Raw genomic sequence first — 72,089 nt, 5'->3', positions numbered from 1 at the left:
GTTTATGAAGAGCAAGTTGTGCATGCATACGCTCATGTCACCTCTACTAATGAGGAACTTTTTTATAGATCTAGGCCTACATAAGAAATTGTGATAAAAAATGATAAGAATTGACTTACACTTTGTATCTCTGTAAGAAATATGCATTAAAGCTTATGAATTGTAGTTTTGTGGTCCTAAGATACTGTAGTTTTAAAATGAATAAGAAGTCAAAATGTTATTTTTCACCCATAAGGTCCCTTATCTCATGGTTGGTCACATAATTATGTCCTCCTAGATACACTAAAGTGTAGGTGCCTAAGGATTACAGGGGCGGTCGGGTAGCCTAGTGGTTCAAGCGTTCGCTCGTCACGCCTAAGACCCGGGTTCGATTCCCGACATGGCTACAATCTGTGAAGCCCATTTCTGGTGTCCCCCGTCGTGATATTGCTGGAATATTGCTAAAAGCGGCGTAAAACCATACTCACTCACTCACTCACTAAGCATAACATGAATGAACACCAATTATCGTTTTCGTAAATACGCCTGGTTTCAACATGCCCAAGTTGGCATTTGAGGTCGGTACGGTACAGTGTAGTTCCCACATCGGTTAAAACACAATCAATTCAGTCTCGACAAAGGTGTGACATTGGGTGACAAGAAGGCGAGGTCTTCACTTTTGTTGTTTATCACAGAGAGAATAACCGTAGCGTGATCATCTAATAATGTACAATCATTTAAAACTTATTGAGGAAAGAGACCCGTTAAGATCCGGGTAGAGAATAGGTCTTCAGCAACCCATGCTTGCCGTAAAAGGCGACTATGCTTGTCGTAAGAGGCGACTAACCGGATAGGGTGGTCAGGCTTGCTGACTTGTTTGATACATGTCATCGTATCCCAATTGCATGGGTCGATGCTCATGATGTCAATCCCTGGATTGTATGATCCAGGCTCGATTACTTCCAGACCGCCGTCATATAGCTGGAATATTGCTGATGACATGCATCATATTTCGATCATATTTATTATCTTAATGCTTCCATGATATGGGGCCAAAAGAGAAGAGGAACCTGTTGAATGTCTTTCAGAGTGGGTTAAGTCAGTGTTTGATGTTGTCATTGGTAGAATGCACCAACTTACAAAGAGGAAGCGTAATTGGAATAAACCCATTCTATCCCAGCCAGAGGGGCGGTCGGGTAGCCTTGTGGTTAAAGCGTTCGCTCGTCACGCCGAAGACCCGGGTTCGATTCCCGACATGGGTACAATGTGTGAAGCCCATTCCTGGTGTCCCCCCGCCGTGATATTGCTGGAATATTGCTAAAAGCGGCGTAAAACAATACTCACTCACTCACTCACTATCCCAGCCAGCTGTTTTCCAAAGTATGGTTGCCCTACATGAAAAGTTTATGGTTGTTCCCACTGACAAGGCATAACCATAAGTAAGCATCACTACATTAATTGTTTGATAAAAGAACTTGGTATAAATGCTATATAAAAAAATGCAACATATAAGGCCAGTGTGTTAACTGAGGAAGAAATCTACCAAACCCATAAATCTATACTGTCAACTTTTGACTTGACTCTAATACCTGAAGACATGTCCCTTCCTCTTTTGTATTGGATTCCAAAGCTCCATAAAAATCCGTACAAAGAAGGATATATTGCTGGGTCCAGCAAATGTACCACCAATTCCTTGCCTCAAAGACTGACCATATAATATATTCATAGAAAGTATTTGAGACAAGTGGAATTAATACCTTGTGGTATTCTAAAAAAACTCAAAGGATTTGCTTGACTTTTTGCAGTCTCAGAAAAGAAGTTTCATTCTGTCAAAACATTTGATTTTTCAACTTTGTCCACCACTATACCACATGACAAATCTAAGAAATAACTTCATTCCATGGGGCCTTTGTTACAAAACGTGGTGTACACAGATACAGGTACGTATCTAATTCAGAGGTTCAGGACAATTTGTGAAAGATGAGCAAATGGCATCTGACGTTTACTGAGAAAACAATATGTGAAATGTTGGACTTCCTCATTGATAACATCTACGCAAAACTATGGGGTAAGACTTTAAGGCAAGAAGTAGGCATCCCCATAGGCATCAACTGTGTTCCCATTCCTGCTGATTTGTTTCTTTATGCATATAAATCGGATTTTATGTTCGGATTTGCAAAGTCAAAACAGGGTAATCTTAACTTCACGTATATCGATGATCTGATATCGTTCAATAACAATCAAATAGCCAATTCCCTTCCACTGATTTACCCACCTGAACTAGAAATAGAGGAGACCAGTGAGACCGCCTCATCTGTTTCATATTTAGATCTATGCAGAAAGATTCAGAGTGACAAAACACTCTCCACAACACTGTATGACAAGAGGGATGCCTTCAACTTTCCAATAGTCAACTTTCCCTTTATATTGAGCAATATTCAAGCAGCTCCAGCCTTTAATGTTTACATTTCGCAACTTTTTAGATACAATCAAGCATGCTCTTTCGACCAAGATTCCAAAGAGCGTCACGCGACTCTTGCTCAGAAGTTGTTTGATCAAGGCTACAACATTCAAGGCCTCAGTGAAGCTTTCAAAAGTTTTATGGTTGACATGTGGCGGACATTTCCAAATTTGACGCATCAGTGACAAAAATGATGTCTGATGCAATTCCTTATTTTGACTTGTACCATAAGTTTCCATGTTTTTTTCAGGTAGACAATTGACTTGTCTTTGCATGTGTTTATGACTGGTGCCACCGGTTGGGCAGGATACGCTCTCTTTTTCGCGAACACCTGGTATCATTACTGTTTGATAGTGATTCAAAAAACACATGCTAATGATATAGTCGGAATTGCACTATCGACACTGCTTCATGCAGAAATTTCTATTGGATATGGAAAGGGCGTTGTCGCTTTACTTAGTACGTCACCCACTATACTGTTTGCAATTCAAATATAATCAAGATACAGTTTGATTGTCGCACAGTGAAACAACGACAGTGAGTCTCCCTCTCTCTAATGACAGCAGCATTGAATAGTAAATACCTCAGATTTATGGTTAGTTAGTGAGGTAAGTTTACATTCTAAATTAATATCATTTTAAAAACCAAAGATTAACTGTTAATTATCTTATTTATTGACGAAAACATACATTCAAAACACTGTGTATAGTAAAAAGTGGAACATTAGCGACGAAACATCAAATGAAGATCAAATACATTTTGAACAGCAAAACATGTTCAAACATTATCATGCCATCCTACTCACGCTAAAGATGCTCGATGAATAAAAGTTTTGATCAGCGAAAGAACAAATTACTGGGACTGTTCTCCTTCCAATAAAAAGACATCTGAACAATCTGTAAAGATGTAAGCCCTCCAAAAGCAATAGCCGTGAAATATTGTCTTCTTGCTCTACACAGGGCTTTTGAATGTTCCGTTTTTCTCGATTGTAACAAGTCCATCTTGTTGGACAAGTGACGTCCTCCGGACGACTGATGACCCTCGTTGTTCTATTTGGGATGTTCTTCGCCTCTGTCCTTTGTCTCCAAAGGCATATGATCCGGTACCGCTCTGACGGCGTTGGCGTTGAAGCGGTCCATATTTAGCGTCGGTGCCGTTGGCAGGAGACAGCTTTCTCACCAGTCCTGACTTTGGATTCACCTTGGAATTCCTCTCGACTTCGAGGACCTTGCTTGTCTTTCTGCGTATGTTCGTTTTAGATTTACCTTCTGTTTCATTTTCGGCGGTGTCATCGAAATGGACACCTGAGTAGAGATCCATTACCGTCAGGCCATGATATTGGTCCATGCTTCTATAGGGAACCAAGAGTAGTCTTGTCGGGAGCTTGTCGCGTCTGTTATATCCACATTCCAAATGACGTCAATGGAGGCGAGAAAAAGGTGTGACCACCAGTAGCTGTAATGAGTGCGTCATACGGTAATATTTTAATGTTGCTGGGTAACATTGTTTTCAAAACTTGGAGAGGAATCTTGTCACGTGGTTGCCACGTCCTAATTAACGTCAGAGGTAAGATGAAAAACTACGAAGTGTGACCACTAGCAGCTGTAATGAGTACGTCATATAACAATATTTTAATGACACTGAATGGCATTTTTGCAACCCTCTCCTAGAGCCTGCCCATGTTTTCCGTTCTCTTGAAACAGTACTCTGGCTCCAGCAAGGATTTCACATAAAGGGTAGCAAAGTTCCTCCCAAAATGATCCTATAAATCTTCACACAACAAAATATGGTAATAAGCACAATGAACTTAGAAATGTGGTCACGGATCTCTTACATTTTCACAATTGATTTTGATTATTGGCCGTCTGCCTTCAGAGGCGGCTAAACTCAACTCAAATCACATCAGATCAAATTGAATGTAATCAGGCCCTAATTGCATTAAATGTGATCATCGATTATGTGAATAAGTTTGAAATATATTATAAATGTGTCTTGAAAATGTGCTGGTCAGTCTGATATATACTCAACACCAAAAGAAACGCGAATACCATGTTGGTTAATATTTAAAGTTAGTTGGTTGGTTGTTTAACGCCGCACTCGGCAATATTCCAGCTATATGACGGCGGTCTGTAAATAATCGAGTCTGGACCAGACAATCCAGTGATTAATATCATGAGCATCGATCCACGCAATTAGGATACAATAACATGCATCAACCAAGTCAGCGAGCCTGACCACCCGATACCATTAGTCGCCTCTTGTGATGGGATATGCTAAAAGCAAAGCAAAACCACACCAACTTAACGGCAAAATTCAATTCTATTTGACGGAATGATATAGGATGTGTTGGAAGACAGAATTAAATGAGAGCATGTCACTTCATGCTTCCACAGGGGGACGTCATGGGGTTAAATCACACTATCAAAAAAGGATGGCGGGGGATATTAATGAATAATTATATAGTTCAACAATACAAAGGCATTGTTTTTTACTCATTGGGGTGAATGTGCAATTCCCCCAACACATTTCCGCCACTGATCAAAGTTTTGGTTCAAATGGGAAGAAAAACAATGTCACAGCCTTCTAATTGGGACAATGATACGTGTCAATCTTGATGTATAGTCCCAAAATGACACATGCTTTTGAGGTTTACCTTTGGTGAGGGGGCACGGGTGGTCCAGTCGTCTAAGGCGCCGCGTTTCGCTGGGCAGGCCAGAAACCTATGATTGTGGGATCCCGGTTCCCGGTTCGCCCCGATTATGTTTCTATCTTTGTCAGCACCATACCCGTGCTCGTGGGTTTCACCGAAGTGGTAAACGTCTGAGACCTGCGTCGCTTCGGACTTTCCTCCCACATTAAGCTGACACGCCGTGATATAACTGGAATATTGTTAAAAGTGGCGTTAAACCCAACTCACTCACTCACTACCTTTGGTGAAACGATCACAGGTATGGCGTTGATCACAGTCACTGAGAATATTGGCCTCAAAACCATAGTCAATTTTTGATCTGATCAGAGATTTGTAGAGGTCCAGCTGAGTGTCCCTCGATGTGTCCCAATATGTGCCTGAAATTGCCCGTAATACGTTCAGGTCTTTTCTACATCTGTTTTCCACATATTCTATATGTTGACGCCAAGTGAGGTGTTGATCAAGGATCACCCCAAGAAATATGGCGGATATATTATAAGTTTGCCTTTTATGGAGACACGGGGTATCATGGCATCTTTCCCCCGGCGTTTGAATAGAACTCCAACAGTTTTTTTCACTTGAAAGGGTGAATCCCCATTTATTGCACCACTGATCTACTCCGTCCAAGGCTGACTGGAGTTTTTTTCTGATTTGTGAAATGTCTCTGTGCTTTACCCATATTGCTCCGTCATCAGCGAATTTAGAAGTTTGGGTAGGAGAGCTGACATGGTCAAAAAGATCATTGATCATGATGTTAAACAGGGTTGGGCTTATATTGCTGCCTTGCGGCGTGCCATTGTCCAGTGTCATAGGATCAGATCGATTGTTCCCTATTTTAACTGATAGCGACCTGTCTTGCAGGAAGTTGTCTATGAAGTTTGCCATGTTGCCTTCTACTCCATTTTGTGCTAGTTTTGTGAGCAGTCCGTCATGCCATACCATGTCGAAGGCTTTGCTGAAGTCCAGAAATACTGCGGCTAGGTATTGTCTGTTTAATTGAGCTTTTTTAATTCCTTTTCCAGTCTCTCCCACTTTGTTCAGGTTCTATGTGGTTGCCAGTTTCAAGGTGATGCATGACCCTTTTCGTAACCATGGCTTCAATAGCTTTGCACATGTTTGAGGTGAGTGAGATCGGTCGATACGAGTTTGGTAGGGCTTCGTCTTTCCCTTGCTTTAGAACTACAGCATGTTTCCATGCTTTTGGGACTTCTCCTTTGGACCATATCGTGTTATACAATTCAGTCAGTAAGCTTTCGGTTTGATCAGGTAGGTTTTTCAATATCTCGTAACTGGTTGTGTCAAGACCAGGTGCTGTGCCTTTTCTATGTTGTATCGCATCATCAAACTCTGTCCCAGTAAATGGTATATTGTATACCAGATGCTTACTTTGCGGTTGTTTTGATATCTGAAGCATAAACCTTTTTTCCTGTTTGAATTCTTGGCTGCAATTTGTGTTGCTGCTGACAGATGAGAAGTGCTCGGGTTGAATGTTGGCCTTTACTCTGACTGTATGGGCGTTACCTAACTTGAAATTTGTATGGGTTTACGCTTACCCCTGATTGTGTGTATTTTGCTCCAGACTGTTTTAGCATTTGTTTTCTTATTTAGAGACTTGCAGAAGGTCTGCCATGACTCTTTTTTAGAATCGTCTATGAGCTGTCTTACCTTTGTCCTGGCTGCTCGGACTTGGGCGAAGGCTGATTTATCCCTTTTTGACCTATTTAGGGCTTTCTTTCTCACTCTCCTAGCTTTTGCTTTTCCCCCGTTCCACCATGGTACCGGAGTTTTGCCAGTTTTGTGGTCTTTTTTGGATTTGATTTTTCAGCTGCGGCGATAATTGCTTAGGTGAGATTTTGTCAAAAAAGATCAGGATTATCCGAGGCAATTTCTGAGGACTTGAATGATATACATTCCTTCCTGAATTTAGGCCAATCAGCCTTTGCATAGTCCCATATGGGTGAGGATTGGGCTGGTCCTCTAATTGTCGTGGGCTACCTATGTAGGTGAGTATAGGAAGGTGATCGATTCCCAAAGTGACATCATGGACTTGCCATTGGCAATGTGTGGCGACGTTGTTGGTGGCAATTGTGAGATCGATTGAACTCCACGTGTTGTGGACTTGGTCATAACGTGTGTGACTGCCGTTGTTCAGAGTTATGAGATTGTCGTCCTCAACCCATTTCTCTACCATTTGGCCGTATTTGCATGAATCATTCCTGTCTTCCCAAAGACGGCTGTGGGCATTAAATCCCACCCTTTGCCTACTATTTGAGCTAGTCTTGTTAGTTCTTCCATGTTCGTTTCATGGGTAACCCTGTGATATATGTTAGCTAAGCTTAATTCTTTGCCATTTGCCAGTTTTAGGGAGATTACTTGGGTTTCAAGGTTTCCTACGTTTGATTCGAGATTTTTGGCGGTACAGCTGTCGTGGACAAGGGTGACTAATCCTCCTCCCTTGTTGCCAGGTATAAGTATTTTTCTGGTAGTGTGAATATGTAAGTGTCTATGAATCACCATTATATAGTGATCACCTCCGTCACTAACAGTTTACTCCAATGGAGGTGTGACATGCTAACAAACTGTGACGACCACCTGTCATCTTGAGTGCGTCAATGTTCACAGGTTTCACCCGAATTGGATGACCTCCACGAATGTGTGACACTGAGTTTGCATCTCTTCCCGAGTTGTTCTCCGCTCATTTATCCTTTTAAAAAGATGCGATATTACTGGTCACGTTATGCAAAATAGGATAATTAACCTACTGAAAACAACGATTTGGGCAGAGCTGGTTAGGTGGCCTAGGGGCTGCCATACACTGTGACGTCCACAGACGTGCAAAGATCAACTTTTTTGTATGTTTGTTTGTTTATTGTTTAACGTCACACTCAGCAATATTCCAGCTATATGACAGCTGTCTATAAATAATCGAGTCTGGACCAGACAATCCAGTAACTGACATAATGAGCATCGATCCACGCAATTGGGATCGATGACATGCATCAACCAAGTCAGCGAGCCTGACCACCCGAACCCGTTAGTCGCCTTTTACGACAAGCATAGTCGCCTTTTACCTACATGTGTAGTCTAACCCAGATATACACGGGTCGCAAAGATCGACTGACTGCACCCTGCCTATCACCAAGTTCCAGGGTCGATATAAGTCAAAGGTCATATGAGGATGAAAAATCATACATGCCAAATGTAAATAAATTCTAAACAATGACTTTGTACCTTTTTCACTATTTGATAATGAATCATAAACACATACTATACTCGCTCAATGGCCTATGCTTTTAGCAGAGATTTCTTCTGATTATGGATGGGGCACGGGTGGCACAGTCGTCTAAGGCGCCGCGTTCCGCTGTGCAGAGTTGCGTCCCTTGGGCACGCCAGAAACCTATGATTGTGGGTTCGAATCCCAGTTCACCCCGATTACGTTTCTAGGTTTGTCAGCACCATACCCGTGTTCGTGGGCTTCACCGAAGTGGTAAACGCCTGAGACCTGCATCACTTCGGGCTTTCCTCCCACATTAAGCTGACACACCGTGATATAACTGGAATACTGTTAAAAGCGGCGTTAAACCCAATTCACTCACTCACTCTGATCATGGAAAGGGTTTTGTCACTTTAATTCTAACATCACCACAGTATGCTAACGACAACATGAAACCCGTGAAGATTCAGGGTAGAATAGGTCTTCTGCAACCCATGCTTGCCGTAAAAGGCGAATGTTCTTTTGTTTGTTTGTTTGTTGTTTAACGCCGCACTAAGGAACATTCCAGCTACATGACGGCGGTCTGGAAATAATAGAGTCTGGACCAGACAACCCAGTGATTGACATCATGAGCATCGACCCACGAAATTTGGGATACAATAACATGTATCAACCAAGTCAGCTAGCCTGACCACCTGATCCCGTTAGTGGCATCTTATGATATAGGATAAGCATGTCCTGCCATGTCGGCAGCACCCGCCACTCACATAATTTGCATGAAAAGGTAAGTGTTTGTTTGTTGCCTGACGCCACACACCAGTAATCCTGCCATGCGACAGCGGCGTGTAAAAAAAAAGACAATCAAGTGTTGGACCAGAAAATCCAGTGACACGATAGCATCAAATAGTAAATAGTAAATAGTACATAGCAAACAGCAAATAGCAATTAGCAAATAGTAAATAAAAATCAGCAAATAGCAAAAAGATATACATTTCTGAGTTCGACTCCTGGAAAGCCAGTGGTTGGTAGTGTAAGCTTTGTCCTTTAGGCATCGATCACCATAACTTAGTCCCACATAACGTTCTGAGGGAAATGGACATAAATCCTCATTTGACTTTGTCAATATACTTCAGCGATGTAAAATCCACTCATGACCACCTGACAGTGTTTTGGAAGAAAGTATTAAATGAGAGCATGTCACTTCATGCTTCCACAGGGAGACGTCATGGGGTTAAATCACACTATCAAAAAAGGATGGCGGGGGATATTAATGAATAAATATATAGTTCAACAATACAAAGGTATTGGTTTTTACTCATTGGGGTGAATGTGCAATTCCCCCAACACATTTCCGCCACTGATCAAAGTTTTGGTTCAAATGGGGAGAAAAACAATGTCACAGCCTTCTAGTTGAGACAATGATACGCGTCAATCTTGATGTTGGAATAGTCCCAAAAGGACACATGTCTTTGAGGTTTACCTTTGGTGAGGGGGCACGGGTGGTCCAGTCGTTAAGGCGCCGCGTTTGGCTGTGCCGAGTTGCGTCCCTTGGACACGCCAGAAACCTTTGATTGTGGGTTCGAATCCCGGTTCGCCCCGATTATGTTTCTAGGTTTGTCAGCACCATACCAGTGCTCGTGGGTTTCACCGAAGTAGTAAACGTCTGAGACCTGCATCCCTTCGGACTTTCCTCCCACATTAAGCTGACACGCCGTGATATAACTGGAATACTGTTAAAAGCGGCGTTAAACCCAACTCACTCACTCACTACCTTTGGTGAAACGATCACAGTCACTGGGAATATTCACAAAGGTGGTTTGTATTCAAGACATAAAAGACATCAAGATAACAATTGAGGATATTTATTACATTTATTCAAAATGAAATACGTCCAGGGCATATAAAAGAAGGAACGAAATTGAAACACATTGATGCCAAAATAGGTGAACGTCAGGTTATGACACCTGTGCCAGTCCAGGTAATATGCACGTGACCATTGCTGACCAGTGACACTTTTCCTTTGAAAGATGTCTCGCGAGGGTGTGTTATTTTGTGTGCTGATATGGCCTTGTTGTTTCTTAAGAACATGATATCCACAATGCTTTTCTATGTAAGCCACATTGTACAGTTGGCAGTTTCGTGGTTACTAGGTGCCAACACGCGGAGGAAGGGGCAAACTGTCAGATCTTTCTATTCCTCTCCAGGAACGTTAGAGACTAATGTCGCCATTGAACCCCTCAGTTCCAACAGTAATTTTTGATGTTAATGCTATTTCTATAAACGTACATCACACATTGAGTCATGTTATGAAGATCTTGTCATCATGAAATGTAACTACGAAGAATGTAAATCTCTGGGCATTACATTAGCAATTCACTGAATAGTGAATACTGCAGCTGATTATAGGATTAGTTTGGGAGGTACAAATTTACAATGATAACATTTTTTATCATTTAACATTAACTGTTTATAACATTTATATGGACGGGTATACTTGCACATAGTGAGAACGCATAAAAAGATTGATAACATTCAAAACATTGTACACACTAAATAAGAAAACTACAATAAGTAAGTGCAAATATTTGGGAGTATACATGGCAAAACACATACACACACATAGTGAAAACGCATTGATCAAGGCATAGATTGATAACATCGTCACACAAACACACACTCACACAAATACACACACACATTCACACACGCATAACAACAAGAAACTTTAAACAGTCATGACGAAGGGAGCTAGAATGTCACAATGTGACTGACTTTCCTAAACTAGCGGCAAAATGATCGTAATTTCGAAATGTTAAGAACTACAAAAATAATGATCTGAGTCAAATGTATTTTGGACGGTGAAGAACGTTGAAAGATTGTCATGTCCGCTCACTCACGCAAAAGATGCTTGATCAATATATGTTTAAGTACAACATGGCTGAAGGTCCTGTTGCCTGACCAGATCTTTGATGAAGTTGCTCAAAAACAGAGTTCGAGAGTATACGTCAGCCTTGGCAGAAGAAATGGTACAATCTGTGAAGATATAATGTGAGACATATTACCCGTCCAAAGGAAATAGCGGTGAATATTGTCTTCCTGCTCTCAATCTCCCTACAGAGGGTTGTTGGATATTCCGCCTTTCTCGATTGTAACAAGCCCATCTTGTTGGACAAGTGACGTCCTCCGGACGACTAATGACACTCGTTGTTCTATTAGGGATGTTCTTCGCCTCTGTCCTTTGTCCAAGGCATATGGTCCAGTACTGCTTTGGCGGCGTTGGCGTTGAAGCGGTCCATATTTAGCGTCAGTGCCGTTGGCAGGAGACAGCTTTCTCACCAGTCCTGACTTTGGATTAAACTTATGAGTGATGGAATTTCTCTCGACTTCAAGGACCTTGATTGTTTTTCTGCGTATGTTCGTTTTAGATTTACCTTCTGTTTCATTTTCGGCGGTGTCATCGAAATGGACACCTGAGTAGAGATCCATTACCGTCAGGCCATGATATTGGTCCATGCTTCTATAGGGAATCAAGAGTAGTCTTGTTAGGAGCTTGTCGCGTCTGTTATATCCACATCCCAAATAACGTCAATGGAGGCGAGAAAAAAGGTGTGACCACCAGTAGCTGTAATGAGTGCGTCATACGGTAATATTTTAATGTTACTGGGTGACAATGTTTTTTTCAAAAGACGGAGAGGAGTCTTGTCACACGTCTCATTGCCATGCTCACGTCCTAATTAACGTCAGAGGTAAGATAAAAAACAACGAAGTGTGACCACTAGCAGCTGTAATGAGTACGTCATATAACAATATTTTAATGTCACTGAATGACATTTGTGCAACCCTCTCCTAGAGCTTGCCCATGTTTCCCGTTCTCTTGAAACAAATAAGTTTGACTACATGTATGTCTGTTCTCTCGCTGGCTCCAGCAAGGATTTCACATAAAGGGTAGCAAAGTTCCTCCCAAAAGGATCCTATAAATCTACACAACAAAATATGGTAATAAGCACAATGAAGTAGGAAATGTTGTCACGGATCTCTTATATTTTCAAAACTGATTTTGATTATTTCCCATCTGCCTTCAGAGGCTGCTAAACTCTATAAACCAATAATCGATGATCAAATTTAATGTAATCAGGCCCTAATTACATTAAATTTGATCATCGATTATGTGAATAAGTTTGAAATATATTATAAATGTTTCTTGAAAATGTGCTGGTCAGTCTGATATATACTCAACACCAAAAGAAACGTGAATACCATACATGTTGGTTAATATTTAAAGATGTACCATTTGTCTCATGCAGGATTTGCCTGTTAAGTTTGGCAATCACATGCAGCATATCGTGATAAGAATAAAGACACTGTGGTAACACTTGGTTTTGTCATTAATTGGTATACATTGGAAACATCTCTTCTTAAGGTAATACTTCTCCATATATTTCTATGGTCGTTTCTTTTGGCATTGAGTATATAACAGGTCATTATGGACTAGCAGCTGTTTCAAGCTCTGGTTATGACTCAGGTATAGTTTCAAGAGTGTTGGGTTCACATTACACTGGTACCTTCTATATGTTCCAAATATGTTTTAATGAAGCTTCAGGAATAAACACAAAACCATTTGGATAGCAAAAACAACAGTTTATTAAGGTAACTGACGTTTCACACACAGATAAACGCAGTTGACATTATCACAGTCAATATTCAGCAGTAAGATTGTTAACCAAGGTGGACGGCTTGAAAACGAAATAAATACATACATAAACATATCCAATATTACACCCAGTCTTTTTGTACCTCGAAACCAGGACATAATGTCTGTTATTTATAAAGTATTCCCTCTTTAACTCCTGTGTACATTTTGCAAAAATACTGGCTTTAAAACAAAATATTAAATACTGATAATTACTATGGGCAGCTGTGTGAAGTATACACAATATGTCAAATCTTAAATCTTAGGATAATGGATGAATATGATGATGAGTGGGTGAATGAATGAAGTTTTACGCCACTTTCAGCTATATTACAGCAATATCATGGTGAAGGCAGAAACAGGCTCCTCACATCGTACCAATCACGGGAAATAGGACCCAGGTCTTCGGCAGGACGAGCAAATGCTTTGACCTCTAGGCTATCCCACCTAAATATGATGATTACATGGGGATGATGAGTGAGTGAGTGAGTATAGTTTTACCCCACTTTGACCCAGGAATGTCCGGCAGGGGACACGAGAAATGGGCTTCACACATTGAACCCATGTCGGTAATCGAAGCCAGGTTTTCGGTGTGACGAGCGAACGCTTTAACCACTTGGCTACCCAACCGCCCCTGGTGATGATGAGAACACATGGATACCTTTACATGAACATCAATGTTGAGTTGTGGAAGGTAACATAATAGTACATTAACATCAAATATGCAATATATGTGTGAAGTTAATGTGACTCGACAGAATGTACAAACGTGTTACATTTTGGTAATACAGGAATTGTGAAAGAATCTACAGGATTAAGAAAAAGGTTCCAGGAAAATATTTGGCAATACCATGACTTGCAGTGACATAAAACAGATATTATTGGAAAGCATTTTTTAATTCTGTGATAAATACATATGCAGCGAAGTCTTGTAAACTTGAACTCCTTTAATTTGATAGTCAAACCTTGTCAGTCAGGACCCCATTTCAAAGTAGACACAATTTAAGGATAACAACTTTTTTAGTAGTGTAAAGCAGGGGTCCGGAAAATTTAAAATCCCAATCGGACATTTGCATTTAGTCCACGCCCCCTTCAAATAGCGAATTTTAGTACGACTTTTCACACACATTACAAGTTTACGTATTCATAATATAATGAATTATGAATTGTTTCAATTTAAATTGTTTATTCACCGGACAATTAATAACAAATAATATCATTTTAGATTTACATGGAAAACATACGTTTGTTTCTGTTATAATAACGATCTGTTAACGTAGTGAACGGTCTAATTAATATTCATGAGTCTGCTCAAGTGTACGCGTTGTAACATTTGGATCGAGACTATTATCCCATATTTGGTTATCACGTGACCTCACGGGAAAAGTTTTTTTTTAAACTAAAGATTTTTTTAAAAACAAGACAGATAATTTAATCACAAATACTAAAATATCGTTGATAGCAATAGTTATTTGAATACTGTAAAGGCCACGTTTCAGTATAGATCCTTATACAGTTTTCAAGGTTGACAACGGTATAAGGATCTATACCGAAACGTCACCTTTACAGTATTAAAGAAGTTGTTATCCATAAATTGTGTCTACATTGGCATCCGCCAACTTCTAAGTAATGCCTATCAAACAATTCAGGACCCCATTTGTCCAGAAACCACGATTTTATCAATAAATAACTCAATAGAGTCTACCTAAATAAAATTGACATTACTGTGACAAAAAGGACTCCCTTATTGAGAAATGAGTTAATCCAGATGACTTTACTGTAAGCTGTTGGCATGAACAGAGTGTCACTTGTATGTTTTAGGGGGACCCCTGGATATTGCTTGTTTCACTCTACTGTCCATGGCTCTAAGACTTGAGTTAACAAAGCTCCACTCTATGTAGCCTGGTGTATATTAAGCATGACAATCAACAAGAGACAGTGTGTGGACATAAAACACACACGTAATCTGTCTATCAGGTAGAAACTCAATATACTAATCATAAAAATTTACATTTGATATATACAGAAATGAGAATCTAAACTAAATTAAAATTGCGAGTTTCACCCTAAAAATATTCAATAATCCCATTTAAATTGTCTGTAAATACTGATAAACACTGATTTCTTAGACACTAATTAAAAGCAAATTAGTACTGGGTGCTTTACACAAACTTATGAGCAGATAAGGATAAAGATTCATATTTCATTTCCCTCTTAACAGAAACTTTAATTCCAGAATGCTTTCTTCTAACCTTAATTACATGGATTTTGCTTAGGTAGTCCGAACACTTTTAGAGCATGCACTATGCATGTAGTAATATTCTGACAAATATGTAATTTCAATGATTTCATATGCAACAATATCCTAATTATTTCCCCTCAACGACAGTTATAATTTACAAATATGAATTTATTAATTTCCATTGTATAAAATATTTGACTTCAATGACTCCAAGGAAAGTTTGAAATATTATTTTGGCTGCCATTTGCTGACTCCATATAGTTTATAATACAATTCAGCTACTAGGCGCCACGACTTGTTCCATGGGTATGTAGGACTGATCAGGAAGAAAGAACTTCTGGGAGGACTTGAGTGTGATGAGCACTGGTTCCTGGAAGCGGGCATCGAACTCGTCCAGTCTGTTTGGGAATGGGTTCATGTACAAGGTCTTCATTGGCAGGTTGATACTCGGCACAAATGTAGTTATCTCCCCTGTGACCAGTGGTCGATTGCGGCCTCCAAGAGGGGGGCATTGGAAATCTGAAAGATAGTTTATCAAATTGTTTCAAATCATGCATAAAAATATAGAACACACTGTTTTTATGTTTATACCTCCATAAACGCCAAAATATATTGAAGTCAGTTCTTGATATATTGAAGTCAACAGTAACAAGCATGAAATACTCATATCCCCCGCCTATATGACATGCCCGGTTGTGTGCAAGGCATTAGCCCTCCGGAAAAGAGCACTATTTTCCATCTAAGTTACAGTCGTTGCCATGGAAACCTTGAAAAATATTTTTTTCAAAAATTCCAAACTATCAAAAGGCACCAGTTTACCACTAGACCTATCTATGTGCCAAGTTTGGTTAAGATTTCTCTCATGGTTTTTTAGTTCTGCTTCGGAAACAAAACGTTATGGACGGACAGACAGCACCCATTCCTATATCTCCACCTCCACCTCGTGCTGGGGGACAATAACGTCACAGAATGCTTATTTCATCAGTAACAAAAATATGTAGACAACAACACAAAATTAGTGACATTATTCTGGCATTCCCCCTCTATTATCATCTAATCAGAAAACAGTCGTCTGCTAGAGGGCTGACGTCAATATTTTCGGTTTATGGAAGCATAAACACAAAAATAATTTCTTGGTTAGCCAATCAAAGGACATGACATGTAATTCATATCCACCACAAAAGACGAGTGGTATTTGTGCTGCTTTTATCAATATTCCAGCCATATCACCACGAGGGCACTAAAATAATAGCATAATAATAACCCTAAGCATAGCACTTCGGTGCATCTGATCGCTATTGCCGGTTATTTTTTTTTCACATGGAACAATTTGACCAGTCACCGTGGAGGCTCCCGCGCACATGATTGTGAGAACTACATGTTGACATAGAATCATCAAACTACAACATCTATGACTTTTAACGAGTCAAAGTATGGCATTTATGATATATGTATCCATTCTGTGTCAACTAAAGTTCATTTCAAGGCGTCAATAGCGGTAATCTGACCGTGGTTGCTGTTAATAACGGTGAGTTGTGCGATCTTTCGATTGCTTCACACACAATTTCGCCGAAATTGATTAAAACAATATTAAAAGGAATTTCGAATAAAATTAATGAAATATGTTAAATACATAAGTCCAGATATACAATGAACACTTTTTATAGCCAGACAGTGTAATTACATGATTAATTTGCATACTTCAGTATGGATTTGTTGACATGGTATTTCCGGTGTTACATGCTCACGGTAATGTCTTTGCGTTGGGGGAAAAAACCCATCAAAACTCATTATGGTGTGTATAATGTGCACTCCCTTCTACACAGCTGTGTTTTTTGGAAAAAAGGTGCACACTTTTCTCAAGAAAATATGGTAATACTGGGCTTCACATATTGTACTCGAGTGAAACATCAAACCCAGGTATAGCATGACAAGCCACTGCGTTATCAAGGCTACCCAGATGCCCTCGGAACCCTACTTCCACTTGCATCCAGCGCCCAGAGGAGGCTTGTAAAAACTACAATACATAATGCATGAGAATGCATCGAGTGAGTGAGTTTTACACCACTTTCAGCAATATTCCAGCAATATCACGGTTGGGGGACACCAGAAATGGGCTTCACACATAGTACCTATGTGGGGATCAAACCCGGGCCTTCGGCATAATGAGCAAACGCTTTAACCACAGGCTACCCCTGATCCGAAAATGAGTCGAAACTAAATGATGGGTTACAAACTGTTTGATAACTGTGTCGGAGAAATTCAAGAAAAACAGTGCAAATTAAGTGTCCTGATTCGAGTACTGCGATATGTATATGTGATGTAGGCATACAATGTATCATGACTTGACTAAAATACCTCTGGAAAAATATTAAACACTACATATATTATATATTTCCATAAGAAATGGTCATCTTTAAAATCAGTTTACACAGGGCTGATACTCATACTGAAATACAGAAACTGAAATGATTGTCAGAGGACATTTCTTGTAACTGCTTCACACTACCCTTTCTTTGTTCCCCCTGCTTTGCATCATGTCACATGACACAGTACCATCTCCAGGAACAAACAGTGATCTTGTTTTTTTGTTTGTTTGTTCTTTATGCCGCACTCAGCAACATTCCAGCTATATGACAGTGGTCTGTAAATAATCGAGTCTGGACCAGACAATCCAGCGATTGACATCATGAGCATCGATCTACGCAATTGGGATACGATGACATGCATTAATCCCGTTAATCGCCTCTCACGGCAAGCATAGTCGCCTCTCACAACAAGCATGGGTTGCTGAAGTCCTACAGTGTTCTTGCAACTGTCAAGGAAGTATTGACAGTATCTTTATTAGAATGAGATGAAAGCCATATGATGATATTTTCAAAAGATGCAGGTAGTTCGGTGCATATCTAGTTGCGGTGCTTAACCTTCTTCCAGGAGTACACTGAAGCATGAACGTAAATGTTGGCCACCTACCAATGGCTACTGGTTTATCCCTGCTTCTCCTGCACACACTGGTGTGTGTCTCCCCCAGCCGGACCAGCGCTGCTTTACTGTGGACAGAGCAAAGGTAGGACTGTCAGTAACACAAACATAGACACATGAAGCTATTTCTTTCAAATTGGCATTGTGACATGGTAAGATTCATGACCTTTACTCATCCTATATAAATATTTATTGATAAATGGATCTCTATGGTGAGTGATAATGTGATGTGTATCAGACATTAAATTTAAGGTTGTATTGTTATTTTCTTGCAGATTAATAAGGTTTAAACTTCTGAGAATGAACCCCTCAACCAGGGACTCCTAAGGATGAACCATGGACTCCTGAGGATGAACCATGGACTCCTGAGGATGAAACATGGACTCCTGAGGATGAACCATGGACTCCTGGGAATGAACCGGGGACTCCTGGGGATGAACCAGAGACTCCTGGGGATGAACCCGGGACTCCTGATAATGAACCGGGGACTCCTGGGGATGAAACAGGGACTCCTGAGGATGAACCAGGGACTCCTGATAATGAACCAGAGATTCCTGAACCTGATGGACTCCCTAAGGATGAAGCAAGGACTCCTCTGGATGAACCATGGACTCCTGATGATGAACCATGGACTCCTAAGGATGAATCAGGGACTCCTGAGTATGAACCAGGGACTCCTGATAATGAACCAGAGACTCCTGAGGAAGAGGCCTAGGAGCTCCCAGAGGATGACGCAAGCACTCCTCTGGATGAACCATTGACTCCTGATGATGAACCATGGACTCCTGATGATGAACCAGGGACTCCTGAGGATGAACCAGGGACTCCTGAGGATGAACCAGAGACTTCCTAAGGATGAAGCAAGGACTCCTCTGGATGACCATGGTCTCCTGATGATGAACCAGGGACTCCTGAGGATGAAACAGAGACTCCTGAGGATGAAACAGAGACTCCTGAGGATGAAACAGAGACTCCTGAGGATGAACCAGGGACTCCTGAGGATGAACTATGGACTCCCTGAGGATGAAGCAAGGACTTCCGAGGATAAACCAAGGAATCCAGAAAATGAACCAGAGACTCCCTGAGGATGAACCAGAGAATTACTGAGAGTAAACCAAAGACTCATTAAGGATGGATGAAAGATCTCCTGAGGATGAACCAAGGATTGTCATTGGATGACTTACTGTGGTAGTTTTGGCAGTACCAGCACTGTGTTTTTGGGAGGCCCAGTTTTATCTTTACTGGGACCTTGTGGGCGAGACCTTCCTTTCTTCAGTGCCTCGATCTCCTTCTCTACCATCATCTCACAGAAGTAGCTGACAGCATCCAGGTATGTGACCGCCTCCAGCACAGTCTGGTCCGGCATCTTGTCATAGGTTACTGAAACATATTGAACTTATTTGTTTGTTGCATGATGCCACACTCAGAAATATTCCAGCTCAACGATGGTGGTCTGTTAATAATTGAGCCTGGATGAGACAATCCAGTGATTGACATTAAGAGCAATGATCCACAGTGTCAGGGTATGGTGACACACAATGAACCAAGTCACCGAGCCTGACCACCCGATCTATTTAGTCACCTCTAACGACCAGCACAGGTTGCTGGGGACCACTTCTAACTTGGAATACCCACAGAGGGAACATACTTCAAGGAAACATGATACAAAGCTTCCTACCCACTTACACATCAAATAATTCCCTCATCTGAAATAATCAGAATAATTCAGATGTACACAAGATGATTCCCATGAACTATTTAAAAAAATGATTTTCAAATTATAGGGTGTGAGTGAGTGAGTGAGTTAGACGACTGGGCCACCCGTGCCCCCTATAGGATGTGTCTCCAACCTACTGGGAAATGAAGGCACACGTGACTATAATGACAAGGACACACAGAAGGGCAGCCTGAGGTGAGCCTGCTGATACTTAAATACTACTTTCACTTTTGTAAAGTAAATCTTCAATTTACACATCAGAATACATTTTAGAGTCAGGCAGTTCACAGAAGAAACCGGTCTCACATGGACTACATTCAGATTAAAATAAATAAATGTTTGTAAAATGATTTCATCATTCTGCTGTAAATATAAGTGCTCTAATGTGGCAAGTAAAAAGGGCATCATGACACAAAACATGTGTTTGAGAGTCATGAATGACTGTTATGAGTTTCAAATATCAAAGCCTACAATATCATGACAAAAAAAAAAGCTCAAACCTCTTAAACATTTATTTAAACCTTGAAGAGAAATGCAAACATCCTATTAATCCTGTTCATGAAACCACCTTGTAATAAACATTTGGACAATTCAAAATTATACTTATATTAACAACAAGTTCCACCAGTGAAGATCCGGGTTAGAATAGGTCTTCAGCAACTATGCTTGTCGTTAGGTGACTAATGGGATCGGGTGGTCAGGCTTGCTGACTTGGTTGATGCATATCATTGTGTCTTAATTGTGTAGATTTATGCTCATGATGTCAATCACTGGATTGTTGGGTCCAGACTCTATTATTTACAGACCGCCTTCATGTTGCTGGAATATTGCTGAGTGCGGCGATAAACAACAAACAAACAAAACAAACAAACACAACTAGAGTTCCGTTTCTGTATTAAAGGGTTAATACTAACTGATAAAAATATGTTGCATCAAGTATATGCCTTCAAACTACGACAGGTAGCATTCTGGAGTCAAATACACATACTTCCTGTTGCATGATAATGATAGCATCCCATCACATTTCCTCTGTATCATTTCACTTCCCTCATCTAAGACAAGAGTGGTAGTCGGGTAGCCTAGTGTTCGCTTGTCACGCCGAAAACTTGGGTTCAATTCCCGACATGGATACAATGTGTGAAGCCCATTTCTGGTTTCCCCACCGTGATATTGCTGGATTATTGCTAAAAGCGGCGTGAAACCTCACTCACTCACTCTAAGACAGGACTTACTTGTCATGTTGCGAGATGCCGTGGGAACGAACTCCACCCCGTCCGGGAGGGTGGTGAGGGTGGTCTGGTCGTCCGATACATCACCTCCCTGTCAAAGTACACATGACCAGCCATCACAAGGACACGTCATAGATTTCACATGCATCCTATAGCTTCACAAGCACATACGTGTGGTGTAAGCTGAAATCTAACGTCTTTGAATAATAATAAATAGTATTATAATAGTATTAGTACATTGACCCAAAGTGTGACTGAATCATTTGAAATGTATGCCTGGGTGTACAAAACAACCTTAGCATAACGCCGGTCGTAATTCTATGTTATGATATAGGAGTTACGATCACCTTAGCGCTAAGATCGCTTTGTACAATGGCACATCCTGCCCATCACCAAGTTGCCAGTTTTAAGATGACTAGTAAACACAGAAAACAGTCAATTTACCTACCTGTCTAAAAATATAATTTTATCTTTTGGGCATTACCTTAGATAAAATTAGTATTAATATTTCTTGACTTTAACCCTATTTTAACTATAAAATTTTAGAATTCTGTATTCCTGACTAGTCTATCAGTTGTATTTAGTCTATATTAGACGATTATTGTACTGATGTCCTCATGAATAATAAAAGCATGTGTGGCAATACATGTTAGACAGAAAACCTGATGAACGACAAAAAGAATGTATTGAAACTTTCAGTAACATCAACAACAAGTTTGCCATGGGTCCACATGGACTGTGATGTATGTGTGCATCGCTAAACTGGCATCCTTGTCATTATCACGCAAGGTACGAAATAAGCACTTGCCCAGAGGCCCGTAGTAGGTAGATCTTGTGTCCGTCACATAGTTTCAAAGTTGCATGGGTCCGTTTGGCCCGCATTAAATTTATGTTTCTATTTATTTGTCACAATAAGCTGCAGTTTAGGGCCTGAGGACCTGAAGAGTTTAGTCAGGACCTGAAGAGTTTAGTCAGGACGACAGCCTGATGACAGCCTGACAATTTTTATAATTCCCAACACTGGCAGCATGTCATGACAGTGGTAGACCGTATGAATAATGCAAGGAGATTATGATACAAACTATGATACATTGGTATGTGGTACAAGGGAAACAAGCATGAAATACTCATATCCCCAGTCAATATGACATGTTCGGTTGTGTTCAAGGCATTAGCCCCTTCGGAAAATGAGCACTATCGCCATTTTAAGTCTAAGTCAAACTCGTTGATATGGAAACTCGAAAAATCTTTTTTTCAAAATCCCAAATTCTAAAAAAGGCAACAGTTTACCACTAGGCCTATCTATGTGCCAAGTTTGGTGAAGAAATATTGCATGGTTTTCAAGATCTGCTTCGGAAAGGAGCACTATTGAAAATTTTAGTAAAAGTCAAAGTCATTACCATGGAAATTCTAAAAATATTTTTTTTAAAAACCCACTATCTATCAAAAGGCACTAGTTCACCACTAGACCTATCTATGTACCAAGTTTGGTTAAGATATCTCTCATAGTTTTTGAGTTCTGCTCCGGAAACAAAACATGACGGACAGATGGAAGGACGGATGGGCAGCAACCACTTCGTGGCGGGGGATAATAATCCTACAGGGGTTGATGCGATATACTTACAGCACTGGCACCGTGTTTCCCCTGCTGTTTCTGTATTTGACCCCGGGTCATCTTCCCGTGGACATTCTGGCCCTTCTTCATCCGGTCGATTGTATCCTCGATGTGAAGCTTGTAGGAGGTCATCCATCTGATTACAGGGAAACACTCACATGACCATGACAGTATAAATAGCTACAAAATATTCATTTACACTTCAGAATAATTTCTGATCTGAGAAGTCCCAAGCCAGACCACCATTTAACTGACTCTTGACAATCGGGGGGCACGGGTGGCCCAGTCGTCTGAGGCGCCGTGATTCGCTGTGCAGAGTTGCGTCCCTTGGGCACGCCAGAAACCTATGATTGTGGGTTCGAATCCCGGTTCGCCCCGATTATGTTTCTAGGTTTGTCAGCACCATACCCGTGCTCGTGGGTTTCACCGAAGTGGTAAACGTCTAAGACGTGCATTACTTCGGGCTTTCCTCCCACATTAAGCTGACACGCTGCGATATAACTGGAATACTGTTAAAAGCGGCGCTAAACCCAACTCACTCACTCACTCACTCACTCTTGACAATCATGAGGTAAAGAACAGCCCAGTCTGCTGTCAGACAAGGGGTACACTGTACAGGAATCCATTCCTGGTTATGTCAAGAGTTAATGGTCACCCACCTGTTGAGCCACTGCTGACACATCCTCCGGAGCTCCATCTTGCGGTCACTATCGTCCAGGTTCCAGATGTCCCAGGAGTCCAACTCCTTCAGGAAGTTGTGGTGGGGGTCCTGAAGACCACACCCGAAAAGGGTGTCCATGATAGTGGACCTGCAAGGTCGTCCATACAAATGTTGTCACTGATGTTCATGTACTTTACAGAGTAATGGGTATTTAACAATTATGATGATCCTTATCTGTCCTACCAATTCCTGTGGGTTTCTCCAAGTAACATCTCTTTTGAGGCTTTTATTCAGCATCATTCTTACCTACCATCATCAACCTGACAGACTGTTCAAAGCAGGGTTAACACAAGTCTTTCCTCCATCCCACCTAACCCATCTCCCTCTCACCCCTCCATTAAACCTACCCATCTCCTCTCACCCATCTAGCCTAACCAACTCCCTGTCACTCCTCCATCCCACCTAACCAACCCCCTCACCCTCCCATCCAGCCTAACCAACTCCCTCTCACTCCTCCATCCAGCCTAACCCAACTCCTCACTGCTACATTCAGCCTAACCCATCTCCCCCCACCCCTCCATTAAGCCTAACCAACTCCCTCTCACCCCTCCATTAAACCTAACCAACTCCCTCTCACTTCTCCTTCCATCCTAACCAACTCCCTCTCACTTCTCCATCCATCCTAACCACCTCCCTCTCACTTCTCCATCCATCCTAACCACCTCCCTCTCACTTCTCCATCCATCCTAACCAACTCCCTCTCACTTCTCCATCCATCCTAACCACCTCCCTCTCACTTCTCCATCCATCCTAACCACCTCCCTCTCACTTCTCCATCCATCCTAACCAGCTCCCTCTCACTTCTCCATCCATCCTAACCAACACCCTCTCACTTCTCCATCCATCCTAACCACCTCCCTCTCACTTCTCCATCCATCCTAACCACCTCCCTTTCACTTCTTCATCCTCCCCTACCTGACGTCCCGATCACCATCCAGGAACTGCACCATCATCTCCACCACAAAGTCCATGTCCTTGACAGCCAGGACCTGCAGACACCTGACGCTGCTGAGGATGAAGGCCTTCTCCGCCTCCACAGCACAGGTCGGGGGCTTGCTGTGGTGGTTCAGGGCAGAGTAGATGGCCTTCTGGACCTGCACAGTGACAGTCCCTGTCAGACTCTCCTGGGTGAACAGTAGTGTCAGGGCCTCCACCACAGCCGTCTTGTGCTCCAGCTCTGCTATCCGGATCAACTTCAGGATCATGTTCGCAAGAGTGTCGGAGTTCCATGGTTTCGGCATTGTCTGTGGGATTGGCATTAGAATGATCAGGTCTTTCTTATGAGCACCTTTTGGTAAGGCATTAACGTTTGGAGAGAAGAAAATGCATGATTGGACTTGTGATAAATCTTAACCTTGATTCATGTAACTTACGGTTTTAATACTGCTTTAAGCCTTAACCCTAACTTAGTGATTTAGGGATAACACTCTTAACAGTATTTTAATCAATTCAGAGTGAGTGAGTGAGTGAGTGAGTATGGTTTTACGCTTTTAGCAATATTCCAGCAATATCACGGCGGGGGACACCAGAAATGGGCTTCACACATTGTACCCATGTCGGGAATCGAACCCGGGTCTTCTGCGTGACGAGCGAACGCTTTAACCACTCGGCTACCCGACCGCCCTAATCAATTCAGAGGTCACCTTGATGTTTTCGGGGTGCTCATGCCTAAAAGATATTGATTTTGAGGGAAATATAACAAGCACAAACTTGTTTTACAGATCAAGGAACACAAGTAGGAATCAGGGATTGAATTCAGCAGATCCTGGCAACTAAGGGACACAACTCTGCATAGCAAATATGGACACAATCAATGGTCAAAGTCTTATATCTAAAACAACGACTACTACTGGCATAATTTAACCTGACAGTCACCCAAGTTTCCTCTCCCCACCCCGACCCCATCCTCCTCACTACCGAAACCCAGCCTCACATCATTTTATTATTGTAGAAATTGCTGTGTTCCATCTGCCTTTACATGACTGACTACATAATATCACTTATCTTGACGCTAATCACATCTGTCAACATTCAGTAATCACAGATGCATTGAACAGTTTGTAAAAAAATAGAAACACAACAGAAAATGGTCAATTGCTACAGAACTGACATAATACCCAAACAAGTACGTTGTGTAGCTGAACTTGCTCCTCTCTCGTATGTTTGTGTATCAATATATACTACTCAAAAGAAGTCAAGGACCACTCTAGACTTTCACATTACTCTAGTTAATCTGCAGTGGCGTGACAGATTACCGTATTCGACGTAATAAGCGCCCCGCTCTAATAAGCGCCCACGGCGATCTTTGCTAATATATTGGCTAGTGAACAATCCAAATTAGCACCCCTTCTGATTGATCAATGTACACAAGACTTATTTATTTGTGTATAATACACACACGTGTGTTATATGCACCCTTAATTATTGGCAATTAAATTCTGGAAAAATATATCTGTCGTATATAAACATTTCAGGCTGTCAGCATAAACCACGAAAATTGTCTTTCAACTAGAGCTGTTTTTTCACCAAAATAATATTCTAATAAGAGCCCCTAATTTCTAATTTTGAGGGCGCCCTGGACGCTTATTACGTCAAATACGGTACTGTAATATTGTAAAAGAATCATGTGGAGCTTAACTTCTTTTTGGTAGTATATGTTGCGATTTAACAAGGCACAGATCACTATAATATTTTCAAAAATATCACCAGTTATAATGAAAAAATAGCTAAATTCTATGAACCATTTACTTTATATTTTTAAAATATAGTACAGAAAGAATATCACCTTCCATTACAACAATATATTCTAATGAATAAATAATGAATGTGACACTGCAGAAGTGGAGAACTCAACACTACAACCTAGTAACACAAGCCAAATAAATGAGTGAGTGAGTGAGTTGGGTTTAACGCCGCTTTTAACAGTGTTCCAGTTATATCAGGGCGTGTCAGCTTAACGTGGGAGGAAAGCCCGAAGTGATGCAGGTCTCAGACGTTTACCACTTTGGTGAAACCCACGAGCACAGGTATGGTGCTGACAAACCTAGAAACATAATCGGGGTGAACCGGGATTCGAACCCACAATCATAGGTTTCTGGCGTGCCCAAGGGATGCAACTCTGCACAGTGAATCGCGGCGCCTTAGACGACTGGGCCACCCGTGCCCCCGTCAAATAAATGAACTTTCCACTGAACCTTCAGTTTAGTTAAATATTTTGTGACCAATCATGAGAGCAGGGACCTTATGGGTGAAAAATTACATTTTGACTTCTTAATCTATTTTAAAGCTTAGGACCATAAGAATGCAGTTCATACTCCTCAATTCATATTTATTACACAGATAGATGGCATCAAACATTTGGACTCCCATTTTCCTACTAATACCGTATTCGACGTATTAAGCGCCTGGGGCACTCTCAAAATTGGAAATAGTGGGCTCTTATTAGAATATAATTTTGGTGAGAACAAGAGTTTGGTGAGTTGAAAAATTGTAAATTTCGTACAGTAGTTTATGCTGACAGCCTGAAATGATTCAAAAGAAAAGTATGTACGTATCATACACGAGAGATATATTTTCCAGAATTTAATTGCCCACAATTAAGGGTGCATATAACACACGAGTGAGTATTATACACGAATCAATAAGTCTTGTGTACATTGATCAATCGGAAGGGGTGCTAATTGGGATTGTTAATATATTAAAAATATCCCAAATATATTAGCAAATATCGCCATGGGCGCTTATTAGAGCGGGGCGCTTATTACGTCGAATACGGTAACTGTTTAATGTAATGGTTGCAGTTTTTAAATATAATGTCTGCTTAATTGAAAGTAGACATGTATGCTGAAATGTTTTGAAATGTTCTTTTACATTACGAACTAACGAGAAAAAAAGGATATTTTGCACACATGGTCTGCACACATGGTATATTTAGTGAAGGTAGTTGACGTCAATAGAGGTTATCACGCGAGTGTGTTTGGGGATGGTAAATATGCTGCATTAGGAATAAACATTGTATTTAGCGAGCCTTGACGAGCTAAATACATAGTGTTTATTCCTAATACAGGATATTTACCATCCCCAAACAAACAAGCGTGATAACCTCTTTATCATATAATGTCATTCTTTAATTCTGTGCTTCAAAATTGCTTTCCCTCGCTCACAAACATTACCGAAACAGTGTGAGTTTTCCTGGAATGCGCGCATTAGTATTTATTACGTCACAGGGTAAGTGATGTGTCAGTCTGACAGTGACAGTAGCCAGTATAGTTCCAACTGAAATCTGTTTCTTATACAGTGGCGAAGCAACATATACGCAAAACAACAATGCAAGAAATGCAAGAAATAACAGAAAAAATAAGAAAACATCGAGATACCTAATAGTGTGGAACAATACAGTGTGTCGCGGTATAAAGGAAATCGATCAAAGCGTGTGAGAGAAAAAACGTGCAGCATGGACCTGCTGGTGTCATGACATGTAAAATTAAACAACTTCTCATCACCTGCCCCAGTAGCTCAGTGGGAAAACAGTGGGTTACAAAACTTAACATGACGTGTGAGGTTGCAGGTTCAATTCACGTCATGGAATTCATGTTAAAAAATTAGACTTTTAACCACTCATCAAGCACAGCTGTGTTCATATCAAGAGGCAAGTTTATAAAACGTTAATTGTAAAACCTAGGTATTACAATTGAAATATAAAACCTCAAAGCAGGTTCAGAAGTGACCCATTTCAAAACCTCGGTTTGGAAGATGAGCTGGTTACTACGTTTACCCGAGGTTGTCAGGAACCTAATGCAATATAGGGTGACACGGTGATAGGTTTATAAATTTCTGTAATACCTGTGCTAACTCTGACCCCAAGAGACCTAATTCACATGACACAAATCAAATTACTTACTTTCTCGGTACAGTTGGGAAAGTACTTCTCAAACCACTCCGTACCAATGAACTGCTTGATGAAGTTTGGTAGTGGTGTGGGTGGGGGTGGTGGAGTGGGGGTGTGGGTATCCGGGGAAGGAGACGGTGAGGGTATCGGCACTCTGGGCCTCGATACCAGCTTCCTGATCGGCTGGACAGGCTTCAGTTCTCTCTTGGGTGGTGACGGAACCCGAGGTGCTTCTGGCTGACCAGAAGACTCTGGACTCTCCCGGTCCTGGTGAGGTGATGCTGACTTTGGAGACAACACAACTTCCTCTTCCTAGCAACAAAACAAAATCAGGACATGATACTTAAATAACACTTTAAATATATGAAGGTCTAAAGACTTTTGGCTAACCAAATTAATTAAAAACAAAACAATTAATTTGTGGACCTCCATCTTTCTTTTATTTTATCATGTGAAAAAGTTGTTTGGGTTGGTAAATTTAGTGGCTAAAAATATATTGTTGATTCTGTTTAAAGTGCACAATGTTCATGATTTTCAAGTAATTAGTAGATGTATTTAATTCTCTCAGGTGTATTTAGTGAGTGAGTATGGTTTTACGCCGCTTTTAGCAATATTCCAGCAATATCACGGCGGGGGACACCAGATATTGGCTTCTCACATTGTAACCATGTCGGGAATCGAACCCGGGTCTTCAGTGTGACGAGCAAACCCTTAAACCACTAGGCTACCCGACCTCCCCTCAGCTGTATCTAAGCTCACCAGTTGCCATCAATTAGCAATCAGTGACTCTTTAGTTTGATATTCTTGTTTGCTATAAATATCAAAAGACGATCAGAGATAAGTTTGTATAATGCTAATGTATCTAATCTGTATCTAGACACTTCAACACAATCAACATATATCAATCTCAGCAACAAAGACAATTCAGGCATGACTTAACTAAGTAGTGACGCACCTGTTTGCTAATCATTTTGTTTATTCAGAATCATTTGAGAACAATGTTAAACTGTGAGCAATGTTAGAAGCATATTGTCAATATGGAAACACACTGGCCCAAGAGTGATCACGACAGAAATGCTGAAAGTATATACCAAGTACGTCTTTTGCCACAATGAAAAAGGTTCTAAAACTACATGCTACCAACAGGAAGCCTTACCTAAAACTAAGAAAAGTATGTTGATAAATTTGTGAGACAGACTTTCAAAACCTTCCACAGTGCTCACAGTTAAATACATCAACATATTTTTCAATGGAACTTTAATTTGGCAAATACCATGTTACCCATTACTGCCATCTTGTTAAAGTTCAGAAGAGTCCATCATATCCAGTCATGGTTGATTGTGTAACCAATAAAATCTTTGCCCAAGAGAAAAATTTAAACAGCTATAGTGTGTGTGAGTATTAGTGTGAATGTGTGTGTGACTAGTAATACATTTTGCAAACCCCCTCACCCATCCCTTTTTATGTAACATTTTTACATGGGCCCCTCCTCCTATAATAAATCCCCCCACTTCCCCTTTGGCAGTGTCAGTTTTTCATGGCCCCTATCAAGAAAGTCTGAGTCTGAGAAAAGTCATCTTCCGAGGCAAGTGAGTTAACTGACTATAAAAGTCCAGTTTCCACCCTTGCCGAACAAGGCTGGTATTATGGAGTTACATTTTGGCTGGACTAACGAGTCTATGCATAGTCCAATCAAAATCGCGCACCGAAATCGAAATCCGGTTCGTAAAGTGTCATGCAGATTTCGGTCGACTGCAGAATTTGCAAAGCATGTGCACCGCTAACTCGTTGTCAACAGATATTTTCTATATCTTTTCATGGTTTTAATCAAGGTGCTCACGTGATTTGATGCTGTTCGTGATGTATGACTCGTTTGATCACAATATAGATCTTGATTATCGATCAGATCGTCTTGACTGGGTGCCACCGTTTTGTTTGAAGCAAATGCAAGTGATACGAGAGTTTGGATCTGATTGGTCAATAGGAGAGGCATAGAAAGGACATTACTCGTAATAGCCACTGGTGGCGCTACGATCGAGCCCAGGAATTCCAGCCTAGTTCGGGAAGGGTGGAAACTGGACTTTTAAAGACAGTTAACTCTCTTGCCTCGGGAAGATGGAGAAAAGAGTACAGAGCAGTGATAGAAACTAACAGTTTTAGCCCACTAGTCCTATAATGATAACATATAGGAAAACCCTTAGAAAGGGCAAACTTCTACTAGTCCGTAGGACACCTTAACTATTGGGCACTTTGGCAAAGACTATAGGACTAGTGCCAATTTCTAACGCTACAGAGGTGTATCGGTTAACATACCTGTTGGGTATAACCTACCTTAGGAGAAGGGGTCCGTGTCATGATGCTCTGCATCTTGGACATGAGAGATGATGACTTGACCGATGTACGACGAGACCCCGCCCCATCTGGCTGTGGACTGGTTGGTGTTCCTAGTCCATCCTCATCTTCATCATCATCATCATCACCCCAGTCAAACACTCTCACAGTATCGACATCCTCACCAGTAGCAAATGTGACTGACTTCATTTCTCCCAAGGATGGGTCGTTGTTCTGTGGTACAATTGAGGCCTTGATTGTAACATCTCAGATATTGTGCTGCTAATTTGCAATAGATTTGCCATGTCTTTTGGGGTAGACTTCTACCCGTCTGAATAGGGATAACAACAAAATATCACAGATGTCCAACTTAGAGACAGTGCTGACTTACTGATGCAAACTTCCTATTTCTATTCTTCTTATATCTATTCAACATTTTGGTACAGATGCTTGTGTCATTATGAGGTGAGGTGAAATGGGGTTAAACGTCGCATCCAAGATTATTTCACTTATATAGCAAAGTGCATGCATGTGTGTATGGCTGCTTGAACTAGTCCGGAATGATGACAATTTTTTAGTGCCAGCCCACTGAGATACCATGCTGCAGTTTAACATGAATATCCCAATCAGACATAGAATACTTGCTCTGAGCCGACCAGTCCTTGGTTTAGCCCCTTAATGCCGAGCGCCAGGCAGGGTAACAAGTACCATCTTTTAACGTCTTTTGGTTTGAGGCGTGAGGGGATCGAACCCCGGACCTACCGCTCTCCGGGTGGACGCTCTACCACTAGACCATGGAGGCCGTCATACCTTTGTGAAGCAGGTTTCCCTATTAACTACAGGTTGTAAACTGTCACCGGCAGGCACCTACCTTGTTCAACTGGTTGATCTGATCAAGCTGGTCCGCTGTGAGACAGGGGGGTGCATATGTGCCCTGTCTCTCCATGTCGACCGGGCGGGGCGGGGGCCACAGCAGCTTCACCAGCACCGAGTTGGGGATGAAGCCGCCGTGGTTGATGGGGTAGGCTGGCTTCAGGGGCTTAGCTGGTGTGGAGGGACGAGGAGGGAAGAACCCGGCAGGCTCTTTAACTCCATGGAACTCCTCTGTGGAAAGAGAAACAAGGCTGTTAGTGCTACATGTTTTGATGTTGTTTTGCTTGTTGTTTAACCCTGCATAAAATCCATTTGTATGATGGTGGCCTGTAAATAAGAGTCTGAACCAGACAATGATGTGATTGTTATATTATAGGGGCGCGATAACTTGTAGAATTTTCCTATTCGGAATATTCTATAAGTAATACGTTACCACTGTTATACCGAGGCTGTTGTCTCCCACAACTGCTGCTATAGCGAAATCTACCACAGAGATCTCAATTACCTCATGCAGCACGTGCGTAGCCACCTAGCTGCCATGTGACACCCTTCACTCTTGTCTCCTGCGAGAGCAAGTGCTCGGGGGACGGACGGGCGGGCAGCAGCCCAGTGGTAACGTATTACTTATAGAATATTCCGAATAGGAAAATTCTACAAATTACATTAAGTAATACGTTACCACTGTTATACCGAGGCTGACTACCACAGTAGGCGGTGGGGAGCACCTACAACCCGAATCCTGACTGCTAGCGTTCCTTCCGACCAGCGGAAGTAAACACCAAGGCGGAAGCACTCGATGCGCATGCACCTAGCTAGGCGTTACCCTATAGGAATACCAAAGCACTGTCAAGCGCATACCGTAAGGCTCAATCGTCAATGCCAAAACGATTGGTGACTCCAAACGGCCCCACTGGATAGGTATTTCATCGCCGCAGCGGATGAGAACACTGTATCCGCGTGAGCTAAATCTTAGATCAGGTTAAACAGTCGAAAAGAGGGAAATTAATTTCCTTCAGACCGTATATCCCAGAGCAAGCCTACTTAAAGTATGCATTAGGCGCGTGACCTAATTCCAGTATTCGTAAGCATGTATCGCAAGGTTGGAATACACGACAGACAATTAAATGCATAATTGTCAAAATACAAATAAGGACAAAACACACAAAAAGCCGCCTCACCTGTGGTGTGAGTGCGCTGGTTTGCAGGACCCCCACTCCTGTACCCACGGCGTGGGAACATTGGAGACGACCCAGATTGACCACCGTGCAAGGACTGACGACTGCGGAGTTTGGAATTGCGCTGGACACACCCCCTAGATGACCGCTTGTGCCGCGATCAGCGGCCCAAGACGGTGCACCCCCTCCACGTCTTCATCAGAAACCTTTCTGAGGTAATGATTGGCAAAAACCAAGTCAGAACGCCAGTAACAACCTCGTAATATTCTGTGAACAGAGATATTCGAGTGTAGGGCAAATGTTGCCGCTAGCGCCCTGATCTCGTGCGGGTTTGACCCCGCTACCGGTAACCCCCGAGACCGGTACGCCAGATTGATGACAGAACGAAGCCACAACGCAATCGAGTTGCGAGTTATGTCAACCGTGCGATTAGGGTTACACGATATGAACAGACCGTCACGCCCTTGTCTACGTTCATTCGAAGCCTTAAGATAATACTTAAGGGCCCTAACCGGACACAGCGCTCTGTCCTCAGTATCAGCAGGATGTAAGATTTCTTTGAGGGATCTTACAGTGAATTCTCTCTCCGTTTGCCCGACTCTCTGATTCTTGGCGACGAAGCCCATGAGCAGGCCCAGGCGGACCGCTCCTTCGTCACCCCTATCGAATCGTACCTTGGCGACATCGAGTGCATGAATTTCGGATACACGTGCCGCCGTGGCAAAGGAGAGGAGAAATGCTGTTTTCCAAGTCACATGCCGGAACGAAGCACTATGCAAGGGTTCATACAGAGCTTCCGTGAGTGATTGCAACACTAGGGAAAGATCCCAGGCCGGTGCCCGAAGGCGGCCCTTCTTAAGATCGTGCTGTTTGAAACCCTTGATAATACCCCGTATCACCGGCTCTTTGGAGAGACTGGTACCCATAGCAACGTCCCGTACCGTAGCAACGGACGAGACATAGTTGGCAATGGAACCCCCGGAGAGTTTCCGGGTCTCTCGCAAGTGAGACATGAAACGAGCAATATCCTGCACAGATACCTTATCTGGCGAATGAATGTGATGTTTACAACACCACTTCGTGAAAATAACCCAACGTGCATTATACACCTTCTGGGTAGAATCACGATGCATACTAACGTATGCCCGAGACGCCCGGCGAGAAAAACCTTTACTCCTCAGACGCTCGGTGACAACATCCACGCGTGCAGATTGAACTGCCCTGCGTTTGGATGAAGCTGACGGGTGTGAGGGTGGATCAAGAGATCCGGTCTCACAGGCAGTGGGAGTGGCGACTGCGTGACCTGGGTCAGCAAGTCGGGGTACCACGATCTGTTCGGCCACATGGGCGCGATCAGTAACATTCGACAGCGAACTCCTCGAAGCCGGCTTAGAATGTGTGGTATCAACGCTGTCGGCGGGTAAGCATAAGCGTCCAAGCCCGTCCAGTCTAACGCGAGAGCATCGTGATCGATGGCCCTCGGGTCCGGGACTGGTGATACAAACAACGGGAGTTGATTGTTGAACCGTGTTGCGAACAGGTCGACCATCGGACGACCCAAACGTTCGCACAGCCACTGAAACACCACTGGGTTCAGCATCCACTCTGTGGGGCTCGGATCCTGAGGCCTCGATAGAGCATCGGCCAGTACGTTCCGCACACCTGGGATGTGACGGGCGCGTATCTGGCACGGGACACTGTCCACCAGAGCGTAAAACTCGAACGTGAGATCGAGTAGCGAGTGACTGTGGGTTCCCCCCAGTTTGTTCACATAGGACACTACCGTCGTGTTGTCGGTCGCCAGCATGAGCCGGGCGTCGACGAGACGATGCTTCCAGTGATTGACTGCGTTGATCACTGCCTTGAACTCGAGACAATTGATGTGAAGACCTAGTTCGTCTACGCACCACAGCCCCGAGCTCACCTCCCCCTCTAGATGGGCGCCCCAGCCCACTAGAGAGGCGTCTGTATACAGGTTCAACGTGGCCCGGTAGGGCCGCATAGAGACTCCTGATAAGACATTGTAAGGGAGCGTCCACCACTCCAGATGCGGTCGGAGCCGATCCGGGAGGGCGACGGTCGCACTGTTCACCTCCGTTGCTAACAACTGGATTAAAAACCGTTGCAGCGGGCGGAGTTGGAGACGACCCCGTTCGGTGCAGTCCTGGGCTGATACAAGTAGCCCTAACAGCTGTTCCCAAAAGTGAACAGTCTGTTGCACCGCTAAGACTTTGGCAATCATCGCCTGAATTTTGTGCCACCGGTCTGGGGGGACAAATAGGCGATGGGACACCGTGTTGAACCGACCTCCGATGAACTGCAAGTTCTGAGAAGGGGTTAACTCGCTCTTGGGGAGATTGACAATCCACCCCAATTGCTCCAAGAGCCGACGTGCGAAAACGAGATGGCGTGACAGGGTGTCCGACATTCGATTTGCTACTAGCGAGTCGTCCAGGTACGCGAAGTACCGGACACCCCTCCGGTGGAGGAACCCCACTATGGGGGTGGTTAACCGGGTGAACAGCCAGGGAGCGGATGAAAGACCGAATGGGAGTACAACCCACTCGTAGTGCCTGCCTTGAAAGACAAACCTGAGATACTTCTGATGATCCGAGTGAATCGGAACATGCAGATAAGCATCCTTCAGGTCGATCGAAGCTAGCCAGTCGGCCGGCATGATCAGTGCTTTCAGGTCCGTCAAGCTCAACATTCTGAACTTGGGCGGTTTGCGCAGGTAGAACTCGTTGAACGATTTCAAGTTGTGAATCATTCTGAGTTCGGCACTGTCCTTCTTGGGAACGAGAAATATCCTGGAGTAAAACCCCGGTGTTATTTCTGGTAGAGCTAACTCCCGAACTGCCCTCTTCTCCACCAACCTGCCGATGGCATCGGCGAGGAAGGGAAGATCGGTTTCCGAATAGAAACCTGCCGACGGGGCAACGGTGAGCGGCGGATTCGCTATGAGATCGAGCCGATAGCCGTACCGAATCGTGTTGACCACCCACGGGTCGTCGAACACTTGTTCCCAATTCTCCCAGTAAGTCTGGAGTCTGGCTCCCACTGGGGAAAGAGAGGGGGGCCGGACGGGCTGCGGCAGGCGCAACTGTCCAGGGCCAAGTGACTCGGGTTCGCCTACGGGCCAACCGAAGTTGGCGCTGTCGGCATACGAACCCCTCCAATGAGAGTCACCTGGAGGGGCCCTTGCCGTCCTTAGACGACTTGGGCTTCCCCCAGTTCCCCTTCTTCCCGCGAAAGGGCTGCTGAGAACCCTTACCGGAGCCCTCAGAGCGGGGCTTCTTCCCGGAGGAAGAAGGACCCGACCCCTTAGGCCTGCCGGACGCAGCATCCTGGGGCGCGCTCCGCTTCGGAGCGGCACCCAGGCGCCTATGCAAGGACCCCACAAGATCCAGTGTGTGCCGAGAGGCCTCGGCAGACACAGCGGCCTGTTGTTCCTTCAGAACCCCAGGGATCTTGTTATTAAACAGGGTCCGAGCAGACCAAGGCTGCGAAAGGAGCACCTCCTGATTAGCAGCGTCCAACCCTGAAGCAACCAGATACGACTGGCGCCGAAGAAAATGGCACGTGCCGGAAACAAAGGCCGAAGCCCCGGCAACGTACTCCAGGGAAGCATTCAAACCGAGCAAGCAGTTGTAAATGCGCTGGTCTCGGTCCGTGGGAGAACCTTCGACCAGACTGGCCGCTGCAGCCAGGTATGTGTCTCCGTGAGACATTGCCAGCATGGAGTGTCGAGCGAGGGTGTCCAGCTGTTGCAAGGTACCTTGTGGTACCGTGGCAACCGGTGGGGCACGGACCCCCAAACGCTCCACATGGGCTTCCGCAGAAGGACCAGCCTCGGGAAAGGCAAGGTCATGTACTGGGAAAGACCCTTTTCTCCACGACGGGGGAGGTAACGGGAGACCCCGACCGGAGGCAGCCGTGAAGGCCTTCTCCAAAGAAGGCTTAATCCCGCGCAGCAAGGTTGATGCCGGGAAAGCCTTGTCGGACGTCTCGTCGTATACCTCGGAGGAACCCACGGAACCGTGGATTCCCCGCGGTATCGGCAGGGGCTTTGGCATGTCCTCGAAGAGGTCATACACCATGGCAACGCGGTCCTTAACCGATAGCGGAAGCAACGGTTCGGGGGAAGGACCGGTAACCACGGCAGCCGCCGCCGTACCGGTGGACCCCGCGTCCGAACCCGCGGCCACCGAAGAGGCCGGGGACGGAACAGCCAGCGGCCTATCTTGCGATAAGGCCGCCAGCTTGGAGTCCACAAGTTTCGACAATAATGCGGCGACGGAAGCCCCAGACAGCCCGAGGGCCGCAAGGGGATCCGCCGCAGCCGAGGAGGTGGTACCCGCACGGGGACCCCGACCGGACGAACCGGCCACCACAGGGGTGGAGACGGACTGTACATACAGCCGGTACCGCTCAAACTCCGCAGGCCCCAGACCTTCGCACAGGGTACACCGGGTGTCCCCGCAAGGAACCCTGCACCGCGGGCAACGATCGTGGGGATCCCGGGATGACAAAAACTTTCTGCACACCCCACAACTCCGAGGAGCAGGGGTAGAGGGGGTGGATACTGGGGACATATCCATGTCAGACATTGTTTGCTATAAACAAAGAACAAAACATGGTTACAACGCACGCACCACAACGATTCACAAACGAGCATTTTCACAAGAAAATAAACGAGCAATGTGAACATATAACATACACATATAACTTTTATTAAAGAAATAAGTTATGTTAACCCCCAAAACATACAAGAACAGGGGAAACGTAAAACACAACGTGCATACGCGAACCCCGCAAGTATAGAGAAAAAAGGGCGGGAAAAATTTTCCGTTTGGCGGGAAAATTATAACCAAGCGTAGCTACCGCAACGCCCCATAAAAGCACAGTTTATTAGAGAATAAACTATAATAAATATCACCAAATCTTCCAGGAACGCTTCAGCAGGAGAAAACACGTCTTGCTAAGCAGACGAAGGAGACAAGAGTGAAGGGTGTCACATGGCAGCTAGGTGGCTACGCACGTGCTGCATGAGGTAATTGAGATCTCTGTGGTAGATTTCGCTATAGCAGCAGTTGTGGGAGACAACAGCCTCGGTATAACAGTGGTAACGTATTACTTAATGTAATATGCTGTCAACCTGACCCATTAAATCGATTCTTAACATAGGTTACGGGTACCTATTCTAACCTACAATCCCCACAGGGTGTAAATGGTTTAAGATAATATTTTCACCAATATGTCACAGAGTATTGTTACATTATAACATGGCAACTAGCAGCATACATACCTTCTGCAGGTCCATCTGTCCCGTCCAGTCTCCGCTTGACCGTGTCCTCAGGGAAGGGATCATCGTCCGGCAACTGTGATTTGAATGAGAGAACGAATGGGTTGAGTGTTACTCTTGTTTAGGAATATTCCAGCAATATCACAGCAGGGGACACCAGAAATGGGCTTCATACATAGTATCTATGTGGGGAATTGAACCCAGACCTTTGTCCAAATGAGTGAATGCTTTATCCACTGGGCTACCCCAATGGCCCTGTCTATGTGGAGGGCTTTACAAAGAGCGATAAACTGGACACCGTTGTGTCGAAGTTGAAAGGTCCTACATAAATACTTTGAGTTAACCGAGGTTTGACATAACAGAAAATGATAAATAAAGAAGGAATACACAGGGACCAATCTTTAATTTTGAGACAAATGTAAGTTTGACACATCTAAGTTCAACACAACAGTGTTTGACTGTACTTAAACATTTGTTATGCGAATACATAAGGATGTCCTTTGTTCCCACACTAACAGAAAGATGATTTGAGAGAGTTTAAGCTACAGAGACAATCAGTGAGTGAATTGTACTTACTGCTGCATTGAACAAAGTGTCAGTGATATCACGGTGTGTCATGTAAGTGTCGAAAGGAAATCCAAAGTGACAGAATGAAGACATTTACAATGACTACAGAAGTGCTTACAGATCATAGATAATAATCTAAGCAGATCTACTAATCAGTGGGTGAGGGCAGCTTAAGGCTCAGTCACACATTCAGGATTTGTACTGCCGTCCTTGATAGGACCATTCCCGATTAAACTTTGCTAAAAGTCTGATCAAGATCCTGTGATTCATGGCGGGAAATTCACAAACAATCAGATATTGTTCAGAAAGTGTCCCGATTCAACCGTTTCCAGACGAATTTGTCCCGATTCTCTCGTTCTCAATCTGAATCTGATCCGATTTGTATCTTCCGCATGGTAAAAAAACTACCAAATCTGTCCTGACAGCATCCCAATTCTCCCGAATGCAATCACACAGAGATCAGACAGTGACCGGACAGTGAACCGACAAAGATGGTTTGCATTCGGCAAGATCTGGAAACAATCTGGACTCAATCGACAAGAAATGGCATTGAACAATTCATGCCCGTTCATCACAACAGTGTCCCGATCCACAGGACCACGTCCAGACAACACAAGACATTGTTACAATTTTAATCAAATACAGCAGAATCTGTCACGACATATTCACGATTGTAATCCGACTAGGCAAAATCGGCTGAGTTTTCCGAATGTTACAGGACACACCATACTGTCAGGAGTGCTTGACCGACCTCTCTGGACCTTTCCCAATCCGTAGGACTCTGTTATGAATGCATACGACTGCGTTCAGACAACGACAGGATATTCCAGATCATTGAGGATAGTAATCCAACTTTTTCACTTTTCGTGTCATAGCGCTGTCTGATCTCAAACGGGAGCCATAATCGGCACGATTATTGCCAATCGCCAGGCAGGGTAACAACAAATACCATAATTTAAGGTCCTTTGGCTAGACACAATTGGGGATCTTACCACTGACCTCCACTCTCTGGGCAGAGGCTCTAGAGAAGTAAATCGTTTCTGTGAGGCCCTGAATGTAAGAGTATGCTTATTATGCGTATGTCTAATTAGTATTCTGAATCAAACCTTCTAATTTCTGCTTAAGTCATAAACGTGAGTGAATGAGTATGGTTTTACACTGCTTTTAGCAATATTCAAGCAGTATCACGGCGAGGGACAGAAATGGGCTTCACACATTGTATCCATGTCGGGAATGGAACCCGGGTCTTCGGCGTGACGAGCGAACACTTTAACCCCCAGCAGGCTACTCGACCGCCCTGAAGTCCTAAAAGAACTTCAACAATACTATGGCTCTACCAGTGCTGGATGACTGTAAAGGGTATCCCGGCATCACTCACCTTGATCTTGGGCTTGTCATAGAACATCTTCATGTAGTTGAGGAAGGCTTCCGACTTGGTCTCCTTGGTGGCCATGGGCTTCATCTTGGCCTTCAGCTCACCATCACGGATACGAAGCAGCTCCTTCTCCCGAGCCTCAAGCTCCGAGAATGCCTGGTGCAGAGCAGACAACATTCATGATAATAATGATGATAATGGTGTATTGGTAGTAATGGCAATGATGACTGGTGGATCAGGGAAGTTGGTTTCACATTCTTCGAAGAAATTCTTAAAATGCGAAAAATCATTCTGAAATATTTCAGTTTTCTTTCAGTGACCTCTTCACTGTATATTTACTTATTACAGCCAGGAACCCTTTTGATTTGTTAAGATCATTTTTGGTGAAACCCACAAGCATGTGTATGGTGCTGACAAACCTAGAAACATTATCAGGAGAATCTGCTGTATGATCAAAGGGTTCTGGCACCGCCTAAGGGACGCAACTCTACACACTGAATAGCAGACCCTTGGATGACTGGGCCACCTGAAGGATCGACACCTTTCATGATGATGATAATGATGATGATGATGATGATGATGATGGCCTGGTAGTACATGATTCTGTCTCTAGCACCCTAACCACCAGGTTACCCCTATGTGTCATTCATCCATGTTTACTTCTAGGTGTGGAACAAACCTCCTTCTTCACAAGCTTCTCCTTTACCACTTCCTGTTCTTCCTCCTCGGACAGAAGGTCAACGAAATGCTCAAACCTGAAAAATATGGGATATATCATGGCCTTGACCTTCAATCCTTACCCAGCATTAGAAATTGGCACTCGTCCTGTAGTCCTTGCCAAAGTGCCCAATAGTTAACGTATCTTAAGGTCAAGAAGAAATTGGCCGTTTCTAAGGGTTTTGCTATATGTTATCATTGTAAGGACTAGTGGACTGAAACTGTTAGTTTCTACCGTTGCTTACCAAAACAATCTGTCAGCACAAGCTGGTGAGTGAATGTTGTTTTATGCTTGGTCAACTAAACAATGGTAGCCTGTAATCATCTGAGACGTGACTACGGAACCTGGTGGTTGATAGCATGATGCACAAACAACCAGGTTATCCTTTGTTAACCACCTATTTTCATCTTAATCGGCACTTGCAGCAAATATGGAGTATTGGGGACCTATTCTGCTCTGGAATCCATGTAGATCAATCAGTACACGAAGAAAAAAATATTGCTCCTATCAGATACAGAGTTTACAAAAAATAAGAAACTAGCAAAAGAGGAATATTAAAAACACTTCTTTGTCATCCTTGGTGTTGAAAGAAAAGATCATAATATGAATTGAGTTGTAAGGTTTCCATAGCTGGAATAGCTAAATCAGCCATTAAACTTGTAAGAGTTGTTTCCCTTGAACAACAATCCATATCAGACAAGGAAACAAGGAAAAAGATGCATTGAGCCAACCAACCATCCCCTACCACGGACAGTCAAAAGGTAATATGAGATACTGAGATGAAATAACATAAAATGAGCTTCCTGGGGCCTAAATACCATAATCTCTTCCCTGCAATAAACAGCAGACCTTTGAAGATCTGGGGTAGAATAGGTCTTCAGCAACCCATGGTTGCCGTATTAGGCAACTAGGCTTGTCGCAACTAACGGGATCTGGTCAGGCTCGCTGACTTGGGTGATGCATGTCATCATATTGCGTAGATCGATGCTCACGATGTCAGTCACTGGAATGTCTGGTCCAATTTAATTATTTACGGACTGCTGTTATATTGCTGAGTCTGACATTAAACAACAACCAAACAAACAAATCAATAAACAGCAGGAACAACAACAGTGACTGCTCACTTGAAGGAGGATTTGGAGTTCTTCAGCCTCTTCACATCCTGTTTGCTGAGCATGTTGAGGAGGTTGTCGTCATAGGCTACAGGCTCCTCACTCGGCTCCACCTCGAACTTCATCGACACCATGCGGAACTTGTAGGCTCGTGGGAGATCTTAAAATACATAATTATTACTTTGATTAAATTATGTACACATATACAAGGTTTGGTTCAAGGCATCACAAGCAGTAATCTAGCACAATCTTCAGCAAACATCTATGAATCTTTTCTTGCTGAACTTAACAAAATTTCGTTCATATCAAAGTGGATGACGCAAGGATGCAGTCAAGACAATGCTTTATGTAACACGCCCCTACAGCCCATGTGAATCATTACAGTATTCAACAAAGTCTGGGAGTCTGGCATATGTTCATGATGGCAGGTCTGAGATACGAACAAGTGTCAATAATGTTGTTCTTTTGTTATAAAACAATTACAAAACAATAAAGCCGAAGTGAAAATGTGGCTGAAGACATGTTTATAGGGACAGTATGTCGATGGTTGTGTGTATTAAAATCACACATGAAATAATTTCTGAAATAATTCAATTCTCAAACCAAAACAATAGAGCTCCGCACATGGAGATGACAACGCAAGCTCTGCGCAGAGTAAACTGGCTTCAGTCATTTTTTTATTGAATGCAAAATGTGTTTTTCTTACGGATGAGTGACAAAATACTAATTGAGAGCTTGATTAAATTAGAAGCTAGTGTTTATCAAAGCCTAAACATGCCTCAGTCTTATGAGTGGGTGAGTATGGTTTTACGCCGCTTTTAGCAATATTCCAGCAATATCACAGCAGGGGACACCAGAAATGGGCTTCACACATTGTACCCATGTCGGGAATCGAAAGCGGGTCTTTGGCGTGACGAGCGAACGCTTTAACCACTAGCTAGGCTACCCGACCGCCCCCTCAGTCTTATGAAGCCAATCACAAACAAGAGGAGAGTCTGGTAAGCTGACAAGCTTAAATCCTGCGGAGCAAAACATTTTCTCGCAGAAAAAGGCGAGCAGAACCGAATAAGCTCATGGCTATCGGCTATTGTTTACAAACATAGCTTCAGAAGAGTCGATGTCCTGTTCCTTGAGTTAGGGCTGACTTACATCTGTCATATGGTATCTTGAAGAGATGATCCCCCGTCCCAAGCAGTAGGTCTCCTTTATGGCTGCAGAACCCTATACTCAGTGGCATTGTGTTAAGCCGCAACAACCTGTAAAATTCCATTGGTAACTGATATACATAAGCTTCAGTGAGTGAGTGAGTGAGTGAGTTTGGTTTTAACGCCACTTTTAACAATATTCCAGTTATATCGCGGCGTGTCAGCTTAATGTGGGAGGAAAGCCCGAAGTGATGCAGGTCTCAGACGTTTACCACTTCGGTGAAACCCACGAGCACGTGTATGGTGCTGACAAACCTAGAAACATAATCAGGGCGAACCGGGATTCGAACCCACAATCAGAGGTTTCTGGCCTGCCCAAGGGATGCAACTCTGCACAGCAAATCGCGGCGCCTTAGACGACTGGGCCATCCGTGCCCCCTTTTTCATATGTGTATAGTTAATCTGTTTCGGCCATGACAGCTCACCATGGTCATATGATTTTATTGGTCGTTCTTTAACTTCTTTTGAGTAGTATAACAAAGAAGTCTGTATGGAATGAAAGGAGTTGTAAACTATGATTGCGCAAATCAGCGGTCAATAGCATGAGCAGCAATCCGAGCAATATTGTACTAGTGATCTGCCAGGTCAAATTCAAACTGTGCACACACACAGAAACAATTTCATTTCATATGCTCTTGATAATTGTTTAGCTACTGAGTATGTACTCATCTGTAATCTTCCAATTGGGTTTTCCAATTTCCTTTGTGTATTCAATATTATTTAATACCTTTGGGACCAGTACATTGGTTACTGGTATGTCAGTATTGTCAATACTTGACAGATTTTGTACACAATACATTCCCCCATCACCCTTGAATACAAAAAACCGCAGTAGTGGTGGGAATCTTAGATGAGGAAAGTTTTGACCTCACCTGTCGAGAGTTTTGACCTCACCTAATGAGAGTTTTGACCTTGTCTGATGAGAGTTTGGACCTCACCTTATGAAAGTTTTGACCTCACCTTATGAAAGATTTGACCTCACCTGGTGAAAGATTTGACCTCACCTGGTGAGAGTTTTGATCTCACCTTATGAAAGTTTTGACCTCACCTTATGAAAGATTTGACCTCACCTGGTGAAAGATTTGACCTCACCTGGTGAGAGTTTTGATCTCACCTTATGGAAGATTTGACCTCACCTGGTGAGAGTTTTGACCTCACCTTATGAAAGATTTGACCTCACCTGATGAGAGTATTGGTTTCGTTCCAGATTCGGACAGTGCCATCCATGCTGCAGGTAGCGAACAGTTTCATCCGTGGACAGGAGGTCATCCCTGTGATCAGGTCAAGGTGGTCATCATCTGGCTTGTGGTCAAACCGATCTAAATATGGCAAGAACAGTGACGTGATAGAGGCACATCATCCCATGATATCGTACTTAGTGTTGATATAGAGACATAATCATACTTCGTGTTGATATAGAGACATGATCATACTTAGTGTTGAAATAGGGACATGATCATACTTAGTGTTGATATGGGGACATGATCATACTTAGTGTTGATATAGAGACATGATCATACGTCATGTTGATATAGAGACATGATCATGCTTAGTGTTGAAATAGGGACATGATCATACTTAGTGTTGATATGGGGACATGATCATACTTAGTGTTGATATAGAGACATGATCATACTTAGTGTTGATATGGGGACATGATCATACTTAGTGTTGATATAGAGACATGATCATACTTAGTGTTGAAATAGGGACATGATCATACTTAGTGTTGATATGGGGACATGATCATACTTAGTGTTGATATAGAGACATGATCATACTTAGTGTTGATATGGGGACATGATCATACTTAGTGTTGATATGGGGACATGATCATACTTAGTGTTGATATGGGGACATGATCATACTTAGTGTTGATATGGGGACATGATCATACTTAGTGTTGATATGGGGACATGATCATACTTAGTGTTGATATGGGGACATGATCATACTTAGTGTTGAAATAGGGACATGATCATACTTAGTGTTGATATGGGGACATGATCATACTTAGTGTTGATATAGAGACATGATCATACTTAGTGTTGATATAGAGACATAATCATACTTCGTGTTGATATAGAGACATGATCATACTTAGTGTTGAAATAGGGACATGATCATACTTAGTGTTGATATGGGGACATGATCATACTTAGTGTTGATATAGAGACATGATCATACTTAGTGTTGATATAGAGACATGATCATGCTTAGTGTTGAAATAGGGACATGATCATACTTAGTGTTGATATGGGGACATGATCATACTTAGTGTTGATATAGAGACATGATCATACTTAGTGTTGATATGGGGACATGATCATACTTAGTGTTGATATAGAGACATGATCATACTTAGTGTTGAAATAGGGACATGATCATACTTAGTGTTGATATGGGGACATGATCATACTTAGTGTTGATATAGAGACATGATCATACTTAGTGTTGATATAGGGACATGATCATACTTAGTGTTGATATGGGGACATGATCATACTTAGTGTTGATATAGGGACATGATCATACTTAGTGTTGATATGGGGACATGATCATACTTAGTGTTGATATGGGGACATGATCATACTTAGTGTTGATATGGGGACATGATCATACTTAGTGTTGATAGAATGACACAATACCATTCTTAGTGTTAATATAGGCTCATGATACCATACTTAGTGTTGATTTATGGACTTGATCATACTTAGTTTTGATAAAGGGATATGATCATCCTTAATATTGATATAGGGACACCCTACCATACTTAGTGTTGATATAGGGACATGATACCATACTTAGTGTTGATATAGGGACACCCTACTATACTTAGTGTTGATTTATGGACTTGATCATACTAAGTGTTGATATAGGGACATGATACCATACTTAGCATTGATAAAGGGACATGATACCATACTTAGTGTTGATATAGGTACATGATACCATACTTAGTGTTGATATAGGGACATGATGATACTTAGTGTTGATTTATCGATGTGATCATACTTAGTGTTGATAGAGGGACATGATCATACTTAGTGTTGATTTATGGACTTGATCACACTTCGTGTTCACATACAGACACAAAACCAACTGTAGCAGAAGAATTTATAAGGGAATGTCTGGGTTACTACAGTCACATGATAATAAATTATTCTGAACTGAAATATTCAAGGAAAATGTCCAAATATTGAAACTTAATGTGCACTACTTTGGAACTGTTTCATGAAGGGTAAGAATACACTTTTCTGAATGATTCTCTTTGGAGATAACATGACGGTGCTGAAAACATATGAAGTGAAATGGTAAACACTCTGCCTGTTTACTGTTAACAGTAAACATGTTTACCTTCTGTTACTGATTCAACATCATGCTTAATGTGTGAGTGACAGTGCACAATCCAGCAATTGAACCAAATAAGTGAATGAGTGAGTGAGTGAAATTCAGTGAGGGCAAGAATCAGGGCATGGTCAGAGGAGTGTTATATGAACATATATAGACAACTGGGGGAGGGAGTAACAACAGTTATTTTGTAACAAAGTATCAATAACATCAGTATGGTTGTCATGATAACAAATTACTTTGGCAACTGGGGAAGGCCATGACAGCTTGACAAGCACTACAGGAATATCAGTGCTTATGTTGCACAAATAGGAAGAATATGAAATCTAGAGTTCTGTCCCTTTTCCTCGATATACAAACATTAGCATAACTAATCCCCTAGATTTCATAGAAAAGCCAACATTTCGTACACATATAGAAGTAAAACAATCAAAGTTCCCAATCTTATTAAAATTAGATCTTAGTTCTCGCTACCACTAAACCAAGATCTGAGGACATCTCATTTACGGGTCATGTCAGACCGACCTTTCATAGAGTATGAAAAGACCAATGAAATACTAACAAGAAGTCGACATCAGCCAATCAGAAAGCAGTTTTCTCAGGCTATATGACACTAGTTTCAAACTGGTGACTTCCATTCCAGATTACACTTAAAAGATGTGTTGACAAAGTTATTGAATCAATATTTGAAAACTGAACAAAAGAACATTCTAGAAGGTCTAATAAATGACCTAGATTGTATGGCAGTACTTCCCACAGGCTATGTAAAGTGATTTTGTTCAAATGTTTACCCCATATTGAAGCAAGAGATAGATGATGATTTTGACGGATTCAGTCTACAGCCCGTAACTGTTGTTCAGAATACCCTGTGTTAACCTTTTCTGGGTTGCATAATTAGAAAACACATTCCTACTGTCACTTTCCTGCTCTGGTAAGCGACGCTCTGATTGGCTGGATTAAAGGTCCTTATGGGGTGACCTGTAATAGTAAGTTGTCAAATATTTGTTTAGTGGTAGAGAGAACTCAAGTGTTATTTTAATGGGATTGTAGATCGTGTAGTATGAAGCTGTCGTTTATTCCCTCGTTTATTATTCAATTCCCCTCATCCGACTTTGGCAAAAGAAATATGTCATCCAACCAAGTGAAAATTCTTCCATGAATTGGGAAATTACTCGATTCTGATTGGTCAATTAGAGGCTATTAAATCACAATAAACCCCCTCTGATTGAAACAGCTGCAGAAGCAAATATTCATAGAATAGTACTTTTTTCAGTCATTGTTGGTAGGCATATCTAATAATCATATCTACAATTGCAGGTTACAAAATGCAAAGTTGGGGTGACTACAATATTCAAAGGATGTGTGGCAATACATTTCATGCAGAAAACATGATAGAAATCTTTAAAGAAAGTGTATTTTAATTTTTAGGGACAACAGAGAGCTCAGAATTTGGCACTTCTCTATATACGACTGTGACATCATATCTTTTCTGTCACAATGAGCGATATGATGTCATAATGGTGATGTGCAGTGTAGAATGAAAGCTTGCGAAGTATGCTTAGTTTTCTTTAGGCGTGCCCACCTCATGTGGTGTTTAACCGCGCTAAATTTACCATTTGAAACCTCACGCTACACGTTCGGTTCCAAATTCAATTTAGTGCGGTTAAATCTACAGGTAACCTAGCTCTACATTGAAAACACAGTAAGTTTATCTCCTAAATAATGGCCACATGTCAGCAACAAGTACAAGTCCAAACAAGCAACAAACAGCAATAACGTATTACCCAGAATGCATGATATACGCATTACACATTTACCAAGATTATCCAGGAGTAGTGCCATGATGGCGCCATGGTCCCTGTCCTTGAATGGCAGACTGAATGTAAGTGCTCATCAGGTCACATAACAACAGGATTAGTTGGAGTGAGTGAGTGAGTGAGTATGGTTTTACGCCGCTTTTAGCAATATTCTAGCAATATCACGGCGGGGGACACCAGCAATGGGCTTCACACATTGTACCCATGTCGGGAATGGAACCCGGGTCTTCGGCGTGACGAGCGAACGCTTTAACCACTAGGCTGCCCGACTGCCCCGGATTAGTTAGAGTTGAGACATCGTATGTCAACTCACGTGTGCATGTCAACCATGTTAAAGGACAAATTCACTCTGTTAGTTATCAAACAATTCCTCACTGAAAGCATCCATTTTGTCCGACTCAGTTGATGCAAATACTAGAGAGAACATAATACATAGTAAGGAGATAAGCAATGTAATGAGAAATGAAGACACAATAAAAACATCAGAGGCTTGTGTCACTAAATATGTGTGCATGACTACCTTTATGTACATACATGAACATAGCATAGACAAGGTCAAGGTCTGTTGATAATTAATATTTGTAATAATGTGACCAGAACATTTTCATATGAAATGTCATGGCCAGAGAATATCCAGTCTTGATCATCTACCAAAACAGGCTACATTGGGTGTCAAAGGCAAAATACCATAAAAGTAATAGGAAGTGATGACAACTTGGTCTCTCTGACTACCAGGAAGTGATGTAGGCTCAAAGTTTGTTTGTTTGTTGTTTAACGCTGCACTCAGCAATATTCCAGCTATATGACAGCATTGTGTAAATAATCCAGTCTGAACCTGACAGTCCAGTGATTGATATCATGAGCATCGATCCACATAATTAGGAATGATGACATGCATCCACCAAGTCAGCCTGCCTGAAAACCCAATTGCGCTATTTGACTCTTACGATCTCGCTAGTCGCCTTTTACGGCAAGCATGGGTTGCTGAAGACCTATTCTAACACAGATCTTCATGAGTCAGAGGCTCAAAGAGTCGGTATGGACAAATAATGACAGAGCTCCAGATAAGGTGCGTATCTGCGTAAAATACGCAGCAGAAATGCAGAAAAATGCAGTAAAATAAAATAAAATACGCAACGAACATTACAGATACGCTACAAAAATAAAACTTGTGCGTATCATCAAAATTTTGTGAAGTAACCCTGCGTATTTGATTAGCAAATCAGCAACTTATTTTGAAATCATAAACGGGCATTTCGTCAACCTTGCCAAACTCCACGATGACAGTTACATCATGATCATTTGCCATCACACTTTCAGTGGAAGTATTTTTGAGTCCTATAAAGCTCTCGAACCCACACGACACCAGTTTGCAGGGACTAGATGAATAGTGTTTTTAAATAATTAATTTAAATACCCACATGTGTAAAAACTAGTGGGTAACAGAAATTTGAATACCCAGATAGAATTACTGATGCCCAATGATTTTAAAATGCATGGGTAAAATACCCACAACACCAAAAGCTTATCTGGAGCTCTGTAATGACGAATGTATGATAACCGAAACTAGTGGCAAATGACAAAGAAAGATTTCATAATTGTTGCTACCATCAGCTGTCTCCAGAGTGGCATGAAGCCTACAGAAACTGGTCTCTGATATTGTCACTAAGATACATGTATAGGAGGTTTGACACAGTGGAACCTCCTTAATCCATATGAACAAGGATCTATACACTTCAGCATGATAAAATGACACTGTGACACACTTATGCTACATTGTATATATTCAACAATAAAAAAGCCTCTGGAAGGAGAGGTTTCCATAACATGGTCCAGAGTTATGAAGTTCAGATTAACAAAGTTTACATCCGTGAGGTAGACCTACATTAACATCCTTACAAACTAGTTTAACATTCAAAATGTCGAGGCTTGGCATAAAATACATTGTGACACACAAAAGCTAAACTTTCAACAATAACAAAAGCTTTTGAGTGAGTGAGTTTTATTTTATGTCGCTTTTAGCAATATTTCAGCAATATCATGGCAGGGGACACCAGAAATGGTTTTCACACATTGCACCCATGTAGGGAATCGAACTTGGGTCTTCGGCGTGATGAACGAACGCAACGCTTTAACCACTAGGCTACCTGAGCGCCCCCAGAGGCTTTTGAAGATCCAGGATAACCCGGTTGTTAAATTAATTATGCATGTGACAGACTGATGAAGACCCTACCTTTATCTTTGAGGTTATAGAGGACGGTGCTGAAGGTGGCGCTGGAGGGGTCCTGGAAGGCCACACAGAGCCGGGTCTTGATGGTGGTCATGAAGGAGGGTGTGTGGGCGCAGTAGAAGGACATGAGGGGGGTCAGCGCCTCCTCAGCAAACGGGTACAGTCGCCACACCTTGATCACGTTATCTGCAACACACAAAAACACATCAGCCCTGAACAGTGTGTGAAATAAGCATGAAGGTCGAGGTGACCTTGTAACTCAGTGGTTACAAACTGAAGATTTTGGTGATTCCCTGAGCCCTGAGCAAACTTGGATTGCCCAATCTAAATGAAGGAGATGAGGTGAGGTGAGGTGAGGTGAGGTGAGGTGAGGTGAGGTGAGGTGAGGTGAGGTGAGGTGAGGTGAAATGGGGTTTAACGTCACGTCCAAGATTATTGCACTAATATAGCGACTGCATGTACGTGTGTGTGTTTGTGTGGCTGCTTGAACTAGTCCAGACTGATGCCGATTTATAGTGCTAGCTCACTGAGATACCATGCCGCAGTTTAAGATGAATACCCCACTCAGACACAGTATACTGACTCCGAGCCGACCAGTCCTTGTTTTAGCCCCTTAATGCCGAGCGCCTGACAGGGTAACAACAAGTACCATCTTTTAACGTCTTTTGGTATGACGCGGCCGGGGATCGAACCCCGGACCTTTCGCTCTCCGGGCGGATGCTCTACCACTTGACCACAGAGGCGGTCCTAAATGAAGGATGTGTGAGCCAATCAGATGTCCGTGTTCTAGAATCCTATTTGTATAGGAGAAAACTCGCCTCCAAGGTTTTGGTTAAAAATGTAAACACAAGGGAGAGGGATTTCCTGACTCCCAAGTGTTTATACTTTCAACCAAACTTGGGATGAGGTCTCACTTGGAAAAAAGTAAACACTCCCAAGAGGTTATTATGAGATAGGAATATACCTACAATACAATAGGGAAAAGTGGCAGAAAGTTTATAAGTTACTCTCCTATGCCACCAGTCTGTGTGAAGATTTAACAGCCCCTCGTTCGGAAGTCACATCTGGTGGACTGTCTACTTAAAACCATTCAGCTTCAAAATGTTCCAGGCTTTAAAATTCCTGTTACGTTACCTTACCAGGATATCTATTTTTTGCATCTCCATAATGAAGTTAAACAGGCAGATTTAAATGTAAATAATAAAGGCTGCACTGTAATATTGGGAATATTATATGCACCCTGTGCTTTCCGAGTGCATGGCATTTGCACCCAATATGGAGTAACAACAAGGAATATTGTTTGTGTTTTCTTCAGTAAATATTGAAACTTCTGAATCCAGGTGGTAAAGAAATTAAGCCGAATCATGGGGTGAGATCGAAGATGCCACCTCAGCTTGACCTGTGTACCTACCCATGCCTGCTGATATGACCTGGTCTGCCCTTGAGTTGGCGATCATGTTGAGGACACCCTTGCTGCCATGTGCCTGTCACAGAAACATGTTCCTGTCAATAACTATTGTCATCATGAATTTGGCAATAGCATCCCACTGACTTAGAGTAGGAAAATATTTCCTGTCAGGTTCACATAACCATATTTGATGTATTTACCATCCTGCACGGACACCAAGAATGAGTTATGTGAGGTTTACCTAAATACAAATGTGCAATTCAGGGATTTATCCTGTCCTACTTAAAGACCAATAATCATCCCCAATTCTGCATCAAACGTCAGTAAAAATGGAATTAAACATTTCCCAATTCATACTGTTACAGTTATAACTTATGTTGTGGCTATGTAGAGGTGACTTATATTTCCCAGACAACAGAACCAATACAGAGGAAGAGGATTAAATGCTCAGTTTTACATTATTGCATGGAAGGCAATGTTAAAATTCAATATGAAAACAAATCCAGATTTGTCCCACTTTGCCAGCCAAGGGCACCTAATTTTGAAAAATCCCTGACGATTTTACTGAAAGAACTGTAGAGAGTATTTGACAAAGACTGCTGTGTTGTGTCTGCCTGATGGCGCTCTCCAGGTACAGTGGAACAGAGATCTACCGGTATGATGTGTGGGCAAGAGTCTGTTGCAAGGTGCTAAATACATCAAATGTATCCCCAAAAAACATGGTCTGACATGCTTTTCACTTTCTTAAAATATTTTCTTGATCAATATGCTAATATTCAGGACCAAAATGGAAACTCAAGCAACACTCCGAGTTATATATACTACTCGACTTTTGTTAGGGATATTTGTATATTTCCACGATACACAAAAATAATTCTCATAACATGTAAAGTGTATATATACATATAATAACATATCTGATTATCCCTATCAAAAGTTGAGTAGTATACTATCAAAATAAGCATAACTTCTCTGATACAAATTATTCTGCAACACATGTGACCAACCATGAGATAAGGGACCTTATGGGTGAAAAATCACATTTTGACTTTTCATTATAGTTAAAAACAACTGCATCTTCGGAACACAGAAATACAATTCACAAGCTATTTATTACAGAGATACATGAAATCACACATGGCGATCTTCACTGAAGTAAGTTAGCGTCAAACTTCTTTATGACATCATAGCACATTTGTATCCTAGCACCCATAAGGTTCCTTTTCTCCTGATGAGTCACATATGGTCAAATATTGGCCTGGCCATGACAAATAAGGGAATACATTACAACCAGTCCTTCTTCCAAGACTCTGTAAATATAAAGCAGAAGACATGAGACATCCATGTGTGTAACACAAGACACAAGGCTCACCTCGACCTTGAAGTCCACGGCCCCAGTCTCCCAGTTGAACACGCAGATGTAGCCGTCCCTGCGGCCACCCAGCAGAAGAGTCCGGTTCCGGCTCTGTTTGGCTGGGGCTAGGTTTGCTATGCTACGAGTGGCCACGCCCTTCTTCATGAGCGCCCAGATATCATGTCTAGCCGTGGAGTCCACCACATACTCATACACCAGCAGATAGTTACATACATCTGCAGGCCACCACAAGGAGACTCGTTATTAACATTAACCAAGGGACAAAACGTTTTTAAAGGTTGGCTTACAGATTCAAACCCTTAGAAATTCATATTATAAAAGCGAAAAATTATAAATTTAATTTTCGGTCCCCTTTAATGTAAAATGATTTCGCCACCACACAGGTACATACAATACAGGGTGCCATTTGCAAAGCTATCTTAGCGCTAAGGTGATCGAAACTCCCATACTTTAACATAGGCTTATGATCATCGAAGCGCTAAGGTTCTTTGTACAACGGTACCCAGGTTAATACTGCAAGTCAGATGAAATTTGATTGCTCATGAGAAGACCTTACATCACTAATATTGCAACTTAATGAGATACATTTTCTATGTAACAAAAAACATATCTGAAATGGATTTATTTCTTTGCTTAATATCTACCCACCAGGATTTTTCCAAAAGAATTCATAAGCCAAAAAATAATAACCAGAGACCATATACTGATTGTATACCGATCAGTATATGGTTTCTGTAATAACACTGCGAAATAAGGAGTTTTGGGGTTGGATTTAGGTTCCAGCAGAACGTGATTACTGGAATCCTGCCACATTCCTCCATCTACTCTGTTTCCTGCCATATACACCTTCCCCCATCTACCCTCTGTCCTGCCATATATACCTTCCTCCATCTACCCTGACTGTGTCCTGCCATATATACCTTCCCCCATCTACCCTGTGTCCTGCCATATATACCTTCCTCCATCTACCCTGTGTCCTGCCATATATACCTTCCCCCATCTATCCTCTGTCCTGTCATATATACCTTCCTCCATCTACCCTGTGTCCTGCCATATATACCTTCCTCCGTCTATCCTGTCCTGCCATATACACCTTCCCCCATCTATCCTGTCCTGCCATATATACCTTCCCCCATCTACCCTCTGTCCGGCCATATATACCTTCCCCCATCTATCCTCTGTCCTGTCATATATACCTTTCCCCTTCTACCCTGACTCTGTCCTGCCATATATACCTTCCTCCATCTACCCTGACTGTGTCCTGCCATTTATACCTTCCCCCTTCTACCCTGACTCTGTCCTGCCATATATACCTTCCTCAATCTATCCTGTGTCCTGCCATATATACCTTCCTCAATCTATCCTGTGTCCTGCCATATATACCTTCCTCAATCTACTCTCTGTCCTGCCATATATACCTTCCTCCATCTACCCTGACTGTGTCCTGCCATTTATACCTTCCCCCTTCTACCCTGACTCTGTCCTGCCATATATACCTTCCTCCATCTATCCTCTGTCCTGCCATATATACCTTCCCCCATCTATCCTCTGTCCTGCCATATATACCTTCCTCCATCTATCCTCTGTCCTGCCATATATACCTTCCCCCATCTATCCTCTGTCCTGCCATATATATCTTCCCCCATCTACCCTCTGTCCTGCCATATATACCTTCCCCCATCTACCCTCTGTCCTGCCATATATACCTTCCTCCATCTACCCTGTGCCCGGCCATATATACCTTCCTCCGTCTACCCTGTGTCCGGCCATATATACCTTCCTCCATCTACCCTGTCTCCTGCCACATATGCCTTCCCCCTTCTACCCTGACTCTGTCCTGCCATATATACCTTCCTCCATCTACCCTCTGTCCTGCCATATATACCTTCCCCCATCTACCCTGACTGTCTCCTGCCATATATACCTTCATCATATATGGTCATCCATCCCTACAGTTCTGTAAGAACTTGAGACTTGAATTCACAGTAATAACTCCCATGAAGTGTGACATTTTCCCAGGTAGGTTCAAACTGAAACAACAATTGTTCCATCTTCTTCTAATCCATTGTTCTTTAATAATCCAGTGTGGGGAATAAGAACAGTGAACAAAAAAATTGAAATAAATGGTGAAAAGACGACTATGCCAGTATGGGTACAAGTAATGATGCAACTCTACATATACAAGTACTTCACGGCAAGCAAACACAAACAGCACACTGCATGAGTAGTTATTCACAAAGTTGCAGGGGTATAAGTGACATTTTAAGGGTTGGTGTTTGGGTGTTAACTGTGGACATGGTGAGTGGTGGTGAGTAACAACATGTTATATGACGTCACAGGCACAAAAATACGGCTGTATCATGGCGGTACAAACCTGGATCTGACAAACCAATGGTTGATGCCATGAGCAACAATCTACACATGATGACACAATCAATGAGAATAATTGTTACTTGGCCCATGCTGTCAAGGAAACCCATGGGGTGTTCTCAAGATCATAAATGAGGACAAGTTTTTGTTTTGTTTCTTGTTGACTTTCTAACCTCTACATTGAACACAAAATAGTGCTACCTAGTGTTTAAATTTGAGAATAGACATAAATATTCTGCTTTACGAGACCCATGGAATGCAAAACAGTTTGTCTGTTTGAATCATTTTAACCAACTCAATTTTAGCCCGCATAGGATGCATATAGTATAGTGTATAAAGTAATATGTATATGCCATATACATATACTTTCCATGTCGATTTTATTGGGTTTGCTTCACATGTGTTTATATGTCCTTTATTTGCCATAATAAACACCCTGTGTGCTTAGAAAGTTGACAAAGGGAGAATTTATTAAAACCATATAGAGTGAGCTAAATCAAGTGGTAGTGAACACAATTATTTCAAACATTGATAAAACTAAAACGTTTTGATAACAGTAAAGAAATATGCATTCTACGCTGCTGTTTTCTATTAAATCTGTAATATACACAACTAAATATGGACTGTTAATTTTGGTCATAGTAAGGGTCACTTATTGGTCCAGAAGATGGTTGTGGGCACTTATTACAGCAGAGCGCATAATTATGGCGAATACGGTACTTTATGTTTATTTGCTGTTGATACAGAGGTTACCATATATACCCCAAAACAGCATAACTGACATTCCAGGAAAGGCCCAGGTAAATCCCCATGTATTCTCTAAATGACCAAAATACTTACATCAACCATGTGCTATTGGCATTTCTCTATCTACTGTCTAGTACCACACGAGTCCCCTCATACCACTAGCATCTACTGATTGCACCTCCTCAATAGGGCAGTGAAGGGATCATCTCAACATCTGTCTCAGTTACAAAACTCAAAACAAATCTTTGCATTTGATACAGAAGTGTCATGGCTGCTGGATGATGACAAGCAACAACTAAACAAAACCATCAGGTGGATCGGTCATATATACATGGGTGGCCAGAGTGAGTCACCGGGGAGGGGATGGTCACCTCAAACAACATAACCTAGGGGTTGGGGGTGGGGGTGGGGGTGGGGGTGGGGGTGGGGGTGGGGGTGGGGGTCAGGGATTGCACTGGCAGATCCAGAGGCTGATGCAGGGATGTCTCTTTTTTAGACACTTTACATGTTGCCATACTTGCGTGGCCAGGTCACTTTGTGTGTTGGGTATTATGGGCACCCCCAATTTTTCAAAATCTTGGACTCGCCTCTGGGTAGGGGGTCAGGGTAGGGGGGTCTGGGTTGGGGGTTGGGGCTTGGTGGAGTGTCAAAAAATATTTTGGAAACTTTGAACATTGTGAAAGCAGTTCCATAAAATAAATTTGGGGTAATTCTGAAAACTTTTGAGAATCATTATATTTATTCCTTATACCATATCTCTATTCTATTATAATACCCTGGGATACCCTGAAAAAATTGGACAAAATATATCTTCCATCTGATCCAATACTGATAAATCTAATGAAGCTATATTCAAGTGGATGAAAAATTCTGTTGAAAGTCCTTGATAAAGGACAAGGAGATTGACATCATAATCAAACTGACAATCTAGAATGCATTATTCTGTTAATATATTGAAACAAACAAAGAAAACAAGTTCTCATTATTAAATAATAAGTAGGGAAAATACTAGTGAAAAACTAATAAAGATAGAGAAACATCTCCAAACTGCCATGACTTTGAACCAAATGCAATACAGAGTTTTAGGTGTGAGACGTGAGACGGCCCCTGATTGGCTAGTTCCTATACACGCCTCCAGGCACACATGACTGCCCCCTGGTGTACAGGTATGTGAACATCAACTAGCACGGTGTCTGGACGCCATGAAGTGGTGCAACGTTACTCCCACCGCAAACATCATCAGTTAGTGAACACATCATGGTTATGTTTATATCAACAGTCATGCAACAACACACGTTATTGTTGTTCAACAACACAGTCATCATTAAGACAGGGGTATACTGGCTGATTGAAGTTTTAATTGTTCTGTCATAGTACATGTAAATACTTGTGTATCCAGCAATCCACTGGAAATTACCTTTGAACACATTACTATTTCACCTTAAGAAACATGACTATTTCACCTTTAGAAACATCACTATTTTATCTTTAGAAACATGACTATTTCACCTTTAGAAACATCACTATTTCACCTTTAGAAACATCACTATTTCACCTTTAGAAACATCACTATTTCACATTTAGAAACATCTCTATGTCACCTTTAGAAACATCACTATTTCACATTTAGACACATTACTATTTCATCTTTAGAAACATCACTATTTCACCTTTAGAAACATCACTATTTCACATTTAGAAACATCACTATTTCACATTTAGACACATTACTATTTCACCTTTAGAAACATCACTATTTCACCTTTAGAAACATCACTATTTCACCTTTAGAAACATCACTATTTCACCTTTAGAAACATCACTATTTCATCTTTGGAAACATTACTATTTCACCTTTAGAAACATCACTATTTCACCTTTAGAAACATCACTATTTCACATTTAGAAACATCACTATTTCACATTTAGACACATTACTATTTCACCTTTAGAAACATCACTATTTCACCTTTAGAAACATCACTATTTCTCCTTTAGAAACATCACTATTTCACCTTTAGAAACATTACTATTTCACATTTAGAAACATCACTATTTCACATTTAGAAACATCACTATTTCACCTTTAGAAACATCACTATTTCACCTTTAGAAACATCACTATTTCATCGTTAGAAACATCACTATTTCACCTTTAGAAACATCACTATTTCACCTTAAAAATATATCACTATTTGATTTTTTCATCAGCTTGTTTTTCCATTTGAAGAAAGGGATTGAGCTGATGCTGTAACAGGTCTTACTGTACTATCTATTTTGACATTTTTAACAGCATTCTTGTAAAATTCACTTCAGAGATTTCTATAAAGATCAGCCAGTATACCCATAGATAACAAATGCAACATACATATTTGTGACATATATTCTGGGAACATACAAACCTTTTAAGGGTGGAATGATATGTACATGTTGAATTGAACAGAAAACCTGAGTATGAACTGAACTATCCTAATGCTCACTGCTGGTACTGCGGGTACTAATGATCTATATAACATGTGTACAAGTATTCTTGTTCGGGACACAAATCTATCTCAGTACAGTTGCTGGTTATACACTAGAATATTGGTCCTGGTCAACCACAAATACTTAAACCAAACATTTTGTGTAAAATCAAACAAAATTTGTTGAAAGGCCTGTTGGGTTATCAAGTCGGAGATAATTTAGAAGTAGTTTGTGTGTCAGTGGCAATGTAGGGGTGCATGGACATGTCATTCCACCCTCTGTACAAAGTGATGTTATGTCTGTGTGTGCAGGCAACAGTACTGGGGCAGCGTCACTCATGCCGAGCCTCACCGTTAGCATTTTGACACTTCCATCGGGCCACCAGACTGCATGGGTTCGTGTTGGTGCGGCACTTGATGATGTCGCCATTACCGAGGACAGTGAACAGCATCTCTGTAACAAATGTCAAACCTTGTCAAAGGAAGATTTAGTAACACTTTACTTACTGCTACTGAGAGGGAGGGAGGATGGTGAGTGAGTGAGTGAGTGAGTGAGTGAGTGAGTGAGTGAGTGAGTGAGTGAGTGAGCGAGTCAGGGAGGGTAGAGAGGGAGGGGGAAGAAGGGGGGATGGAAGGAGGGGAGTATGGTTTTATTCTGCTATAAGGCCGAAAAAAGTCTTGGTTCTCAGACACCATCGTATGAACATAAAGTCCATGACATGTCTGATTTTTATTTCCATTTTGAAAATAAATAAATCTGTAAATAGTCTTGAATACGTAACTTTGGCAGTGAAATGCTGCAATACTAAAAATAACATGATATAAATACCACAGTTACTTCCCTTTACATATGCACTGCTTACTACACATCTTGTGTTATGATCATGGCAGTAGAGGGAGTTTGCGTGCTAGTTTTGCCACGGTAAACGGAAATGTGAAATATATGATACAATTTTTAGTGGTTCAATTAAAGCAATACCTAATATCATGACTGAATTTTCTTTTCTGACTAAGGTTCATTTCAAGGCATCAATAGAGTCAATCTGATCATGGTGGCTGTAAATAATGGTGAGTGGGTGTGACCTGATTAGACATACATAACTTCACTGACATTTATATAAACAATATTTTTTGTTTGTTTGTTGTTTAATGCTGCACTAGCAATATTCCAGCCATATGACAGCAGTCTGTATATAATCAAGTCTGGACCAGACAATCCAGTGATTGTCATCATGAGCATCGATACACGCATTTGGGATACGATGACATGCATCAACCAAGTCAGCGAGTCTGACCACCTGATCCCCAAAAATAATAGAAAAGGCCACCCAAACTATTTTTCCAAAAGCCATTGCCTGAGAACCAATTTTTATTTCAGACTTAGCAGTATTCCAGCAATGTGGCAGTGTGGGACTCTGTGTTACAGACTAGTGTAAGTACACTCAAAATCACTATCTAAACAAAGGATTGGTCCAAATTGTCCCTATACAGTTTAATACAATATGACAATGTAAAATAATCATCATATTAAAAGTTGAACATGACAACAAACCTAAAATAGTCAGACAATTGTACTATAACTAGCTTTAAGACAGTGGTCAGTGCAAGCTGTTTGATAAAACATGAATTCCATGAAAAAAACCCACCAGAACAAAAACTAAATGCTGCTATGTTGCTCATAGGCGGATCAAGAGGAAGGCCCAGGGGGTTTGGACTCCCCTTTTGAAAACCAGATATTATATGTTGTATGTTGTAGGCAGTAGTATGTTGTAGGCAGTAGTATGTTGTAGGCAGAAGTATGTTGTAGGCAGAAGTATGTTGTAGGCGGTAGTATGTTGTAGGCAGTAGTATGTTGTAGGCAGTAGTATGTTGTAGGCAGAAGTATGTTGTAGGCGGTAGTATGTTGTAGGCAGTAGTATGTTGTAGGCAGAAGTATGTTGTAGGCAGAAGTATGTTGTAGGCGGTAGTATGTTGTAGGCAGTGGTATGTTGTAGGCAGTGGTATGTTGTAGGCAGTGGTATGTTGTAGGCAGTAGTATGTTGTAGGCAGTAGTATGTAGTAGGCAGTAGTATGTTGTAGGCAGTAGTATGTTGAAGGCAGAGAGGCTTATGATATTTTGGACCTCTCCCTTTTAAAAATACTGGATCCGCCTTGTTGCTATACGTTATTTATAATGGTCACCTTGTTCTATGGCATAGGCAGCATCGATGATGCTCTTCCCAGGATCCATCATCATGGTGGTGAGGACGTTGCCCGATGGTGGCGACACGATACGGATGCTGGAGTCTCGACACATCAGCACAGCTCGCATGACGAAGTTGGGATGTGTGGTCATCTTGATGCTCATCACCCGATGACTGGGAAAAGATGACGCACTTGAAGCATGACAGCAAGATAACTGAGAGAGGGTCAGAGGGTCATGAGTGTAGTGTATAGAGACTGAGGTCCACTTTTTAATTGATCGTAACATGTATTATGACACATGTTCTGATGTTATGAACGCTATAAATGAATGTATTACAGATTTCTTAAACTTATCTTCAACTGAGAAATTTATCACACTATTCAGATGTGAACATGGATGTTATACTCTTCGTAAATCAATTGATGAAATGTTCTAACACGCTTGACAATTATATATTTTTTTATTTTTTTAATATTTTTTAGTCAATTCAGTATATGACATTACAGAGTTATACCGCTTGACAATTATTTAATCCGTTGTGCGCAATTTTACATATATGTTAGTATGCTTGGGAATAGTAGTATTTCTCCTTGTTCCTCCCTCCCTCCCTATCTCCCCCTTGCCTTCTCCCTCCCCCTCTCTTTCTCCCTCCATCTCTCGCTCCCTCCCCCTCTCCCCCCCCCCCCCTCGCTCTCCCTCCATCCCTCCCTGGAACAGGGCACTGGGTTCCACTCTTAGACCTTGGTGCTAAGATTCTTGAAACATTTCTCTTTCCAATTTTGAGCCCATGAGCTAATTGAAAAGCATGAATAACACACAATACAAAATACATGCATTTCGTGGCACTGAAGATGCTTAACAAGTCCAGGTTGTCCCTGTGGGTGTAGGATGTGTGATTTACCCAACAGCCGTGTGCATCTGATACAGGTGTTGAATCCTCCAAAGGTCGACCTTCTTGCCAGCAAATGTATGGAAGATGTCGTACTGCATACTTGTCCCCAGGCCCTCTGCTGGCTCGCTCATTGCAATTCTGGAACACAGGACTCAGGTATAGAGCTGACCAATGGACTGTATTGCCACAACAGCAATGTTTAGGTGACCACGTCATGCTTGACCTGTGTAACCCCATTTTATACCAAGGTTGTCCTCTATAGATCTATTTCTACAGATTCTAGTAAGGGCCTAACAGATTCTAACAAAGGTGAGGTGAGGTGAAATGGGGTTTAACATTGCGTCCAAGATTTTTGCACTTATATAGCGACGTGCATGCACGTGTGGCTGCTTGTACTAGGCCAGACTGCCGATTTTATAGTGCTTGCCCACTGAGATACCATGCCGCAGTTTAACATAAATACCCCACTCAGACACAGTATACTGACTCCAAGCCGACCAGTCTTTGTTTTAGCCAAATAATGCTGAGCGCCAGCCAGAATAACATCTTTTGGTATTACGCGGCTGCGGAGCAAACCCTGGACCTTCCACTCTCCGGGTGGACGCTCTACCGTTTCCACCACACAGGTGGTCTGATACCTCCTACGACTAGCATGGGATGCTCGGGACCTATTCTAACCCAGAATCCCCACAGTACCACCAGCATAGGATACTCAGGACCTATTCTAACCCAGAATCCCCACAGTACCACCAGCATAGGATACTGGGGACCTATTCTAACCCAGAATCACCACAGTACCACCAGCATAGGATACTGGGGACCTATTCTAACCCAGAATCACCACAGTACCACCAGCATAGGATACTGGAGACCTATTGTAATCCAGAATCACCACAGTACCACCAGCATAGGATACTGGGGACCTATTGTAATCCAGAATCACCACAGTACCACCAGCATAGGATACTGGGGACCTATTGTAATCCAGAATCACCACAGTACCACAAGCATAGGATACTGGGGACCTATTCTAATCCAGAATCACCATAGTACCACCAGCATAGGATACTCGGGACCTATTCTAATCCAGAATCACCACAGTATCACCAGCATAGGATACTGGGGACCTATTCTAATCCAGAATCCCCATAGTACCACCAGCATAGGATACTGGGGACCTATTCTAATCCAGAATCACCACAGTACCACCAGCATAGGATACTGGAGACCTATTGTAATCCAGAATCCCCATAGTACCACCAGCATAGGATGCTGGGGATCTATTCTAACCCAGAATCCCCACAGTACCACCAGCATAGGATACTGGAGACCTATTGTAATCCAGAATCACCATAGTACCACCAGCATAGGATACTGGGGACCTATTCTAATCCAGAATCACCACAGTACCACCAGCATAGGATACTGGAGACCTATTGTAATCCAGAATCCCCATAGTACCACCAGCATAGGATGCTGGGGATCTATTCTAACCCAGAATCCCCACAGTACCACCAGCATAGGATACTGGAGACCTATTGTAATCCAGAATCACCATAGTACCACCAGCATAGGATACTGGGGACCTATTGTAATCCAGAATCACCACAGTACCACCAGCATAGGATACTGGGGACCTATTGTAATCCAGAATCCCCACAGTACCACCAGCATGGGATGCTGGGGATCTATTCTAATCCAGAATCCCCACAGGACCACCAGCATAGGATACTGGGGACCTATTCTAACCCAGAATCCCCACAGTACCACCAGCATGGGATGCTGGGGATCTATTCTAATCCAGAATCCCCACAGGACCACCAGCATAGGATACTGGGGACCTATTCTAATCCAGAATCCCCACAGTATCACCAGCATAGGATACTGGGGATCTATTCTAATCCAGAATCACCACAGTACCACCAGCATGGGATGCTGGGGATCTATTCTAACCCAGAATCTCCACAGTACTACCAGCATGGGATACTGGAGACCTTTTCTAATCCAGAATCCCCAGCGGGCTCTATGTCCATCCACCAATACTGTGGTCTGAGCTCCGTGTGTGACGTCACCACGCACCTGTCTACTTCGTCACAGGTCTCCATGTTCCACACCCGGATGGTACAGTCCAGGCTGGCGGAGATGATGGAGGGTCCGTGGGGGTACACGGTAAGTTGGTTCACCAGGCGCCGGTGACCCACAAACACCATCACCACATGCCAGTCATTGTCCCAGATTTTGACTGAAACAAAGTGACATACATAAACTAAATCTGAAGATCATTAATTTCAGGTTTCCTTGTTTTAATAAATTTCAGTGTACTTTTTCGCCATTATGTGCACATTGTCGTCAATCATCATATTTAGAGTAAATTGTTTTGTGTTCTGTGGTCTAATGGTGGGTGATCATTTCTGAATTCTCGGAAAATGTGATACAGTCCTAAGACCTGGGCCCACTTGCACAAAGCGATCTTAGCGCTAAGACTATTGTAAGCCTATGCTGAAGTATGGGAGTTACGATCATCTTAGCACTAAGATCACTTTGTGCAAGTGGGCCCTGGTGAACCTCATATAGACCAATGTACAATGGACGTGATATTCACGTTACTACGTCAAATACAACAAATGGAACTGCTACTAGTAAGATTGAGGGTTGTCACAGAGTAAAGCGTCCAGTTTGGCAGTCCTACTTGAGCCATCCTGTGCTCCGGTGACGAGATATTTGAGAGGATTGAAGAAAGTCATGGCAGTGATGGTCCGTCGGTGGAGTTCCTTGCGATGTGCCAGCATCTTGCCCTCATACAAGTTGTACACCTGAGGAGGGGGGTGAAGAAGACGAGGGATCATTTTATGAGCTCTTCAAATTCTATCAAGACTATCAAGTTATGAGAACAGGGCATTTTAATAACTCATCTATTCAGAGATTGGTTTTTCTTCTTGGTTTTTTGTTCAATGACACATTCAGCAATATTTCAGCACTATGAAGGCAGCCTGTAAATATTGAGGCAGGGTATGACGACCCACTGCCACTGAGCGTCACAACCCAATCCAATAAGTTGCACATACGACTAGCAAAGGTTGCTGGGGAGATATTCCCATCCGGGATCCCCATGGGGGTACTGATAAGAGTAATAAATATTTTCAAATCAGAATACATACAACTTCAAAATTTACCATAAAACAAGTATATATCATATATAAAAAACTTTAAGGAAAAATGATAAATAACCTCCAAAACAAAACAAAATCCCTGAAAAAATAATTCAAACACAACCTAGTTAATTAAAATCTATTAATTATCTTTAAGAGTATATTGTTGGCTGGGTGAATAAATAAATGACAAGCCTTTACTGACCACAACACCGAGGCCACAGGCAAGGAAAGCTCTCTGAGTGTGACTGGCTGTCTCCTCCAAGACGATCATAGAAAACATGTTGTCATCCCCAAAGTCTGTCCTGGTCGTCAATCGGGGGATAAGGTGCCGGGCTCCGTATCGGAATGACCAACTCTGTGAAGGCATGTGCAGGATGCTAATGATGATGATGACATCAACAAGGGTTGCTCTGTCTAGCTATCATTGATGTCAACATCGTTTAATAGATCATTGATTAATATTTATATATCAATGAAGCAATGGCTGTGTTTGACTGTGTGTCTCTTTGTGTGACTATGTATGACTGTGTTTGACTGTGGGTCTCTGTATGTGACTATGTATGACTGCGTCTCCATATGTGACTATGTATGACTGTGTATGACTGTGTCTCTGTATGTGTCTATGTATGGCTGTGTTTGACTGTGGGTCTCTGTATGTGACTATGTATGACTGTGTCTGACTGTGGGTCTCTGTATGTGACTATGTATGACTGTGTTTGACTGTGGGTCTCTGTATGTGACTATGTATGACTGTGTCTCCATTTGTGACTGTATGACTGTGTCTCTGTATGTGACCATGTATGACTGTGTTTGACTGTGGGTCTCTGTATGTGACTATGTATGACTGTATTTGACTGTGGGTCTCTGTATGTGACTATGTATGACTGTGTTTGACTGTGGGTCTCTGTATGTGACTATGTATGACTGTGTCTCCATATGTGACTGTATGACTGTCTCTGTATGTGACCATGTATGACTGTGTTTGACTGTGGGTCTCTGTATGTGACTATGTATGACTGTGTTTGACTGTGGGTCTCTGTATGTGACTATGTATGACTGTGTTTGACTGTGGGTCTCTGTATGTGACTATGTATGACTGTGTTTGACTGTGGGTCTCTGTATGTGACTATGTATGACTGTGTTTGACTGTGGGTCTCTGTATGTGACTATGTATGACTGTGTCTCCATATGTGACTTTGTATGACTGTGTCTCCGTATGTGACTGTGTGCCTCTGTGTGACTGTGTGTCTCTGTATATGACCATGTATGACTGTGTGTCTCCATATGTGACCATGTATGGCAGTGTTATAACTGTGTGTCTCCGTATGTGATGATGTATGACTGTGTTTGACTGTGTGTCTCCGTATTTGACAGTGGCAGATGTATGACTGTGTTTAACTGTGTGTCTCCGTATGACTGTGTTTGACTACCTGACACTGACCTGCAGGAAGCGGGACCCCAGCGTCACCATCTCCCCTGTGTTCTGGTTGTAGGTTCCGAGGAGGATGTTCCCAGGGCATCGTGCCTGGGATATTATCTCAAAGTCCACATCAAGCAGCTGAACAAGAAAAAGATCAATCATTTGCAATCTTGTCATAAAGTATGGGTGAGTAAGTATGGTTTTTCGCCGCTTTTAGCAATATTCCAGCAATATCACGACTGGGAACACCAGAAATGGGCTTCACACATTATACCCATGTCGGGAATTGAACTGGGTCTTCGGCGTGACGAACGAGTGCTTTAACCATTAGGCTACCCGACCGCCCCGTCATTAAGTAGGCCTCAAATAGTCTGGTTGGAGACCCCATCATAATAGGAAGACAAGGGGATAACATCTCGGCTGTCATTTCAACACCTTAATTGAAGACCTTGTCAACAAAATAAAAATGCAGAAATTCTGCAAATAATTCTTTCTCTTTTACATATCATCTGTTCTGTAAATCAACAAAATGTGGGAAACTCAGAGTTAAGTAATAATGCAATGCCAACGTTTCAAAAAGTGTCTGATTCTTTCTTCAGAACAGCTGCCTCCCTCTTGTTTTAATACATCTGTTGTCATTTTTCTTTTACACTTTCTTCCTTCCTTTTGTAACAAAACCTGTAAAAATGAGGAACATGTGATTGATTTGTTCATCCTACTCACATAAAGCATTTCCTCATCTTGCAGCCAGCCCACGTACTGGTCGGTGTGCGTGGAGTAGACCACTCTGTTCATCGGCTCCTCTGGGATAACTGTCGTCTTCTTTCTTCCATCCTCCATAAAAACGTTAAATACTTTCCCATCTGTCGTCAGATATTCCTGTGATTATAAAGATAATCAATTATACTCAAAATACTAAGCACCAGGATGTGACTGATTTATCACATATCAACTTCTATAAACTTGTAGTTTTGACATGAATACATGATTAATGATTTGTTTAGAGCACAGGTAAATACTTTTGCCCCATGGTTGGTCACTATTTTGGTCAGGTGGAGTACATTAATATGCTGATAAAGAACTGAAAAATATACATTATATAGAGGCATAAAACTCATGCTCCGAGAAACTTGTACATTTCAGCATGACAGGACTTAAACAGTAACATTTGATTGCACGAACCGAACAGTTTACAAAATGAAATCGTGCTCGAATATGAATGGCATCATCCCAAGGCAAGGGAGTTAACTGACTATAAAGTCCTGTTTCCACCCTTCCCAACTTGGCTGGAATTATGGAGTTTTTTGGCTGGTCTAACGAGTCAATGCATAATCCAAATCGTGTAAAAAAATCAACATCCTCTTCGTAAACTTCTGGGCCTAATTTTTTCATGGTTTCAATCAAGGTGCTCATGTGATTTGATGCACTTCATGAAGAAAGACCCGTTTTATTACAACATAGATCTTGATTATCTATCAGATCGCCTTCACTGGGCGCCGCCATTTTGTTTGTAGCAAATGCAAGTGATATGGGAGGTGGAATCTGGCATTGGAACTCATCTATCTATTAAATATAAGTATCTGGATATTCATTTATTCACAATATTGTTGTCTTTAAACAAATGATAACCCATATATGAAGTACAATGTATAATTGCAATGGACGATCTTGTATCTGAGAGTTTCTTACTACATGTATGCAGGTTATAAAACCAACAACAAAAGTATCACATTCCTAGAAACTAACTGTGAAGAAAAGTCTACTAACCAAACATTCGCCTGTTGAGACTGAAAATTATTAATTGCAGTAAACACACCACTGAATTATATGAGTGAGGACTAAGTATAGTCAAGGGTGGTTGAATGAAAAATTGATGCATTTATTTTCTTAGGCACTTATGAAACCGAAATCCTTTTACATTCATGAAAATCAAGCAATATCAGACCTTCCTAGGGCTTATAAAGATGACATTCTGTAGAGGTTGTGTGTGGTTTAGCTTCCTCTCATGATGAATTCCATGTGAGATGACAATTTCTCTGATGTCTGCATGAGCAACTGCCTCTACGGTGTGCTTGACAGAATTACGCAACAGTGTCCAGTGATGTTGAGCCTTCCTCCTTTCTTCTGCAGTGCGACGCTGAACAAGAATTTCAAGTGCCGAGACATCTTTGGAATCACTTGGATCATCATTCCCAGCTGTCAGATCATGGGGGTTCATGGTGGTGTTTCTCAGTTTGTGGACTTCCATCGTTACGTCAATGGTTGGAGCTAACTCCAAACCAAAGATAAGTTCTAAAATGAAAAGGACTTTGTTAAAGTTTCAGGACAAAATATACCATTTTGCATGAAATATTAATATTTATTAGCCATATGGTTCAAGCGAGTAAACAATATTTCATGCCAAGTACAAGTATATTAATAAATGATAAATACATACACACTGCAAGAATATTGACAAAGGCCACATTAAGAACCAATTTTTACATTTTCTCAAAATTTTCAAAAATGGGGGACAGTTTATTTTTCAACACTTTAGGATTTTTAAATAAACTGTTCAGAATGACTGAAGAGAATTTTACTAGACTTGGGCTTCAGTGCAGTGGCCCCAGTTGCAAATTGGCTTCATTTATGTGGCCGGATTGAAAAATGACATGATGTTAAAATTAGACATCTAATCAAATTATACTGCTCCTTCATAATACAGAATACCGGATACCTTCTGCCATATTTGTAAGGAAAGTGTACAAGCTCCTTCCTAAGTATTGACGTAATGAACAGTTCCTAAGTATTTGGAAGGAGTAGTTTGTTGAAATGTCACTGGATGGATGTCACTGGCGAGGTTGCTGCACCCTCTTTATGGAACTTCTTTTTACAGTAGAACATGTATAACGAACTACAAGGGACCGGAGAAATCAGTTTGTTATAAACGTTGTTCGTTATATATACGTTTTCGCTTGGAAACGTCCGCCATCTTGGCTAAAACAAAACACAATACACATACACGTTTATACATATTTCGTCCCGCATCTACCGATGATTCAGTTAAAAAGTACCAAATTATACAACTTCAAAAATTTTTAATGCAATGGTCAGAATCTGAAATTATTATTTTATCAGAATGATATATTCCAATATCACTGAAATTATTAATGTAAACATTATGGAATAAAATTTGTTTGTTTTACAGACTAGATTAGTCCAATTACATGGACAGGTAAGATTAACATAATGCAAGTTTAACAAGGTTGAATCGTCACCAGTGATTGTGTTGATTCGCCACGATTGTGTTGAATCGCGTCTGATTGCGTACAGCCAATTGTCAGTGACACTTAACACTGAGTGTGATTCTCAGTTCGCTATACACGTCACTAATTAGTGGTTGATGGGCTTGTCGGGGATCAGATATCAGTTCGCTATATCCATTAGTTCGCTGTAGAGAGTTTGTTATGTACGTAAATTTTATATGATAACATATAGGAGATAAATCAGGGATTTTTTAACAGTTTGTTGTATCCGTTTGTTCGCTCTATTCATGTTTGTTATATCCATGTTCTACTGTAGTTTGATATTCAGTTTGGGGTTAAATAAAATACCATACAAATGCAAGCAGAATATTTATTTCACAGTATCTGTCATAACAGAATGAAGATACAATACACTGGATATCAACGATGTATAGATATATTAATTGTTTGCTAGGCATTACTTAGAAGTTGACAGATGACAAATTTGTGGATAGATATTAATCAGTTATAGAAATTAGCACCAGCCCATTAGCTCAGACACAATTTGTTATCACTTTATGTTAAAGATATTGTAAGGGCAAGTAGAATTTCAAACATTATTTTTTTCTTTGGGGGGGGGTATTGCTGTATGTTATCACTATTTGGCTAGTAAACGGTCCTGATTGAGATCTATCCATGTAAAGACTTAGAAAAACATAGATATCTTTACAAAAGAAGGCCTTCCTTGAAAAAATGTGTCAATAACAAATCATAACTTTATGCTAGACATCATCTACTGTGAACTGATCTCATTCTCACTTCACTTCAGCAACACAACTTGCAGGCTTATGTATAGATCTAAGTAAATATTTCAATTGCTTTATTCAAATGACTAAACTTTCTGGTTTGATGATTAGGTTACACATAACTAGAAGTAAGGGTAAATGACTGAAATAACATAGCTGAGCAGGAATCACCTAATTAATTTTAATGTTGACATTTGACATGGTGACAATTTGGCCAACAGGGGCTATGTCATGGACGATTAAGAACATCTACATCTTTAGGCAGTTTGGCAATCTCACGAATGACACAATAACAAACCATATCATACAGGAAAATAAATATGGAAAGAAATCCCTACGAAGATGCACCTTTACACAGTCATTATTCCAATCGTGTTCCGCTGGTTTGATTATTTACACCATCCGCCATGTTGTTATCTCCATGGATTCAACTCACGCGAGATTAAAGGGAGCTAACTCTTCTATTTCTAAGTACACATGACCAGTATAATACACCTCTCGCATTAGAGCATGGATCGATTCCCCACCATAGACACCACCCTGCAGGGTTGTTCACAGTTATTTTTTTTGTATTTTTTTAGTTTAATTATTTGTAAGGAAATACTAGCTTTAATTAGTTAACATTAAAACTTTTTCAGAAAATTTGATTGCTGACCTACTTTTCAATTGACAAAGTAGAGACAATTTATGGACAACATCTTGTTTATTATCTGTACTGCATATTTACTCTATATATGGTAAACATAGAAGGTTAATCCATAAATTGTTTCTACTTTGTCATTCGCAACTCCTAAGTAATGCCTATCAAACAATTTATATTTCAATTGATGTATTAATTTTTAACAGAATATTACCTCCTTAATACCTAAGGAAATAAAACGTCTACAGTACGCAATACATTAATGCTTGTCAATTTTTAGCGTCTCTGTGAGGTCAGAAGACATGCGATTTAACTCTAACTCTATTTCATGTTTCATAGCTGATTTTAGATAGGCAGTAAATGTTCTAATACAAACCTGTGTAGTTCAGCATAATTTTCAATCAAGCGACAGTTGTTTCCCATATCCCATACTGAAGTTTTCTGAGCACCTTTAGAATTTAGTACCACAACTTCTCGTGAGGACGATCAATCCCATAGAACTCATAGCGACATAGCTCGCCTGTACGTGTGTGTGTGTGTGTGTGTGTATGTGTGTGTGTGTGCGTGCGTGCGTGCGTGCGTGCGTGCGTGCGTGCGTGCGTGTGTGTGTGTGTGTGTGTGTGTGTGTGTGGCTTCTCGTACTAATCCGGACTGACACCGGTTCTGTAGTGCTAGCTCACTGAGATACCATGCCGCAGTTTAGCATGGATATCCCACTCGGACACAGTATTACTCCCAGCTGACCAGTCCTTGTTTTAGCCCCTTAATGTCGAGGCAGGGAAACAAAAAGTACCATCTTTTAACGTCTCTTGCAATGACGCGACCGTGGATCGTACTGAAGACTTCCGCTCTTCGGCCGGACGCGATATCCACAACACCACGAAGGCGATCCTGTATATCTATGTTACGTGTTTTATTTTAC

The 72,089-nt window shown here is 41.9% G+C and overlaps 1 protein-coding gene across 2 annotated transcripts; it reads right to left on the bottom strand.

Annotated features, from left to right (window-relative positions):
* Nucleotides 1–14,565: 14,565 nt before the first annotated feature.
* On the bottom strand, nt 14,566–70,963 carry LOC124140646 (WD repeat-containing protein 97-like). 2 transcript variants are annotated; one of them, XM_046508444.2, is made up of 30 exons: nt 70,876–70,963; nt 68,443–68,789; nt 67,221–67,376; nt 66,519–66,635; nt 65,280–65,432; nt 64,615–64,738; nt 64,005–64,167; nt 61,935–62,063; nt 61,030–61,205; nt 59,201–59,302; nt 53,267–53,484; nt 51,898–51,970; nt 50,490–50,672; nt 48,632–48,670; nt 44,269–44,407; nt 43,033–43,139; nt 41,896–42,043; nt 40,733–40,808; nt 40,057–40,209; nt 38,115–38,187; nt 31,630–31,862; nt 30,759–30,992; nt 28,440–28,739; nt 24,455–24,783; nt 23,478–23,627; nt 22,828–22,954; nt 21,207–21,294; nt 19,442–19,637; nt 18,249–18,325; nt 14,566–15,794 (listed from the first exon to the last, which is right to left on the bottom strand). In XM_046508444.2, the coding sequence occupies exons 2-30, from the start codon at nt 68,743–68,745 to the stop codon at nt 15,550–15,552; spliced, it is 4,611 nt and encodes a 1,536-aa protein (XP_046364400.2). In that variant the 5' UTR covers nt 68,746–68,789; nt 70,876–70,963; the 3' UTR covers nt 14,566–15,549. The 2 variants fall into 2 exon arrangements, with proteins under 2 accessions (XP_046364400.2, XP_048253419.1); XM_048397462.1 differs by lacking the exon at nt 48,632–48,670 and having other exon boundaries at nt 14,567–15,794.
* Nucleotides 70,964–72,089: the final 1,126 nt, after the last annotated feature.

The sequence above is a fragment of the Haliotis rufescens genome, unplaced genomic scaffold (genome assembly GCF_023055435.1).
Source record: "Haliotis rufescens isolate VD_foot unplaced genomic scaffold, xgHalRufe1.0.p SCAF_17, whole genome shotgun sequence".
Lineage (NCBI taxonomy): Eukaryota > Metazoa > Mollusca > Gastropoda > Lepetellida > Haliotidae > Haliotis > Haliotis rufescens.
This window is presented reverse-complemented; position numbering and strand designations above follow the sequence as displayed.

Coding starts and splice junctions, on each gene's coding strand:
- LOC124140646 (XM_046508444.2), bottom strand. CDS start 68,745: ATGGAAGTCCACAAACTGAGAAACACCACCATGAACCCCCATGATCTG. Junction 66,636..67,220: donor AAGATGAGGAAATGCTTTAT/GTGAGTAGGATG, acceptor TTTCTTGTTCAG/CTGCTTGATGTGGACTTTGA. Junction 40,809..41,895: donor AACTCCAAATCCTCCTTCAA/GTGAGCAGTCAC, acceptor CATATTTTTCAG/GTTTGAGCATTTCGTTGACC.